This window comes from Mytilus californianus, unplaced genomic scaffold (assembly GCF_021869535.1).
Source record: "Mytilus californianus isolate M0D057914Y unplaced genomic scaffold, xbMytCali1.0.p SCAF_5, whole genome shotgun sequence".
NCBI classification, from domain to species: Eukaryota; Metazoa; Mollusca; class Bivalvia; order Mytilida; family Mytilidae; genus Mytilus; species Mytilus californianus.
Window position 1 is genome coordinate 93,834,116 of NW_026262701.1, and position 72,089 is coordinate 93,906,204.

Sequence of the window (72,089 nt, forward strand, 5' to 3'; positions counted from 1 at the left end):
ATTCCTAGGCAATGCTTCACAGCTTTATTACATGATAAACATTCAACTTCACAACTTTATTATATCTATTCATATTCACAACTTTATTATATTTATACATAATCACAACTTTATTATATTTATTCATAATCACAACTTTATTATATACAGTTAACTTCACAACTTAACTCTATACATTCAACTTCACAAATTAAGTATAAACATTCAGATTCACATCTTTATTATATACATTCAGCGTGACAACTTTGATTAAACAATTCACTTCCCAACTTCATAAACATTCAGATTCACAACTTTATCATATTCGCTCAACTTCACAACTTTGATTAAACAATTCACTTCCCAACTTCATAAACATTCAGATTCACAACTTTATCATATTCGCTCAACTTCACAACTTTATCATATAGATTCAGATTAACAACTTTCTTATATACATTCAGATTGAATTTCAACTTTATTATATACATTCAGCTTGAATTTCACAACTTTATTATATACATTCAGATTGAATTTCACAACTTATTATATACATTCAGATTGAATTTCAACTTTATTATATACATTAAAATTGAATTTCACAACTTATTATATACATTCAAATTGAATTTCACGACTTTCTTATAAACATTCAGATTGAATTTCAACTTTATAATATACATACAGATTGAATTTCACAACTTATTATATACATTCAGATTGAATTTCACAACTTTCTTATATACATTCAGATTGAATTTCAACTTTCTTATATTCATTCAGATTGAATTTCACAACTTATTATATACATTCAGATTGAATTTTACAACTTTATTATATACATTCAGATTGAATTTCACAACTTGTTATATACATTCAGATTCAAAACTTTCTTATATACATTCAGATTGAATTTCACAACTTTATTATATACGTTCAGATTGAATTTCATAAATTTCACAACTTTATTATATACATTCAGATTCAAAACTTTCTTATATACATTCAGATTGAATTTTACAACTTTATTATAAACATTCAAATTCACAACGATGTGTTTCACACTAAAATACATTGCCTAGAAACATTTTTTTTACGACGCAGCATGGTTTCTCTAAGTTTTCAAATATTTTAAACACCTTTACGACAGACGTTCTTCTTCGGATAATCTAGGGTCAAAGTTAGTTTGTCTATACATTTTGGGCTAAAATTTCAGAGAAAGTGTATATCTCATGATTTGCCATTTTAATACTTTTTTAGTTGTATTAGAATGCGTTTTTTAGGCCTTTCCATTCCTGGAAACAAACATTTTGATAAAGGGCAGAAATAAGCTTAAGTCCACTAAGATTGATTGATTGATTGTTGTTAGCTTCTCGTCCATTGAAAAATATTTCATGTAGTCCACTTAGACAGTTCCACCTAATTCTAATACTCCTTCGTAGTTTGACCGATTATCATTGACAGAATAAAATAAAATCAGCATTGACTTTTTAAATCCTGAAAGTTCAGCTTCAGATTTCTTTATTTTTTTTTGCTTTATTTTTTGGTTGTTGATTTTAGTTAAACTTATTTAACCAAGTCAAAATACTGCTGTAAATTTTCTTTTAAATTGCTAAAGTTACGACTGAGTGTCGATGTGATGTTAAAGTCGAAAACAACTTACAACAATTCTAAGTTTATTTTGTATTCTAAAAGGCAAAGTTTCAAGATTTAGAAAAGTCACTTTTGAGATTAAGAACTTTTTTGAAACGCTCTAAATTTTGACCGTAATGACGTAAAATTGAAAATGGAAATGGGGAATGTGTCAAAGAGACAACAACCCGACCAAAGAGCAGAAAACAGCCGAAGGCCACCAATGGGTCTTCAACACAGCGAGAAAATCCCGCACCCGGTGGCGGGCTTCAGCTGGCCCCTAAATTAAAATGTGTACTAGTTCAATGAAAATGGACGTCACACAAAACTCCAAAACATATAAATGAACTAAAATTAAAAATCATACAAGACTAACAAAGGCTAGAGGCTCCTGAATTGGGACAAGCTCAAAAATGCGGCGGAGTTAAACATGTTTTGTGAAATCTCAACCCTCCCCTATACCTCTAGCCAATGTAGAATGAACAAACACACAGCAATACGCACAGTAAAACACAGTTTAAAAGAAGTCCGAGTCCGATGTCAGAATAGGTAACAAAAGAAACTAAGCAAAATGACAATGATACATAAATTAACAAAGGACTACTAGCAGTTACTGACATGCCAGCGAGTATGTCTTCATCATATGAAAATCAAGCACAATCCCTCCAGTTAGGGGTTTGGTATCATACCATCATAAAATATATAAGAAGAACATAACCCGTATCGTATTTATTTAAAAAAAAATTATTATTCTTCATTTCTGTTAACAAATGTTACCTATAAGATATATATAGATTATAATTTACAATTTCCCGGATGTGTAATATTGTCCTTGCGTACTTTGCTACTTTCATATCGTCCTATATAATGAACCAATTTTCATATTGTGTAAGTATTTATATATAACTCTTTAGTTTGAATATATTTTTTAAATCACAGAGAGCAAGAGTATTACCGATGTTATGAATTGCATTTCTCTTATCGATATCAACTGATTTTGTCATATTTATTGTTTTCAAACTGTGGAAGTAGTGCTTAACAATTTAATTCTGCCACTTATCTATACTATTCTCTGAAGCATGATAGTTTAATAAAATAGTTGAAGTTTGACCAGTACATTAAAACAATATCTATTATTTAAGATTAAAGAAGTCATTTGAAAGCAGAAAGAGGAATATGGTTTTAGAATATCTTTTAATTGAAAAAAATAGTTATTCCACGTTTATCAACAAACATTTTGTCAAATAATATGTGAGTTTGTTTATAATTTATTAGCAGTGTCATAGGTGCTATGGCTCTAAAGGCAAGCGCCACATTGATACGAAACTTAACATGCACTTGTCTCTGAATTGTTTAACCTATAAAATAGAAAAAAAAACCCAAAGCATATGGGATATCCATCCATGACACAAAATCAGTACGTGCACAGCAAAAAACACACAAAAGCAAAGGCACAGTGCTTTTATTGCTGTTCTTCGTCTCAAAACCACAGGGAGGCCTTTATCATCATGTTATATAACATAAAAGGGTATATAGGTAAACAAAGATTCAGAAACACGTGCCTGTGTGAATACATTGAAAATATTGCGTTTACATACGGTACAAATGAATGCCGATGATAGATATTGGGATACTGTTTTTAGTAATGGTGCTCCATGAGCTAAATTTGCTTTCAGTTTTCTAATCTCGAGGTAAAACCTGCAAATTTCTAAATATACAGCCACCTGCAGTCGGAATTGTGACGTCTCTGCACGTTAAAGAACCATTAGGAGGCGCATTTAGGGGGACCCTTATGGAGCTACATATATGATTTATAGATTTTTTACAAGTCCCACACCTAAAGTTGCCTTGTTATTGGGCCCTCTTTTAAAAAACCCTGGATCAGCCTCTGCCCTTGCAACAACTTTTGGGGGGTCCGTAAATGGCCGGTTAAAAGGCAAAATTTATGCCCCTTTCTTACCCTCATTTGCCTTGATAGCAGTTCATTTTTTATTAGTTCGAGATTGCTTTCAGGTCTGACGTTCATTTTAAGACTTGCTGGGACCGAAGTCTGACGTTAGAGAAATCTTGAACTAACTTTGCAGAAATGTCTTGTCATATTTGTTAATTTCAATTGAAGTTTTAAGCAAACAACCAAACATTCATTTACTAACGTGATATTCACGTTATGTCATGCAAAGTTATGCTCTTTTTCAGATTTACAGTTCAAAATTCAAGATTTATTGATACTGCCAAGAAACATGAATGTTTTACAAGAGATCAACGTGTAATACATATACAATAAAAACAATTAAAAACAAGTTAAAAGCATCAATTGTTTATAAATGGCAATGATAACGGAGAGTAATATTTACTGCGGACCGTGCGAATCTCAACATTCCACAACCGTAGCACAGCTTTGGTGCCCAAATTGTGATGAAGGTTTGTGCTCAAAATGCATGGAGTATCATAAGGTTTCAAAATCTTCCCGTATGCACAAAACTATAACAATAGAAAATTTTAAGACCCTTCCAGATTTTGTCCGCAACATAGACCATGTGTGTTCGAGTCATGACAATGCCCTTGACCTTTATTGCAGTGTCCATGAACAAGTCTGTTGTATGGATTGCGTAAGCGTTGATCATTCCGAATGCCGAGGTATAACGTCACTGACCAAAGTAGTTCAGGGGGTGAAAGAATCAGCATTTTACCACACCGTTATGAAAAATATCGAAGATCTCACAGAGTTTGCCACTAAACTACAAACTAATCGTAGAGAAAATGTAGCCATGCTGCAACAGGAAAAAGACTTGCTCATCGGAGTAGTAAAATCCAAACGTACAGAAATTACATCTCACTTAGATAAATTAGAAAAACATCTCTTACAAGAGCTAGACTCGACTATAAATTTAGAATCTCAACAAATTGATCAAGCGGTTTCTCATCTGCAGAGGAAAATATGCACTCTGAAAGAATATAAGAACCAAATTTATGCAATCACTGATAATGCTACAGATATTCAAGCGTTTTTAGCTCTAAAAGAAATAGACAGGAATGTTGTTCATGAAGAAGAAACAATGTTATGTGTAACGGAAGCGCCTGGTATGAAGGAGACCAGTGTAAGAGTAGAGTTTGCAAATGAGGTTGTAGGATTCGTACAAGTAAAACTGATGGGAAATATAGAACTTACAAAGATATCAACAAACATGCATTTTCCCGGAACGAAATCTCAGCTTGTAAAAACCTTATCAGATATTCAACCAGGAATAGAAAATATCAAACTAACTTTAGTAACTAAATTTCAGCTTCCCTTTGATATGGATATCAATATTTGTTGTTGTGTAATATTGCCAGACGAACGAGTTGTCATGGCAAACAACTCAAACGAAGAAAAAGGAGGAATGCATATTTTCTATAAAAGTGGGGAGTACCAGAAACATGTTGTATGTACATCGAATCCTTTCGGACTTGCGGTCATCAATAAGTCCGATATTGCTGTATCGTTTTATAAAGAAAAATCAATTAAAGTATATGATTCAGACAATTTTAATGTTAAGTTCGTGTTGTTAGATGGGCACTGCGTCTTCGGAGTATCCGTGGATTCAGATTGTTTGGCTACTGCTGTTCGAAATAAAGGTATTTATTTCATTAACTGTAGTTCTGGAACGATTTTGAAAATTCTCCCTAGTGACATTAATTTGCTAACCTATGTGCATATGATAGGAGAAAACAAACTTATTACTGATTATGAAAAGGACGTTCTTTATTGTCGAAATAGGGATGGAGAGACAATATGGAAATATTCGTCCCATGCCATGAAAGGACCTCGAAACATATGCACAGATACTGTTGGAAACATATTCGTTGCCGCCTTTGTTTCAGATAGCCTAATAGCCATCTCTCCTGATGGGAAAGATAACAAAAAATTACTAGGAGTCGATGACGGCCTGAAAAATCCAAAAGCTGTATGCTTTAGTGCAATGACGTCTACTTTAATAGTCGTTTCTCAAACGGGATCTGTATTGAAATATAATCTATCATATTCTTAAAATATAATTATCATAGACCTGGTTTAGAAAAATGATTAATTTGAATGCGCCTTTTCTGTTGGAAAGTGATAATACCGTTCGATTCTTAGCATCACTGAAGAGACGTTAATTGTCGAAATCCGGATATGGTGTACTAATTTTTTCACCTTTTGTTTGCGGTATACCATCTTTTCCGAAAGTTTATTGTTTTCTGTTTGGTATTAAATAAATAGTTAAGATCCATTTTGTTACATCTGGTGATCCGTTTATTTGGCAATCACCAATGGCAGTCAGCAGGGTTTAAGAACATCCGTTGTTCGACCTGCCAGTCAAATGCGTTTTGTTTAAATATACTTTTTCACTTTGTTGGTCTTTTGGAAAATGTTGTTTGTGCTGTATTTAGATCCCTCTACCAAGAAATTTGTTTTGCATGCACACGTACAAAAATTGCGGTTTTTATCCAACGCAATCATAGGTTTGAACGTTGTCTTCAATTTAGACTTGTTTATATAATTTTTCGTTTGGGCTTGTATTATATTTGCGAAATCCGGATATGATGTACTAATTTTTGTACCTTTTGTTTGCGGTATACCATCTTTTCTGCAAGTTTATTGTTTTCTGTTTGGTATTAAGTTAATAGCTAAGATCCATTTTGTTACATCTTTCGATCCGTATATTTGGCAATCGCCAATGGCAGTCAGCAGGGTTTAAGAACATCCGTTGTTCGACCTGCTAGTCAAATGTGTTCTATTTAAATATACTTTTTCCACTTTTTTGGGCTTTTGGAAAATGTTGTTTGAGCTGTATTTAGACCCCTCTACCAAGAAATATGTTTTGCATGCACACGTATAAAAAATTGCGGTTTTTATCCAACGCAATCATAGGTTTGAACATTGTTTTCAATTTCAACATCGTTTGTTTTGCTTGAATTTAGAAATTGAATTAAGTGCCTGCTAAACTTCAAAGTTCGTTATTTTTTGCTTTCCACTTTTAGACCCCCCCCTCCCCAACACACATACACAAACACATTATCAGTCTAATCCATATAATGAAGCATATATATATATATATAAATGTTTATTATCCTCCTTTAGAAGAGTATGAATATACATGAACATAGACATGATAGATACAAAATATAATACAAAGCTAAAATGTTACTAATGAGAATATTAAAATGAATTAATAAAGAATTGAATAAATTGAATGAATAAATAAATAAATAAATAAATGAATAGTTAACTTAATAAATAATTAAATAGAAGATTAAAGAAGTAGAATAAATAAATGAATGTTCAGAGAATAACTGTCAAATTAACTGTCATATTCCTTACATAATCTATTGATAAACTTTACACATGAGTACGTGAAACTGTCTGCATCTGTTTTTCAAGAGGGAAAAAATTGTCACTGTTACATGATAGCAGAGTTAGTGTCAATTATGTGTCTTCCATATCATGGAGCGTTGCGCTAAACTCAATGTGTCTGATATTAATTAGATCTATCCAAAATAAGTCTCTTGTTGACGACACACTACAGCATTGTATTAAAATTTGTACAATTGCATTGTCACAGAAAAAACCCACACTTATGGCATAACAGTAATTCTGCATCAGGTTCGTTTGGTATAACTAGAGCACACAGAGATGGCTGGCTGGGTAAAAAAAAAGACTTGAAAATACGTCTTTGCTGCTTCTCCGCTAGGCACGCGGCATTTAGGAGTAAGAGCATAGACTGATCAACTCGGAGTCAGAATAATTTGTCCGCGTAGGCTGACGTGTCTACCTGTGGGCTGTTTCCTTGTGAAAAAACACGTTAAGAATCAAGCTTAGTATGTCGGTTTAGTTTACAACAGGGTTTATACTCTGATCATATAATATCATTATATTGCCCGAAAAGTTTAAACTATCATATCAAGGTATAAGTGTAAATATATAATACACATTCATCATTGCTAATCCATTTTCAGTAGAGCCAGGCGGAATACAACGACACGGTTTCGTCAATTGGATGTTAGAATGATGCATCATGGCGGGAAATATTTTTATTGTCACGAATTTACTGAAAATTATTTTTCATTTCATATGAAACGCAAATTTCGAAAAATTTAGCATATATAATTCAAACGTTATTGATTGACATCGTAAATCAACTGTTAACTAACAATCAGATCGATATATTCCTATTCTATAGAACATGCACATGCGCAGTTATTCAGCCCTGTTCAGCGCTGATAGTTGGTCACGTGGATTGTATTATGCCTGGCCCTATCGACGAATTAGATTGGGTCAGGATGCCAGGCTATTTAAACGCTCATATTCGGAAATGGTTACTATCATGCAGACAATTTAAGAATGATAACGATGCATTTGGATTGTCAAACAAGATAAATTTCTTCATGCTTTCGGTTGCTGACCTTGGGCAATATTTCTTTTGTATTTTGCCTTAGTGTCGTATTTTCCCCCCTAACTTTGAATGTAAATCAATATTTTTATTTCCTCTTTTTTTTTGAAACAAAGTATTTTTTCTCCTTTCCAATTTTTTTTTAGAATCAATTCATTTTTTTTAAATGGCCCAACTTACACACACACAATAATTGACGGCAGTTTATAATCAACTTCGTCCTTTTTATGATCGCAATGAAAATGTGCAAATAATATATATATCATGCAGGTGTGTAAATAATATATGTATCATGCAGGAAATTAATTTTTAAAATGTGGTCAAAATTTGATCGAAGCGGAAAAAAGCAACAGCTTAATATGGATTTGGAGTTTAGTGTGACGTCCATTTTCACTGAACTAGTACACAATTTTATTTAGGGGCCAGCTGAGGACCACCTCCGGGTGCGAGATTTTTTATCGCTGCGTTGATGACCCATTGGTGGCCTTCGGCTGATGTCTGCTCTTTGGTCGGGTTGTTGTCTCTTTGACATATTCCCCATTTCCATTCTCAATTTTATTGAAATTGAAATAACTGTTATAATTTACACAACGTTACTGTTTCTAATATAAACATTCAAAAATTGTTATTATATATTTTTTTTTAAATTTATTTCCAACATTTTTTTCAAAGACCACATTGTGACTTCGAGAATGAGTACAACCATGAAAGCGCTTTTCCTTTTCTTTCTTCTGCAGTTATTTTATGTCATAAATTGGTATTGATGTCATCTTGTATGTATTTAAATATGGAGAAAAGGGGATCCGGTTGTATGTCAATGAGACACAAACAACGACAAATTAAAAAACGGACAACATTCATTCTTCAACAATAGTATACGTTACAAAAAAATAAGTTTTGTAAGTAAAAGACCCAAATTCGTGAAATACAAGAATGATATATCGACGAGTACTACAATTAAGTTTATTACTAACTGTATTTGGTCAAAGATACAAAAAGGATCACACACACGCGTAACAGTTTCCCCTTTACATAAAAGCATTATACAAACAGAAAAGTCTTTTAATTAATTAGATATACATATAGATATATATATAGATATAGTCAGTTTGGTTGTGTAGAACTGGAATATCCAAGGCAAACTAATCATATGAGTTTTCTGCATGCCTGAATGATTCAAACGATGATCCATATGAAAAATATCCAGTTAAAAAAATGATTTTTTTTTCATCGCCCGGAACTCTTTTCACAAACAAATCCTATGCATTGAATAAATGGTAGGTTACTCTTAAATGATCACAACGTGGGAGTATTGTTTCTCTTAAGATATTTTGAGAATTAACCCCATCGACTTCAAGTTTTTACAATGAAAATCTAAATGTGTAAATGTATTTTTCGATTATTTAATGATATTAGCTCTGAACATTTATTATTCTCTAAAATAAAACTGTTGTGTGTGCTGATATAAAGAATATTTCAAACAAATTCCTTTAAAGTTTTGTGACAAGAGTTTCATTTTATGTATCGAAATGTGTAACAAGTGTTTGTTTAAATCCCCACTGGAGGGCATCTGACAGACTGAGTGAGCGTAAAATCATTTGTTATCGATAGCCGATGACAAACAAGTTAAAGGTAAAAGAGGGGCAAAAGATACCAAAGGGACATTCAAACTCATAAGTCGAAAATAAACTGACAACACTATGGCTAAACAAGAAAAGACAAAGAGACAAACAATAGTTCACAAAACACAACATAGAAAACTGAAGACTGAGCAACACGAACCCCACCAAACACTGGGGGTGATCTCAGGTGCTTCGGAAGGGTAAGCAGATCCTGCTCCACATGTGACATCCGTCGTGTTACTCGTGTTAGTACAAACCCGGTAATGAGTCTAATTCGGAAGGTCACTTCGGGAAAAGCGGACGGGTTTGTAGTTACGACATTAGGAACATATCCGCTATCATCTGTGAAACGGATATTCCGTAACGGTCAAGCAACTCGTGATGGCGTCCGTAAAATTTACGAAGGGATGATTTCAACTTCACCACTTTAAACTCTTGGTTAAAAATACCTGATAGACCTTGTGGTTGTTATAGGAACATCAATCAATCAGTGAGTGAATCGTTTACATAAAATAAGATATGATGACCAAATATACGTCTGATGATTGTAAATTATGTTTAAGTAGAATTATTTTACTTTTGTGTAGAGGGTTTATAGATAGATTTGTAGAAAAGACGAAATCGTTGATGTCCCCTCTTTCAAAATCTATTGAATCAAACATAAAATCATTATCAACATTCTGATAATTTCAACGCCTAATTTTTCTTTATTGTTTTAGATGCAAAATTCCTAAATATGTTTATTTATCGTTTGGTCGTAAAAATTTCATTTGACTGAATTATGGATAACATATTAAGCAACTGATCCTTATAAAAAGAAACTGACCTCTACAAAAAGCCTTTTGATTAAGGGTAATTGGATACATGTAAAAGATAGCCCTGTTATTGAAAGAAAGTGTATTTTGGAAGTTCATGTTAGCTGTGCGGAGTGGAAAATGTCATTTTTCAATGACTTGTTTTGATTTTTTTATGTTGTCTTGGATGGATTCTCTTCCGTTTCCTGTGAAATGTATTACAATTGTTTTTATCTATTCTGTATTTCTATGCATTATGTGTGACCTAATTTCTAAGTTGTTGGTGTTTTTGATTTCCCCTTTCACTTTGTTGATTTTTGGTATTGTGTTGTCTGTTTATGAATGTGTATAGAGATTTTGTCGAAATCTATTACGTCCATAAACCTCTGCCGTTGATAAATGCAAAGTCAAAAAGGATTTAAAAAGTTATGTCTGCACACTAAATTTTGAAATGTTGGAGACATAGCGCCAAGTATAGATTTATTGTTTTTGCGGTGGGGGTTTATAAACATTCTTATTTTGGGTGCTGTTTACATCTAGCAAGAGAGACTTGCCCCTAAGAAACTTTGATAGTTTTCCCAATTATTTTGCTCTGTTGTCGTTTTTTTTATTTTTTGTTGTTTTCTGTTATATTGTGTGTTTTCTCTTTTGATTTCGGTGTGTTTGTATTCTAATTCTATTCTTATATTTCCGTCATTTCATACATTGTGTGTCACTGCTTTCTTGACATAGTTGTTATGGATTTTTGCTTTCACTTTGTTGCCCATAATTATACTTTATTTAAAAGCGCTTCACGCCCATATGGGCCAATGGCTTACAAACATACATACATAGCAAACAATGAAAATAAACAATACATGCATATGCATCTTACAATTACCATGGTTTTTTTTATGTCTCTCTATATATAATAACGCTGATTGAAATATTTCAAGGACTTCCTGTCCTCTTTCTTAGTAATTTTTTTAAAAAGGGGCATAATTTGTTGGTACTCTGTTTTGTTTCAGGATTAAGAATTTGTTTTAATTTATCCATATGGTTTAAGTTTATATTAGATTTATTTTCAATAAAAAAATCTTTTCTTAATTTATAGTTCATTAATTTCATCTTAAAAAAAGAAATGGAATCAGTCATCTAATACACCACACGGTGTACATAGTCTAAAATCTCTAGGAATTTTCCTGTAACTTACTATTATTAACAAACTGTTGTCACTTATTCGAACTTTACAAATTAATTGTCTTTGTTCAAAGTTTTGGGAAAGTAGGTATGTTTCAAAGCTTTAACTTTTTTTTAAATTTTTTTTTAAAATTTGGAGTTTATTTTTTTCTTGTAAATTTGATATTTTATTATTATATAAATTTCATAAGAGTTTTGTATATTAGCCTTTTATTTTGTTTTTTATTATTATCCGTTTTTTGATTATCGATTGCTAAATCATTTTGATTTCTTACAAGATTAACATAAGAATACCATGAATAAAAGAGACGCGAAAGATACCAAAGTGACATTCCAACTCTTTAAGTCAAAAATAAACTGACTACGCCATGGCTAAAAAATAAAAAGGCAAACAGACAAACAACAGTACACAAAACACAAAACACAAAACACAACATAGAAAACTAAATGCATAAATTATGTAAAGTTTGGCTAAATCAAGTGTTTGTTTTAGTAGGGGGCTAGTTTCTTCCCTTAAAAGTCTATTATGAAAAAGAGGAGTTTGTCTTTTTATAAAGTAATTATTTGGATATCTGTTGAAATCTGATCGAACAGCTATATTATAAGAGCATTTTAGTACTTTATCAGGAGGACTTTTGTCAATGAAATTAAGAGCGTTCACTTTTTTGTTGTTTTTATCTTTTCTAATTGAAGCTTTATAAAAGGATAAGTATATATAGATTTTTTGGCTATTTCTTGTGCACAATGAATAAAATTCCCATTCTAACTAAGATATTTCCAAGAAATTTTAACTTTTTCATTTGCTCTAATTTCTCACCATTATAATCAAAAGAATGGTTAAAATGTTTCCTATTATTACTTGTACCTAAACTCATGATAAAATTAAACGCGATGGAACATGCCTAATAGTCACAATGCCATCACTGGTTTGGAAGAGAGGTCTAGCTTAATGAACAGGTTGGGAACAGTATCTACACGAGTATGCATAATTTAGCATGATAATGTGTCCTCCTATATAATTGTTTGTTACATAATACTCATTTGTTTTACCTGGGTCATTGACCAGTCCTTTTAATGAGTTGCAATGCATAATGGACTGTTGTGTGTTTACAATTTGCCGATAACACTTGTGTTTTAACGATATACAGCACAATTTTTCCCAGATCGCAGGAAAAGATTTCATCTATTTTTTTAACTTTTCACATGCTTACATTTACAGGCCATGATATAAAGTATTAGTTATATGCTCAGAATAACAAATAATTGTGTCTGTCCTATAAAAAGAGTGTTTACAATATTTTAACCATAGCTACTAAATACAAAAAAAAAATAGTCATTCGTTCACAAGACAGCAATCAACAACACATAAAACCCAAAAGATGAGTAGTTGTTTCGAAAACGGGAGGTTCCTGGACTTTTCATGTATCTCGTAAAATAGGGAAATCGATTGTCAAATATCCATTAAAATAGGATGCAATCATTTATCTTTTCTTTTGGCACAGAATAGATTTTGTGGGATTTAACCTACTTCTGTCATTGCAATTCTAAATATTAGTCAATGAAAGGGTCAGTTTTTGCAAAAAACTAACGCCAAATGCTCAACGTCTCAGGAGATTATGGCAAAATGTTTTCTAATGTACCACATGTACTTTTATTGATCTATTGTATCTGCATATAATTGAGTACATTTGTTTAAGAGAATATAACTTCATTCATCTGTTGTTATGCTACTGGATTCACAAAATGTCGGTTTACAAAGGCCTAATTTGGTGATGAATAACAACAACACAAACGCAGGTTCTTTTCCTTTCTTTTTTTTTCTTGTGCGCGTAGTGATTTTATGTCGTGCACTAAAACACCATATTTATATTCCTTTACGTATACGTATATTTGATGTCATAATCTAGGAATTAAAGGAAATATTGCTTATAAGCCAACGAAACAGCAACCAAACGACAAAAATACACTAAAAGACAACTAGAAGGCAGTATAAAGTCTTCAACAATAAATGTACTCCAGTCTATTTATTCAACACATTATTGAAAATACTGAATTAGACTAATTCTGATGTAATTTCTTTAATAGCAGGTCAAGCCAAAAATTCAACGCAACCAATGGAGATAAATTTTGTGTTTGTCTTTAAATCCATGTTGCTTTGAAGTATGTAATGGTTAATATATAGGATTTCTGTGCCGTATTGTCTATGGTTTAAAGAGTATCGTTTTTTTGAAAGAGTAATAATATTTGAAACGAAAATTCCTACACCATACAAATCACGTTAACCATCCATTAAAAATATTTTAACTAGTATTTAAGAGATCATATGAGTTTTACTGGACAAGTCACATTGGACACTTCGTTATTAATTCCACTTGAAATGAAGGTACAGGTATAGTGCATAACAATAAACAAAACCATATCTCTAATACTTTGACAAGACGAAAAAAAAGTTGAATGCTGAAGCCGACCGGGGAACATTTATGACATTAGAAGAACACAATTTAAATATTAGATTCCGAGATACAAGTTTTATTTACAATAAATAAGTGATTGACAATACAGGGGCGTGGACATATTCGAGTACACTTTTTAATCCAATTCCACGTGTTATAAGTGATAGTAAACTCGTATTTGCCCACACTACATTGGAAGACATTTTGTCGATTGTTGAGTTTCTCAAAGATAAGAAACATTTTGCATTTAGGAAATTACAATTTTTACTCATTTTAAATATTTGGACGTCTTTCAGAAATTTGTTAGGTTGGGAAAATGTATTTTTTTTAGAATGCTTACAAAATGGAAGCAACACAACATAAACTATAATATATCTTCAGTCTGAGCCGAGCGTTTCCTGTTAATACAAGTGATCAGACCTCGGAAATGGGGGTCGACTTTTTTGTGGTAGAGACGAGCAGCTGAGTGATTTATTACCGCACCCTTTTCATATATTTTGAATGACACAATACATAACGTATTATATTTTTTTTTTACAAAAATCTACCTATAGCTATCCTGCTAAAGGTATTCCATGGAGAGATAAACAGATTTGACACATATCTGAGGCATAGAAAAAAATCTGATTAGTTTCAGATAATTATGGTTCAATCAGCAGTCGTGTCATCTTAATTTCTCGACCGACCCTATCATATATACTATCACTGTTGAAAAAAGTTACCATTTCCATCGGCTCATCACTACCACTCATTACCAGTAAGTGCCCCCTACCCGAGATTTAAAGTACAGTATCAATCAATCGTATTCACTTTTTAAGTAAAATGAGATAATGAATTTGTTCAGTTTGTATTTCAGTAAGATGTACGTAAATTAACTCGTGGTGCAAGATTTATAAGAGTGATAATAAAACTGAAAAAGAGAACAAAAATACAGAAAAGAGATAAAGAAAAACTTCGTACAGAACCTTTGAAATTTTTCATTAAAATTAATAAGCTTTAAAAGATAGTATTACGTGTTGTTTACTTTATTTTTCTATATGATATATAATGTTTTTAAGAGAACAAACCGAACCTTACAATTTCTGCTTTCTTATAGTTCTAATTGTATATAACAAAGTTCGACACCGTGAATGCGTCACATTAGTGTCTTCTACGAATTTCAGATGCCAAAAGAAGGAATTGAATCAGAGTTAATAAATTCGCACAAAACCAGGTAAAACTCATCAAAGATACTCGGGCTAATAATTTGGTACACAGGATGCGCTTCGTCAACATAACTTGAGACTCACCAGTGGCGGGAAAAAGGCCAAATCAAATACGAGGTTGAGTATTACAAACAAAAAATCCGAAACGTTGTGCCAAATAGGGGACGGCGACTTCAACTTAGTTGTTGTTAAAACTCGTCAAAGATACCATTTTTCAATTTGGTACGCCAGACGCGTTACGTCTACATTGAACAAAGCATAATAGTGTTAATAAATTATATAAGGTAAATACTATGTTAACACAAAGATCACGTGACAATCACACATAAACAGAGTTAATTGTGGATTAGGATCGCCGGCTGAGTAAACGTAAGTCAGGAATGAATGTATTACCACATATATTTCATATGTGTGTGGTTTTTTTTTGTGACAATAGGCAAATTATTCAGAACCAGAACCTATAATATCTATAGATATTTATTATTTGTTCCCTTTTAAGTCGCAAAAAAAGTATTTTCTAGGCAAAATTCAGATTCGTCATAACAAATAGGGAATAAAATTACTGAACTTACACTGTTACAACGCGAAAATTATTCGAAGTACAGACAACCTGTGAAGTTGGATAGGTTTGAAGGCCTAGCTAACACTAGATGTTCAAAAGTTGAATGACTGCATTTATTTAGTGTGACTGCAGGGATTGATTGCCCCTGAATGCAATGGGCCATGTTGTTGCTGCCGACCGGAGAATACCAAAGTGACCATATTTACCTATATTCCATAGATAAAGATATGTGACGGAAATAATTGTTTGACGAACGGTTAATATGAAAGCAATATACTAATAAAGTCCGGATAAACGGACCCCCGTTTTTATTTATCGAGACATGTACTCATTCTTTTTCATTCTCGATTTTTTTTGCTTTCAATAATTTTTACGACTTTTCAACCCTTCATCCTAATCCCCTTAAATTTCTTCCAAAAATCCATAAAGACAGACTTTACTTTGACAAAATCAAACTTTCTCTCAATTGCCTGTGTCAGTCGAAATTTCTGCCTTTATACTAGTCCACGCACCCTTCCCTTTTCACGAATGTGACCTACCGAATTAGACTATTTACCGGATTTGTAATAACATAAGCAACACGACGGGTGCCAAATGTGGAGCAGGATCTGCTTACCCTTCCGGAGCACCTGATATCACCCCCAGTTTTGGTGGGGTTCGTGTTGCTTAGTCTTTAGTTTTCTAATTTGTGTCATCTGTACTAGTATTTGTCTGTTTGTCTTTTTATGTTTGGTCATGGCGTTGTCAGTTTGTTTTCGATCTATGAGTTTGACTGTCCCTCTGTTATCTGCCTTCCCCCTTTGCAGACACTTCTTATCAGATTTATTATGACTCGCTTAGACGAAGAAAGACATTCTGTTTTAGTAAAGTTTTGTCTTTTTTTGGTTCTGGTTCTCCTTTTTGTTTTTGTCTCGCCAGCTTAAAAAGTCACAGAATACAATCTGGCGGCGGCGTAAACTATTTGTATGAAACTATATTTTTTAGAGAATAGATGACCTGAATGCCAACATACCTTGTATACAAATGTTACAAGTGTCCGTCTGTCATATGTCCACTGTCCTTGATCTCATTATTTATGGTTCACGACTGCTTAAGAACTGTAAACGGTTGTTTTTTGTCATTTGAATTTTTTACTACTTATAAGTAATTGAATAACTACATTTAGTAAATAGGTTCCTTGCAAAGTCTGCATGTCTGTCAGGCAGGGTTCACCTGCCCTCGACCTCATTTCATAGATCAGTGATGAAGGTAAAAGTTACGTGATTAGGTCCGTATCTCAGAAAATGTATGCAGTTAGTCAACTAAATGTTTTGTATGGAATAATGGTAAGGTGTACATGCCAGTCTGACATGTTTTATTTGACCTTGACTTCATCTATTTATCATGGTTCATTGGTCGATATTATTGTTTTGTGTTTTTATAAAAATAAGGAGATGTGGTATGATTGCCAATGAGACAACTATCCACCAAAGTTAAAATGGAGTGGATGTAAGCAATTATTTGCAACCATACGGCCTTCAACAGTGTGAAAAACCTATACCGTATAGTCGGCTATAAAAGGCTCTGACATGAAAAATATAAAGAAAAATATGAAAACAACACATTAAATGATTTCATGCGTCCGAAGCGCTTTTTTTATTTACCTTCATCAGGAACGCCCACAATTCAATTGAGAAAAATAACGGCCTCAATTTAGGACAAAACAATTTACGAAAAACAAATATGACAGACACGAACCAACGACAACCACCGAACTACAGGCTCCTGACTTGGGACAGGCACATTGTCTGTTTTTCAAATACTATAAGCAATTATAGATCAATTATATTTGGTGTATTAAATGATTGTAAGATGTACATGTCTGTATTTTTCATGGTATATTGGTAAATGGTAAGTTTCGGTAGTTTTGGTCCTGTTCTCAGATAGCATAAGCAATATGACAACTATCTGTGGTGTATGGAATGATTGTAGGGTGCACATGTCCGTTTAGCAGGGTTTATCTGACCTTGACATTATTTATAAATGAACTGCCTCGATGGTCTCGTAGTAGCGTGTTCGCCTCGAGTGCGTGAGTTCGTTGGTTCGCTTCCTGATAGAGTCAAACAACCGACTTGAAATATTTGCCATTAGATTTAAGCAAAAACTGATAACCAATCAATCGTTTTTTTTTCTGATTTTATATTCGCGTTATGTATTATTTTTCAAATAAACAGTTAAAAATAAGTGAAGAGCAGTTTTTGTAAATGGCCAACTTGCTAACGAAGGGTGATATTAACTGCGGACCATGCGAATCTCAACATTTAACAAATATAGCAGAGCTTTGGTGTCCAAATTATAATGAAGGTTTATGCTCAAAATGTATGGAGTATCACAAGGTTTCAAAATCTTCCCGTATGCACAAAACTATAACAATAGAAAATTTTATGGCTCTTCCAGAGTTTGTTCGCAACATAGATCATGTCTGCACGATTCACGGTAGTGTCCTTGAACTGTATTTAAGTGTCCATGAGAAGGTTTGCTGTATAGATTGCGTAAGTACTGAGCTTTCCAAATGTCCCCGTATCACGTTATTGGCTAAAGTAGTTCAAGGTGTACAGGAATCGGAATTTTACCATAGCGTTGTTAAACATATCGAAGATATTACAGAGTTTGTCACAAAACTTCAAAACAATCGTTATGGAAATTTGGCCAGGCTACAACAAGAGAAAGACCTACTGTTTGAAAAAGTTAAATTCAAACGTACGGAACTAACATCTCACTTTGATAGATTAGAAGAACATCTCATACAGCAGATAGACTCAACCAATGCTCAACAATCAGAACAAATAAATGAAGTTGTTTCTCGTTTGCAGAAAAAAAGTAAGTGCACTGAAGGGATATGAAAGCCAAATTTGAACTATCAAAGAAAATGCCACTGATATTCAAGTGTTTTGGGACTGAAGAAGATGGAAAATAATGTCGCCAATGAGGAAAAAACTTATGTATAACAGAAGAATCCCAAATCGCAAATAACTATTAGATATTCAAACAGGAATAGAAAGTATCAAACTAACTTTTGTAAATAAATTTCAACTTCAGTTTGATATGAAGATCAATATTTGTTGTTGTGCAATACTGCCAGACGAACGAGTTGTCATGGCAAACAACTACTCAAACGATGACGTAGGAGGTATGCATATTTTCAGTGAAAATGGAGAGTATCAGTTCCGGGTTGTATGTTCGTCTACTCCATTTGGGCTTGCAGTCATAAATAAGTCCGATATTGCTGTATCGTTTTATAAGGAAAGATTGATTAAAATATACGATTTGGAAAATTTCAATGTAAAGCACGTGCTGTTAGAAGGACCCTACTTCTTTGGATTATCAGTCGAATCAGATTGTTTGGTTTCTGCAGTAAGAGATGTAGGTATTTACTTCATTAGATGTAGTTCTGGAAAGATTTTGAAAACTATCCCATGCGATATAAAAAATTTAACCTATGTGCATTTAATGGGAGAAAATACATTTGTTTCCGATTATGAAAAGGACACTCTTTATTGTCGAAATAGGGATGGAGAAACAGTATGGAAATATTCGTCCAATGCCATGAAAGGACCGAGAAGCATATGCACAGATACTGTTGGAAACATATTCGTTGCTGCCTTCGATTCGCAAAGCATAATTGCCATCTCTCCTGATGGAAGGGCTTACAAAAAACTACTGAGATTAAAAGACGGCTTGAAAAATCCAAAAGCTGTATACTTTAATGCAATGACATCTTCATTAGTAGTTGTTTCATAATAGGGATCTGCATTTAAATATCATCTTTTCTATGTTTAGAATGTATATTGGATTTTGACCTGCTTTTAGAAAATAATGGTTGTTTCGTGTGCGCCTCTCCGGTGTTGGATAGTGACGAATGAACCAAATAAGTCTCATAATGAATACTGTTCTTAAAATTGTACTAAAAATACTAGTAGATGAAAGAGGAGTGTTTATTTGCTTAGTTTATAACTCCAATACGTTTGTCGATTGTAACTTGATGACCAGTTTTATTTCAAATATGATAATATTTTATGTTATTTTTTTTATCATTTAAACAAATGGTCACTTCATTTTGGGTAATGTTTGTGTAACATAAGAATAATAAAAAGTGGTATGATTGCCAATGAGTCAACTTTCCAGCAAAGTTAATAATGTAGTGGATGAAAGCTATTATGCAACCGTACGGCCCTCAACAATTAGAAAAGCCCATACCTTATAAAGGGCCCCGACATGAAACTTATAAAGGGCCCCGACATGAAAAATGTGAAACAAACGAAAGACTAACGGCTTTATTAATAACGAAACAATTTATCAACACAAACATGCCGGTCATGAACCAACGTCACCCACTGAACTACATGCTCCTGACTTGGGACAGACACATGAAGAATATATGTGGCGAGGTTAAACATGTCTGTGAGCGCTCAAACATAGTCTATCTTTATTTAAATCAAATTCGTGTCAACCAAACAATACCACAACCAAAAGGGTGGGTCTAACTGACACTCCCTTGGGTGGTAATTTATTGCTTTCGAGCCTCGGGTAAATATTCCAAACTTGCGTATCCAAGATATGCTCGGATAAATGAACATTCTATTGTGTCAATATTAATTCCGGCCATAAGGGGAACTGTCTTTAAATTTGTATTCTGTTGATGACACAAAAGTACATGTTTTCGCAGTGCAGACTAGTATACTGTTTGATTATAGATGGTCTTAAAATCATTAGTAATACTAATACTAAAATCTGCATCTGTAAGATCTATAGCTGTTAGATAATTATCCCTTTGGGTAACTTTTAAAGCAGATTATAAATGTTCCTGCTAAAAATCTTTATAAGCCACAAAATGGTCCGTTAGTTTGAAATTAAGAACATGTCCTGAAGATCCACCTTTTTTATGGTCTAAGAAAACGTTGGAAATGAATTGATCATCTTTTAATTCAACTTCTTTAATAGCTAGCTTCCTAAGCAAGCAGTTTTTCAATTTCTGCTGAAATTATTTCACCATTAAGTAAAGAAAAATGGATTTCATTCATAAAAGATGAACGCTGAGGCACAAGATTAGATTTTAATTATAACCATTATTAACTGTATCCAATATCCATAGATAATTAATATTTTTCCAATTCAGGAAAATGTATTCTAACCTTAACTACTGTCTTCTGTAACGATATTGACTATTTTTAGGAGAACCCTCTCTGGGTGATATGACCTCTGTAAAGTACATTTGTTCACAGACCTTTCCCTCTGCCATTCAAACGGGGAAAATGACGTCCGTCCTGTCGGTTGACAGGGTCCCCGGAGTTTAAAGACTTATATTGAATTCTCTTCGAAAGGTTGCTGGAAAAACTGCTAATGGACATAGAGCCTCTTCACATGAATCTAGAAATACTGATGGAATCTCGTTATAATCGCCAAGCTCATTCACACAATCTGAACCAAAAAGTGACGAATCAATAGCACATCAGCATTGCATATTGGTTTGTATTTATCTTTGAAGTACTGTCCTAGAGCCGAACTTATTATTTGTGTCAGAGCCAGAAAAACCTTGGTCTGATAGACAAATGCAATCTAATTAAAATTGAGTTCTCTTGATTTCGTTATACTCATACTTATATGTGCGAGCACGCGAGTTAATTTAGGTCAGAATTTTAATCAGATTGTACAAAAAGAGTCCGACAATAACAACCTTGTAGTGTCAAGATCTAATGGCTCATTCTTACAACAACTACATGATTTTCATAGTATTTGTATACCTCAAAATTATAGATCGTGCAAATAGGTTTCATTTAATTCATACGCCAATCTTCAGATTAGAAGTACACAATGCATGTAAAGTTACAATCTAATTAAAATATAGTTCTCTGATTTCATACTCTTATGAAATACGTCTCCGTTTTAAATAGGAAAATAAATAACTTACCGAAAAATCAACTTTCGTTTTACAAATGTAAACACTCGTCTGAAAGTTTCCCACAAAACATCTCGTTTACAAAAGAAAATATCGCAACTCCACATACGAAACGGTTTTCTCGATTCGCACTTTCATTAGGGGACGACCATTTGATATTCTGGGGGGGGGGGGGGGGGGCAGGAGGATTTTGAAAATAAATAACTCAGCCTTGATAATCACAAAAATAAATGGTTTGTTCTGTGGTAGTTTGAAAATAAATTACCTGACTTGCAATGTATTGAAAATAAATAACTCAGCAGGTCTAATCGAAAGTATGAGATGGCACCAGATTCTTCATAAATTCATCTTTTTTCCAAAAACAAAATCGAGAAACACTTCCCATATCTTTTAATAATAAAAGTATAAATATTATTTAAATATACTTGAAATGTCAGAAAATTGGTTTCATTTAACTTGAGGTTAATTGTCTCAGGAACACTTACCTCACTTTTATTAAATCAGGGCCGTAACTACATTGAGACAAATGCCTCATGTAGGAAATTTCAAAACCAAACGCTTGTCTCCATATCAAATTGTGTTCACCGTGAGTGCCTTGCAAGAAGCAAGTTCTGTTCTCCCTCAGACGTAGCCCCTGATTTTTCAGGATCAATGTTTCTTATTTATTTGTCTTTTGTTCATTGATTGCCCTTCTGTATTCTGTTAGTGTTGCATTCATTTTGTAATTTAGTAATTTTATTATTAACTTGATCATGAGTTTAAAAAAACACAGCAGCCACAGACTTAACTATGTGAATTACATTTTTGCTTAATCATGCATATTTGTCTTTTGATGTTGTTCCTAGAAACTTAAGTCTTACACTGAATCTATAACGTGATTTTGCTTTGAGACCAAAATATTGTCATAAAATTATTAAAACAGAACTTGCATTTTCAGTTTAAGAAAGGGTCTGGGGAACACCCAGAAGGCATGATTTTGCATCATTTGTTCTATAGCTTCTTGGGCCTTCAGCGGTTCAAAAACCCTTCAAAAAAAATTTTGCATCGCTCCGCTCGGCGAAACATGTTTGCCAATACTTTTAAAAGAGCCTTAGTTACAACCTAACTTTAATACTGTGCATGTATGCAATACATGTACATTGTATATGCATTGGGGAATATAGAAGATTTATTTCTGCAGAGGTTAATAATTAATTCTGATTAAATGGTATATAATGACTTGACTATACATGAATTATTTATAATAAACAAATAATTTAAAAATTGTATGTTTTCGAATATTATAAATATAGTTGTGAAAATAAATAATCAGTCCCTTGCTTTAATGAAAATGAAAAATCTTGCTTCAATAGTGCAGAAAATAGATAATCTGTCCTCTTAGTTTACAAAAATAAATAACCGATACAAAACAAATCCTCCTGGCCCCCCCAGAATATCAAATGGTCGTCCCCTTAGACCGAGTTTCCGTTCAACACAAAGTTGTTTTGTTTTGTTTCATTTTTATGCAAAAATGCTGTGGCGATAAAAGGTTTCTCAGAACTTCAAGGTTTTTTTTTATTTCAAGAACCTATCGGTAAAATTTATTCAATTCCTTGATTTAAGGAAGAAAACAACATTTCAGAAATTTGGAACTTATCTCTTTCTTATGCCTTTTATCTTAGCCTCTCTACGTTTTGTTGTATTTACATATATATTTTAAAGTGGTTTTTTTTGTCTCTTAAATCCTTATGTTTCATTAAGGAAGTATTACATTGTAAGAGATATTTTTTCTAAATTTTTATATCTGATTATCTTTCCCTTATACAGTTGCCCTTGATCTTTAGATCTTTCGTTTGGAGTAGTGTTTAATTGACCATGATACTATTTATGGCAAGCAATTGATTTTGAAATAGGGATTGGTCGGATGTAGAATAATAACTTAATTCATGGGAATATGAGGAAGTGATAGCGAATTTCTTAAACTTATTGAAAAAATAAAAGTATATTTGACATTTATTTTGCAATTTATAACAATTTTTAATTATTATAAAGTTCACTTCAAAAAGCGGACGAAACAAAGTTGAAGTTATAAGTAGTAGTTTTTGGGTGTTTAACGCCCTACACATCGACTTAAAGTTGTCTCAATTCTCCACGGTAAGTAGATTTCTATTTAACTAAAACACAACTAATACCGTGTATACATGAAAATTTATAGTTAATTATACATCGCTGTATAATTTGAAAGTTTCATTTCTAAAAATGTGTAACGTTTATGCAAATATCAGAATTTGCGATCACAACCGCAACAAAATCAGAACAATTATTATTTATGTTTATCAAATTACTTGCACAGTTGATCGGTCTTTGAGTCGACTATCTCAACTAGTCTTTCATATTTTAGCTTTCTTATGGGGGAGCCCTTTCTAACTGATTTTACAAGTTGTGTTGTGCTGTTACACCACTGTATGGCAAGACGTTTTACTATTTATTCTAACTTCACGATATCTTATATAATATATAAGATAGCTTATACAATCTAGTGTTTAAGACTTTATAAGATATCATATACTTTATAAAGATATCTTATATAAGATATCTTCTAAAGTTGATACGATATCTTCTAAAGTTGATAAGATATCTTATAAAGTATATAAGATATCTTAGAAAGTTTATAAGATATCTTATAAAGAAATTTATCTTACCTCCTGTAGATTTCTGGGATATGATTGGCTAAAGGACTACACGTGGTGACGACATATATTTGATATAGGGTGTCCTAAAAAATATGGGGTTAGTTACCATCTGGGGTAATAGTAAGGATCTGGGGATATGATTGGTTAAAGGACTACACGTGGTGACTACATATATTTGATATAGGTTGTCCTAAAAATATGGGGTTAGTTACCATTTGGGGTAAGTAAGGAGTTATTCCCCTTTCAAAACAAAAAAGAAATCTGAAAGGTTTCAACAGACGAAGAAATTGATAATGAACGATTGAAATAAATTCATAAAACAAATTTAAAGCTAACAAGTTGTTATTGTTGGCATTTGTTTTTTGTATAGACAAATGGAAGTAGGTTCTTAATACTAACTTATTGAAGACTTAATCACTTTGATAGGCCGCTAGTCTAAATACCACATGTGAAGATAGTCGGTACATGTAAGATAAATTCGCTCTCATCCCATATGGAGCTTACTGACCCCATATATATCGTATTAGGTCACTAACACACCATGTAACAAATAGTCTCTGGTTACGGATAGGCTTGAATTTGATATTATAGTAGATTAAGAAAAACTTTAAACGGCAGCAAAAACAAAATTTGCACGACAAGATCTACAAAAGGTCAAGATAGCCGAAATTGTCAGTTGACTCCTGATATGAGTTATTGCTCTTCAGTGACGATTTTGCCTTTTTTTTACGGTTTGATCGAAACCTACAGAAGATACATGGAAACTGTTCACAGGAAAAAAAGATAAACAAAGAAGAGCTTTTACAAATTCCAATGAAACTTTAAAACACCATTAAGATTGACGGAGTTCCCTTTCGATTTTGGAAATTTCGCACATTAACTCAAGTTTGTTTGATCAATTTGCTAAAACTTGATGCTGTTATTGGGATTGATAGAAGAAAGATCCATTTTTTTTCATTTGTCGTTACAGGGTTGCTGTAACGGGACTTCAATTTGTTTTGTTTTTTTCACAAATAGTTCACATATATAGTAAGCTTAGATTAATTACTCAAAACTTTACGCTGTCTTTTGGATTGATTAAAGGATTTAGAAGATTTTTCTTTTTGTCATTCAGTAGTACCGAACTTATATTGTCAGATTGAAGTAAATAGTTCACATATTGTACACTTACTTGAGTATGTATCGATAGACATACTTAAAACTTTACACAAATGTCTAAATTAGTGAAAGTAAGGTACCTTTCGATTTTAAAAATTTTCGGGAACACTCTTCTGATTTAAACCCTTCTAAATATTCCATGTTTATTCTTGCAACAATTTCTTGTTGCTAAATAAGGGCGGATAATTATTCTTATTTAGTAATAACCTTATTACCTGTTACCCCGACTCACTACGGGAAGATAGAAGCTAGATTTTGGGATCAACTGGAGTATACGAAAAACATAGTTCCCAGTAACACAGTTTTAATGAGTAAATCGGAAATTATAAAAATTATAAATTAAAAAAGTTTTACCTATAAATAATCATTTACGACTATTATTTTGTTAAATCAAATTGACAGATTGTCACGTAGACATATTGACAAATCGACACATAGACAATCACGTAAATCTTTTATTATAACATCGGCACATCGACACCTCGACAATCCCGTAAATCTTTTATTATAACATCGACACATAGACATATCGACAATCACGTAAAAATTTTATTATAGCCGACATATAGACATATCGACACACTGACATATCGACACATTGACATATCGACACATAGAAATATCGACGAATTGACACATCGACACCTCGACACTCCCGTAAATCTTTTATTATAACATCGACACATTGACACATCTACAATCACATAAATCTTTTATTATAACATCGACACATAGACATATCGACACATTGACACATCGACAATCACATAAATATTTTATTATTATATCGCCACATATACATATCGCACATTGACACATCGACAATCACGTAAATCTTTTATTATAACATCGACACATAGACATCTCGACACATTGACCAATGGACATTCACTAAAATCTATTGTCATAATCTCGATACTGTTTATTATGATCAAGATTATGCAGTAATGCCGTGTCGTCTAGCGCCATAAGATGTGTCAATGTGCAGTCTAGCGCCGTAGGCTGTATCTTTGGTTAGATTATATGGTAATTATTATCGATATGATTTCTTATTTGCATAAACATTTAAACTTGTATCCTGTGCCAATGTGCCGTATGCTGTGCTAGTGTGCCGTCTAGCACCATAGGCTGTGACAATGTGCCGTCTAGCGCCCTAGGCTATGTCAGTGCGTCATTGTGTCGATGTTTCTATGTGTCTTTGAGTAGGCTGTCAATGTGCCGTATAGCTCCCTAGTCTGTGTCAATGTGTTTTATTTCACATCCACTTTAGGAGTGGGGACTATATTGCATTAAACTTTTGTCCTTCCACCCGTCCGTTAGTCGAACAAATACTTACATCGCACTTTTTGCAGATATTACTCAACAAAATGACTTAATATTTGGCCAGCAGCTTGACAGTGATAGGTTATAATGTTTGAGCACTTTTCGTATCTTTCTGACATCTGCCTCATGTTTGTAGCTACTTTCATTTTTATTCAATAATATGTTGATGACCTTAACATTTTTTCGTCACACTTTTTTCATGTACTATAATTAACGTGATTTTCTAAAATCAAGTTTTCTTTTATGTAATTTGAAGTCCTTTTAAATATGTTTTTCTAAAATCAAATTTTCTTTTATGTAATTTGAAGTCCTTTTATATTAGATTTTACATCTTTCATCTTAGATCTGTAAATAAAGTACTTTGTCAGTAAAATAACTTAATTTTTGATAAAATTCAATTTATAATTTTCATACAGGCCAAAAATGACAATATGCGAATTTATTGGAATATCGACATGTACTAAATAAAATAATTCAAGAATTCAGATTGTGCCAGATGTCGGCTACAATATGACAACCCCAAAGTAAATGTTCTATCGATTCTCAGGGCTTTTCCTTTCAAAATGCACATAAATTACAGTTGTATATTTTAAAGAGTAGAGTGTTTGTACCTAGAATAAAATGAATAATTCTATATTGAAACAAAATTAGCTTAGTGTTTTTTGAAACCTTGGTAACAAAAAAGTGTATTTTTTGCAATTTTGTACAACCTTATTTAGAATACCTTCCCATTTCATTCTGCTGCAAAATTTTATTCTGTTACAAAATCTATAGGTATAGTATCTTGGTTTAAAATAGTATACATGTCCTTTGAACCCTTTTCTGACTTCAAGAAAATATCAATATAAAAGGCGTAATAGCTAGATTGTTGTTTTTTTTTTCTCTATTTCAGTGTTGATTCCAATGGCTTGCAACCACTTTTTTAGTGCAAGTATAAGCCATAAAACTGTAAGAACGTGGATTTGAAATTATGCATTTTTTCAAAAATTTTCAATGTTCATCTAACAGGTCATTTACAGTACATACATACCCCATGGTGTCCCGAAGGCAACTCTGTAAAATGTATATCTTGTGTAGTGGTTAACAATTGTATCCATTTTTATTATGACTTAAATAATTTTCTAGTCCTAGTAAGTTTTAACATTGACTTGTATAAAAATTCTGAAATTAACCATTTTTAGGTCCCCTCTGTAGTATTCTTGACATAGAAGATCCCACTTTATCTTGTCAGGTTTATCATCCTAAATGAATGAATAAATTTGACTATTAAGTTGACGTATAATATTATCATCTAGACTTGAGATGGACAGGAACAGATGATTAAATTTTGATATAATTAGAGACTTTAGAATGACAGGAACAGATGATTAAATTTTGATATAATTAGAGACTTTATAATTGTTATTTTACCAAATGGGGTAAGTGACTGTTTTTTTACCATTTTTGTAATATATTTTCTATTTCTTGTAATCGAGGAGCATAATTTAGGTTTTACATTCTTTTTAAATCTTCATTAAAAGATTGAAATTTGCTACATGTATTATTCTCATGTATAAACGTCACGCGGCTTTATGTCTCATTACAGTGTGGATTAACGTTAAAGTTTTTATTGAAACCCTACGAGAAATTATTACGTTTTGCTTTTCTTTTAACATGTTTGAAGAACAAAAAATCGAAATGAAACAAACCATTCAGAAAAGTTTCTCAGAAGGTGCAGATCAATTGTTATGACTGTGTCTGTGATGAAATGACTCACGGTATTTCTAATATGGAATAACGAAATTAAGATTATTAAGGTCTTTCCTTTCACCATAAGGAAAGACCTTACTGTATTTTTTTTTTATTACTAATTTTTTTATTATTAATATTCTTTCCGCCAAACTTTAACGACATTTCCCAAAAAAAGTACGCGACATGTTGAAATGATATTAGGTATCAAGTATCGGTTGATCAAAAGCTATCATGTGATAAGGGCACCACGCCGTAACATTTCCTTTATAGCGGTTATCTCCCCTAACACCGAAAACCTTGTTATCATTCAAACACCGTAACCGTAATAGGTAGAAAAAATCCGAAGGATGGAATTTGTTCAGGACCAGACCGTGGTTCTTCTTTACATTTGGATCGAAAAGATTGGAAGACTCATTGGTAAGGTTATGCCCCTTTGAAAATTAACCGATGTCGGTTGGCCACTTAAACTCAAAAACCGTAAGTCGTAGCCACCTAGGATCTTCACCAATGATTATCAATTTATGTGACCTTGAAAATGTTTCAAGGTCAAATTTTTACGTTGACATTGACCTTTGACCTAACACCTTTGTAATGGGATGATCTCAGAAACCATTATACTTATAGAAGTGTTGAATAGTGCAAAATGTTTGGGTCATTAAGGCGCATTTGACCGAAAGGATTTGATCTTTCTGTAAGGGGCATAACTCCCGTTAACGGTTTCTGAAAAGACGAAATTAGCTTTTTCTATTAAACCAAAGGTCCTACCCCATGGGTCTTTTGCAATGACATCGATGACCTATGACCTAGACAAAGGTCACAAGGCCAAAGGTCAAAGTCATGTCCCAAATAGCGAATTATGTGTTTTTGACCTTATTTAAAGGACTTTAAGTGTGTTTTAAAGCTTTTTAATGTTGAAGTTGACCTTTGACCTTACAAATTTTTATGTAATATCCCAAAAACCATTATACTTACAAAAATTGTGAATAGAGAAAAATGTTTGGGTCATTAAGGCGCAACTTTTTTACATTTTGACCGAAGAGATTTGACCTATTCGTAAGGGGCATAACCCCCGTTAACGATTTCTGAAAAGGCAAAATTAGCTTTTATTAACACTTGAACCAAAGTACCTAGACCCATGGGGTCTTTTGTAATGACATTTTGGACCAATGACCCTGACAAAGGTCATAAGGTGAAGAGTCTAGGTCATGTCCCAAATTGCGAATTATGTGTTTTTGACCATTATTTAAATGTTTTATGTGTGTTTAAGACATGTATTTTACATTACGGAAAGGAAAGACCTCTCTATTGTTCACGAACAACTGACATTTTAATTATTATTATTATTACAAGGCATTTTTAAAGCACTTCATATGACAATAAAATTACTCTAAGCAATTTCCATGTTAAACAATATACACAAATTCGTACATACAAGAAACATACACGAAACTGCAAAGTAAAAAATAAGTTTAAAAGCATATTATATCAAATCAAATATAAAAATTTAAGACACTAAAAACTTCATATATGTAATATGAACACAGATCAGTGTTGTTTCAGTTGAATGGCCGGTGCAATATGTTGACTGCATATCGCTGTGTAAAGAGTTCAACATGATGTGAGATCCAAATCTCGTGTCGACAACTCTCGCGACAACTTTGGATACAAATGGCAAGTTTGACACCGGGCGGTAATTTTTTATAACTTCCTTGTCTAGGTTTGCTTTCTTTAATGATGGCCGCACAACTGCCTCTTTGAATGTCGAAGGTACTATCGATTCAGCGTACGACATCTTCACAATGTTCGTAATAACATGCGCTAAAGTATCTAGGAACTGTTTGAGAAGGTGTGTCGGCAAGGGATTCACAAGATTTAGATGGCGCTTTCAGAATAATTGTCCTGACTTCGTCGAGTGTTGCAGGAGGTAGATCATGTAAATGCACGCCCTTGAATTTCTGATCAGCTGATAGATAATTACGAATTCCCGACATTTCGTCGATCAATGTACATAAGCCATTACAAACAAATTGTGTTCATTTTGCCAAGAAAAAAATCACAAAACTTATTTGCTAAATCCTTTTCATCGTGATACGATGGTAGGAACACTTCACGCTTGTTTCCCATCTCCAGTTATTTTATGTAACTGTTTCTGATTGCTACTAATCTCAGCAATTTTATTCGAAAAGTAGTCCCTCTTTTATTTGAGAAGCTGTTTATTAGTATGGAGACATTTTTCGTTGTACAAATATTGATGAATAGTCAGTTTGATCTTTCGCATTTTTCGCTCCGCCCTCCGACGTTCCCCTTTAGAATTTCGTAGCTCGTCGGTATACCAGTCAGTTTTAGGTCGAATTGTTATTGTCTTTGATTGAACTGGAGCATGTTTGTCGCTCACTGATTTAAGTTGAGAATTGTAGCTTTCGACGAATCGTTCAACAGACTCTTGGTTGGTTTCAGGATTTGAGATGTTTCGTAAGTCATCCGTTAAATCAGACATTTCGATGTCACGGTACTTGCGGTATGTAATTGTTTTTCGCTGTTTCGGGGGTTTTGAAACATTAAGTTTGATCAGAAGCGCAAAGTGGTCGGCCGATGGGTTTCTCTTATTATCACATAGATTTGGATCTTGCACTAGCGGTGTTTCAAACAAAATCGGACTATCCTCTCTAGTAATAACCACATCAAGAATATGCCCACAAAAATGTGTCGCACTTCGAATGTGCTGTACAAGTTTATGTTCCATCAATGTTTCGAGAAGTGTTCTTGCATCAGAGTTACTCGGATTGTCCAGAAAGAAGTTCAGATCGCCTCTTATAACAATATCATCGTTACTGACAATAATTTGATGTAGAAATTCCGACCATTCCGCAAAAAAGGTTGAAGTTTAAATATTGTTAGTCTTGGACGTTGGTGAACGGTAAATGACGTAGAGTTGAAAACGGTGATTTCGAACACTTACGTCACATTGGATAAGTTCGAAGGTAGTTATTAATCTATTAACTTTCACAAGTTTCACATTCAAAGCAGTGTTATAAATGACGACAACTCCACCTCCTTTGTTACCAGATCTTGGAATTTGGAAGATGTTATACCCGTCAGGAGTCAATTCTGACATAACACTTTTATCAACTGTAGTGTCCATCCAGGTTTCAGTGAGAGCAAGAATTTTAACATTGTTGGAGAGAATAAAGTCGTAGATAGAGATAGCTTTATTCTTAACCAATCGAGGGTTTAATTAAACAAGCGACACATTGTTTCCTTGATTTTTCATCGAGGCAGTCGATAGCATTGATAAGTTGGAGAGAGTAGACTTTATGTTTTCTTTTTTGTATCTAATCGAGGTCTAATGATAGGAAAAATACAAGTTTCCTCTGTATTATTCGATAATGTGAAATCAACTAGATTGAATGTATTTTCACAGAAGTCATGTTGTTGCTTAATTTTTTTTGGACACTAACAACTGTTCGAATCGGGCGTAAAACTTTTTTGATTTATGCAGGCTCCTTTGATTATCTGGTTTTGATTTTCTGTAGTTTTAACCGGATTTTCAATGGAAAATATCGGTTACTAAATTGGTGATGTAAGGCGAGCGGGCAAGCGGACGGCTGCCAAACAGTGTCGGTGCAATAACTTGAAAGTTCTTTGACGAAATATTTTTAAATTTAAATATGTTTAATATGTTTATTCCCGTGACAAAATGAAGTTCGATTTTCACGAGTTTAGCTTATATCGTTGTTGAGTTGTAGACCTTTGAGTAGCGAAAAATGATACTTACAGCGTTGTCCGTGCAATAACTTGAAAACGCTTTGACTATAGCTTTTCAAATTTAAATATGTTGTTTCCAGTGACTAAATAAAGGTAAGTTCGATTTCACGATTTTAGCTTTTATCGTTGTTTAATTGTAGACCTTTAAGTAGCGAAAAGCGATACTTAGAGCATTGTCCGTGCAATAACTTGAAAACGCTTTGACGAAATCTTTTCAAAGTTAAATATGCTGTTTCCTGTGACTAAATGCAAGTCAAGTTCGATTTTACGATTTTAGCCTTTGTCGTTGCTGAGTTGTAGACCTTAAGTAGCGTAAAGTGATACTATTATTAATTTTGGCCTTTCCATTTCTGAACCCTACACAAATACATTATTTTTACTGGATTCTGTGTGGGGATCCAGATTTACAAATATCATTTTCATGCAGGAAAATCCGGTTTGCTGTCAATCTGACAGCCTCTTGTTTGTATATTATTTCATATAAAAATTAAAAGATGTGGTATTATTGCCAATGAGACAACTCCCCACCAGACACCAAATGATATAGAAGTTATCAAACTATAGGTCACCAAACGTCCTTCAACAATGAGCAAACTATACAAGGCCTAGAAATGAAAACAGTTCAACTTGTGACGAGATTTCGATTATTTTCCAATAAATTTGTGTAGTTAGCATTCAACAAAAGATTTTTTGTCTATAAAACACTAAAAGTTAATACAAAGTAGTTTTTGTTTTGTATTCATCAGTTAAACATTTAAAAAATTACTTTTCTATCCCTGATAAATTAAATAAATAATTTATTTTTCTATTTATTCTTTCAGAGTTGAATAGATATTACGAGTGTCTCAGGAAAATGATTTACCAGGACAGCTTTGTATATGCCACCGTTAGTACTCTCCAGACAACAAACACAACTACTGAACAAAATTCCACTGCCAATGTTAATGTAGAACTGGATAAAGTTTTCATGAAGTCTACAGATTCTATTCTTAAAATAGCCGAGTTGGTAAGATGTGCTTGCGAGGAATTGTTTGAGTGTATCCATTACGGAGTAAGGCATCAATCAGTTAGGCATCTATCAGTTATAGGCATCAAATAAAATGAATTTGTTTATTTTGAATTTCTTGAAAAATATCTACATGTAGTTTTAGGAGGGAAATGAAATATATTACCACTTTTTTTCTATTGAAAATAATTAGAAAATACATTGATTTTTTAAAGAAAAAAGTGTCATCCTCTTTTTTTTAAATTTATAAAATAATGTTTTATTAAAGTTCGAAACAAATGTTTGTTCCTAAACACCCCATCTCTACACATGCACTATGCCCATGGTTGTTCTTAACAAGACTTTTGTAATATTAAGTTAACCAGTTGCAGACACTTGCAATTCCTATGGTCCATCTGAATCTCATTCACCCTTGTGCTTTTACAAAATGTACCTATATATATATATATATATATATATCTAAAACAGAATTTCATATTAAAGTAAAATCTTTAATAATGATATAATGTGTTTTATTTTTCCAATATTCATATCAAAAAGAGAATAATTGTCAGAATTAGATAGTAGGAACTAGTATTATATAAATATTTTACACTTTTCTGCAATTTTACTTTTGAAGAGGGGTGAATTCGTCTACAGTTGCTTAGTATAAATGACTGCATACTGCATACTGCATTTTACAAAAATGCTATGCCGAAAATCAAAAGCCTTTTGCACATTACTTTTTGTGATATAAATATTCCATATTGAACTCTTATGTATGGTTTCAGACGTTCTCCGCAAGGATTCTGTCAAATTTAAGTTCACGAACTTCTTCTTCTCTGGATCTTTACACCCTTTATAGGGTAACCATAAAGGGTGTAAAGACTAACATCGATCGTTCTGCATGGTAGTGATAGTGAAACATATTTATTTTTATTCTAGAGCCTTACATGTCATTCTATTAACAAGATACTACATAAGGATTTAGCAAAACCACAACTCATAATCTATGAATCTTTCTGGATACATATTTTATCAAAATTTCATACCGTAAGCTTTCATTCTCATTTAGTTTGTCGCTTCATCGACGTCAAGCAATCATAAATCAATCAGTCAATCATTTAGTTTGATTTCTAGAAACGCTTTGAATATATGTTTCAGATCCTGAGTTTGCTTGTATTCCTTTGTATTATTTCCAATCCATGGCACAGCTACGTCGGAGGAGGATGGGTACAATTCAACAGTATGTCCTGTATGATTACTGTTCTAATCTTATGGATCTTACTGTTGTTCCGTATCATTTATAAACTGCCAGGATTTTGGATGTTATATGTAAGTGTAGACATATAGAGTTTGTGTTTATTATAGTTTTTTTTCATTTTTGTATGAAAATAGAAATAATGAGATGTGATGTTCTTGCTAACAAGACTGTCGCCAACAATGATCTTCGAGAAAGAAACATTAAAGGGCCATCGTGCAATCTCCAATGATAAATACAATTCTGATTATGATGATGAAGATAATGATGATGACCCAACCGGGTACCTCCCGCTCTCGAGCACACTTCCACGAGACCACTGAGGTGGTCACTAAAAGTCTGAATGGTATGACAAGTCAAAATAATAATCCGTTATTATTTTTTTTTTGCTTTCTAATAATTTCAATTATTTTCGCGTTTTTTTTTAATATATTAACATAGATATACTAGAAATAACTTTCTATATAATATATCAGTGACCGCTTTGGATAGTTAAATTGGGATTATTATTAAAAAGCAAATACAAGTTATTTCTAGTATATCTATGTACATATGATACAGAAATACAGTCAACAATAATTGAAATTTTGGAATTTGGAAATACCAGAACGTAATTGTGAATGTTAACATAAATAAAAGAGGACACTGCCGAAATATACTGATACAAAGAACAACACTGCGTTACTGATTACCGACTTGCGTTGAGATGCAGTAAATGAAGAGGAATATGAAATACCAACGTAACGAATTCACTGAAACGTTGAATATATCTAAAATTTCTAAAACTGTCCACAAGATCAATACAACACTAGAATCATATTAACATCTGTAATCTATTTTTAATTCCGCAGGGACTACTAGACTCGAGCTACAATGTCTATAAATCACTAAAAGTTAATTTAAAGTAAACATTTCAAAAATTACTTTTCTATCCCTGATAAACTACTAGACTCGAGCTACAATGTATCACACATTAAACCAGCCAAATAAAAAAATAGAAACAATAAAGTGTGTAAATACTAATGGCCAACTGGGTATAATTACATTACATGTATGTTTCATTATAATACGTTCTTTTGATTGGCTAACAGCAATCTCGCATCATTCTGAAATTAACCTTCATTTCAAAATGAAATGATGACACGAGCTTCCACAATAAAGTGCACAGGTAAAAAAAAAGAAAAACTTGATAGATTCGTGTTTTCAAGATCCTAGCAAAAAAATGTAATTATAAGTATTGAATGCTTCTTTTAGTAATTTTATATGGTTGTAAAAGCGTTGACCGTGCGCACATTTTTAGAATGAAGCGCTTTCGCGCTTCATACAAAATGTACTTCGGTCAACGCTTTTACACCCCAATAAATTTACAAAAAAGAAGCATTCAATTCTTAAATGAATAGAAGGAGAAGCGGCAAAACTTCTTTGAGATAGAAACCAAACATCGCAAAAGAGTTGATCGATGGTGTCATTACATTTTGTACATTCGTTTGATTGTCAATAATGTTTTGTCTTGCACAATTATTAAATTAAAACTTTGAAAGATCAGCTATCTTGTTCTGCTGGTATAACATGCTAGCCCATATATAGTTTTAAACAAGAAAATAGATTGAGAGTAATGATAAATGACAAAAATTATCAGCAGGACAAAATCTACAAATTATTCAAGTGGTCGAAATGGTCAGTCATCTCATTATATATATATATGTGGCAATGCCCTTAACAGACGAATTTTTACCCATTTTTTTCTCGGACTAACATTATTTTTTTCTCTCTCAGAATTTGTACGTGTCTCCCTTTTCCAATCACTAAAGTATAGTCCCTCAATCTAAGTTTAGTGATATTACGTCTATTTTCAGATATATTTGAAATAAAATATTTTTCTATTTTATCGTTTTCTTTCAGTGTTTAATATTATTGTCTATTTTCTCGAATTTCTGTTTATGTAATTTTCAAAGTTATTAAGAAATTTTACTTTCATTTTATTTGTTTATTGTTTTTACTTTGTTCTTCTATATGAATTAAGTCTACATGATGTTCCGTTGCAACGTTTTTACATATGTAAACCATATGCAACATGCATCCTGATGATAAAAGATTTTTTTTGTTGTTTGAATGCCTCATACAATAGAGGATTCATTCAATTATTTAAAAATCTAGTGAAATATTATACACTAGACTTCATTTTCAATTCTAAACTTTTAAGATATGTAAATAACAAAAATAATTATCAGCAGGACAAGATCTACACATGGCCGAACTCATCTGTTGGGGCTGCTTTGGATTTATTGGCATCGAAGGATGAAAGTTACACAAAGTGTTGCTTTCTTTGCTGGAAACTATTTGGATTTTCTCATTGCAGTGTTTCAGTTTTATGCAAAAAAAAGCCGGATGAGCGATATAGGCTCCTTGGGGCCTCTGGACTTTTAAAAATTTGGTGATTTTTTTTTGCGGTGACTCTTGAATTGTTTTGCAAAATATGTAAGATAACAGCTAGAATTTTTGTTTCTTTGCTCAGAAATTTGTGACGGGGTGAAAATCTAGGAAATTTCTATGATTTTCTTAATTTCAAATCCTGGTACACTATGCCGTATATCTAGTGCTCTATTTAACTTCGTTTCTGGTCTGCGCCATACAAGCTGGCAAATATACAGATAATGGTGGATTAGTAGCGTCAACAGTAAGTCCATTTACTTTAAACATATTTATATTTTGTTTAAAAAAATCATGTACATGGCATTTACATATAAACGCAGTAATATATAAATACAAAGTTCACACGTATGTATAATTTCTTGCATTACAGGGAATTTTTTGGTAACGCCTCATACTGTTTTTACGAAAAACGTTTTAGTTAAGGCTATGCAGCCAACTTTTCTGTTACTTTCCCTCGGATACACATCTTCTGAAATCATCTGACACATCCAAACATATCACGTTCTTTTGATCTACATTGAAATAAAGGACACATATTGTAACTTCAACGATAAACTACCTGAAATAGACTGTGATTGATGTAGCTTTTCCCAGTTACATATTTTAAAAGACATTATTAGTTTGAGGAAAGTTTTACTTTTCCTATACATAAATAAAAGGAGGAAGACACGCATGTTAATGAGACAGAAACCATACAACAACAAAAAGCCAAACTTTCATCAATTAAGATTGCATCGAACAATCTTATACTCTATACAATAGACAGACTGAGTATCTATATACAACATGTCAAACTCTATACAATAGACAGGCTGAGTATCTAAATACAATATGTCAAACTCTATACAATAGACAGGCTGAGTATCTATATACATTATGTCAAACTCTATACAATAGACAGACTGAGTATCTATATACAATATGTCAAACTCTATACAATAGACAGACTGAGAATCTATATACAATATGTCAAACTCTATACAATAGACAGACTGAGTATCTATACACAATATGTCAAACTCTATACAATAGACAGACTGAGTATCTATATACAATATGTCAAACTCTATACAATAGACAGACTGAGTATCTATATACAATATGTCAAACTCTATACAATAGACAGGCTGAGTATCTATACACAATATATCAAACTCTATACAATAGACAGGCTGAGTATCTATACACAATATGTCAAACTCTATACAATAGACAGGCTGAGTATCTATACACAATATATCAAACTCTATACAATAGACAGGCTGATTATATATATACAATATGTCAAACTCTATACAATAGACAGGCTGAGTATCTATATACAATATGTCAAACTCTATACAATAGACAGACTGAGTATCTATATACAATATGTCACACAATATGTCAAACTCTATACAATAGACAGGCTGAGTATCTATATACAATATGTCAAACTCTATACAATAGACAGGCTGATTATATATATACAATATGTCAAACTCTATACAATAGACAGGCTGAGTATCTATATACAATATGTCAAACTCAATACAATAGACAGACTGAGTATCTATACACAATAGGTCAAACTCTATACAATAGACAGACTGAGTATCTATATACAATTTGTCAAACTCTTTACAATAGACAGGCTGAGTATCTATATACAATATGTCAAACTCAATACAATAGACAGACTGAGTATCTATACACAATATGTCAAACTCTATACAATACACATACTAAGTATCTATACACAATATGTCAAACTCTATACAATAGACAGGCTGAGTATCTATATACAATATATCAAACTCTATACAATAGACAGACTGAGTATCTATATACAATATGTCAAACTTTAAATCGTACCGAAAAATGTTGTAAATTGAGCAGAAACAAACAAGTCCAAATTCTCCAAATATTACTTAAAGCAATAATCATTGTTTCCATGATTCCTGACAAGTTTGTGCCAGGGTTTAACTAGATTTTGACTCGCCTCGACGAAATAGCGGAAGCGAGACATGGGTGTGCTGTTTCCGACGGCTTCAACAGTTTACTGAAGTTTGTGATGAGGTCAGTTTTAGGGGAATCCATATGGTAGTTATTGTGGAGTTGTATTAGCATTAGAACGTGCTATTCCCATAGAGATTATATTACCCTGTTCCCTCAGTTATGGTTCAGTAACTTTGAAACTTTTGCATTCTTTTTGTTTAAGTTTGTGATTAGACTACGATTTTAAGGAGAATCACTTTTAATATTCAATGATATTTGGTTACTGGTATGCAGTTTTAAAATCATTAGCATCTTTTATTATCCTTCGGGAATTATTTGGCCAAGCGCTTTCATGGTCTATGAATTTGTATAGTATACGTTAAAGTATTGCTCTTTTAATTTCAATATTTGCATTTAACTATTAAAATTACGTACAGGCGAGATATATTTGTACCAACAGTTTATTTATATCTCAATCCTTTCCCTCTTAATCCCCATATCAAGGTTAAATGATGTGATTTTTGGACCTCCAGACGATATGTGTGAATGTAGGGTAGAACTGATGAGATTTGAGACTAATAGATCGGTCGAACTACATGTAGTTGAGGACAGTTTTTGTACACTCTGTCGGTTTAATATCATATACAGACCAAGCTTCAAAGGAGAATCATTCTTATGTATACGATAAATACACAGATAAAGATAATTTACTGCAAAATGTATCTAAAACAAATACATATTAGTTGGCTTTATGTTGTTTTATTTGTTTTGTTTTAGGTTTTTTGCTTTATTATATTAACTGTTCTGGCTGTCGATACATTCTTCCAATTCCGTAGATGGCAGGAAAGTGGAGCTAAAATTACTGTGAGAACTACGACTACAACAACAGAAACAACACATGAGACAGAAGCCGTGTTCTTTTAGACTAAACAATTATATAATATTCGTGAATCTTTTTTCTGTAAAAAGTAGTTTCACCTTGTTATGTGACCTTATTGGTATTAAATTTTGTAGTCAGTTTTATACGTTTATACTTCATTTTGGCAGTAGCTATTTTGCCGGTACCGGCAAAATAGAACATAATATGCTATTTTGCCGGCTATAGAAAAGCGGAAGCCAATTTTGCCAGTAAAATACGATTTTGTTTACAGATATGCAATTCAAAGAACTGAATTTTATTTCAAAAGCAAATTTAATTTAAAACATTGTTGATTTTGTTAGATAGTATATATTTTTTTTATCAAATTTATATGCTATGAGATTTTTAATCTGAGGTTCTATTTCTATGCATACATGAAGCATAAGACTGTGACTGATTTTAGAACTAAACTACATGTTTTGATATGGTTTCATTGCTACAAATGGATGCTCGATATTTTTATTTTTATTTCTTTTTTACAAATTCATATTTTCACTTTGATTATAATAAATGTTTTTAAACGATTATATGTATCTCAAATATTGTAACTGTTATCTTATTTAACTATATGAGTAATAATTTGATTCTTTTGTGGTGTCAATGCACATTTTCGTAGTACTTTTTGAAAGTAAATATCAAAATCCACTCTTAATATAGAATCGGCAAAATAACAAATTTACTATATTGCTGACGCCGGCAAAAAAGCCATTGCTATTTTGCCGGCTTTGCTTAAGATATTTTAATCAGAGCCGGCAAAATATCATATTTTCTATTTTGCCGGTGCCGGCAAAATAGCCACTGCCTAACTTTTTCTATACAAGTCACAGAAAAGGATAGTGCATGATTATCTAAAATGAAAATGAACAACATCCTAGTACATGTATGTATAATGTCTTGCAATTGCAAACATGTTGTATTTATATATATTTATATATTATGTATACTTTAAGCAAAAATATGGTTTAGTTTTAGACAAAAAATGTAAACATTTTACAATTTGATATTGGTTGATGTATTTTATGATTTGAATTTAGTTTTTAAATGGGTTTTCCCTTTTTATTTTGGACAGGTTAGTTTGTTCATTGAATCATCTATCATGATATGGACTTAGGCCTTGCTGTTTTTATTTCGCCTGTAAGGAATGTGTTGATCTGATGAATCAAGCCTTTTTAAACTGATTTTTATAGTTTTTCTTTTAAATTGATTGTTGTCTCGCCTTGACGGAGTCAAAAAGCGAGACATAGGTATGCTGTTTCCGGCGTCGGCGGCGTCAACAATGTATTAGTTTGTGATTAGGTCTAGTTTATGGTGAACCACTAGTGGTAGGTCAGTTATATTTGGTATGCAGTTGTATCAGCATTGGCATATCTCATTTCCATGGAGACTATTTGGCTCTGCCCCTCTGTCATGGTCTATTGACTTTGAAACTTTTGTTTAGTTTACATGTATTAGTTTGTGATTAGGTCAGTTTATGAGGAACCACTAGTGGTAGGTCAATGATATTTTGTATGCATTTGTATAAGCATTGGTATATATCATTTTCATGCCGATTATTTGGCTCCGCCCCCTCAGTCATGGTCTATTGACTTTGAAACTTTTGCTAAGTTTACATGTATTAGTTTGTGATTAGCTCAGTTCAAGGGGGAACCATTAGTGGTAGGCCAATGTTAATTGGTATGCAGTTATATATGCATTAGCACATCTCATTTCCATGGAGATTATTTGACCCAGTCCCCTCAGTCATGGTCTATTAACTTTGAAACTTTTGCTTAGTTTACATGTATTAGTTTGTGATTAGATCAGTTTAAGATGAAGCGCTAATGTTAAGTCAGTGATATTTGGTATGCAAATTTATTTGCATTTTTTGCAAGACTCGTTTCCATGAAGATTATATACCACCCCCTCATCATGGTTAATTGACTTTGAACATTTTACGTAGTTTACAAGTTAATGTTTGTGTTTAAAGGGAACGACTTATGATAAGTCAATGGTACCGTATTTGGTATGCAGATGTATTAGCATTGGCACAACTCATTTCCATGGAGATTGTTTAGCCATGTACCTTCAGTCATGGTCTATTGACTTTGAATATTTGCATAACTTATATGTTAAAGTATTGCTATTTTGATTTCAACATTTGCATTATCAAAATGACAAAAAGGCGAGACATATCTCTGTGTAAACAGTTTATCATAGCTTGTTCTTGTATTGTGTTGTTCACCACTGTCCAACAATAGGGGAGTGTTGGGCACCCAAACACCATGTTTAACCATCCCTCAACATTCTGTACGTACCTATCCCAAGTCAGGAACCTGTAATTCAATAGATGTTGTTTGTTGCTTTATATGATATTTGATTTTTTGCACATTAATCAGGCGTTAGTTTTCTTGTTTGAATTGTTTTACATTTGTCATGTCAGGGCATTTGAAAGCTTGCTATGCTGTAAGGGTTTTGCTCATTGTTTAAGGATGTACAGCAACAGTAAATTACATTTTACTTCTATGTCATTTGTTCTCTGGTGGAAAGTTGACTCATTTATAGCTATATTTTATATGTCCAAAGTTATAACTCCAACTTATTTTTTCTATGGTTATTTTAAACTTTTTTTTATAATATTCAACAAGAAAGGTACAAGTGAGATCACTTACAAAGCAATTTTGGACATCTACTATATTCCAAAGGGGCATCATTCCTGTCAAAATAGTTAATCAGCACTGATTTTCTTAATTCATCTAAGAATTACCAGAGACATATGTAAATGTCTTTGGAATTACTGATATAAATCTTTGAAGAAATCTTACAGGAAAAGTAGGCTTGACTAACGAACGTTTCATGTCAAAAACATATAACGCTGACAACTTCGAATCCTGTTCTATAAAAGTACAAAATATAATAAATGTGAGCATTTGTGCCATCCTTAACAAACAACAAGAGTGCAAACGCTGAAATGTCTCGCCTGCTTTACTGACTGAAAGCTGAAATGTTATTATGCTGAAAGTCTTAAATATAAAGGTTCAACTAAAAGCATCACAGAAACTCAGGTCACATGAATGCTGTCAGACAGACATATACACCTTACAATTTTTTTTATACACAAAATATATTTGACCTATTGCTATGATAATTGAAAAACAGACCAAAACAAAACAAGAGTTCACACTCTGAAATGTCTTGCCTGCTTTACTGACCATTGATATTTTGTTGAAAGTCTTAAAGATAATGCCTTGCCTGCTTTACTGACCATTGATATTTTGTTGAAAGTCTTAAAGATAAAGGTTTTACTAAAAGCATTACAGATTCTTAACATTTTTAAAAACTTATGACAATGAGGTCAAGGTCAGATAAATTGTGTCAGACATATACACCTTACAATTTATTATACATCAAAAAAAGTTGACTTATTGTGTATGCTAATTGAAAAACAGACCAAAACACAAAAACCTATCGTTGACCAATGAACCATGGAAATGAGGTCAAGGTCAGATTATACCTACCAGACAGAAATGTGCATTTTACAATTATTCCATACAATACACCAAATATAGCTGACCTTTTGCTATTTGTATTTGAAAAACAGACCAAAACACAAAAACTTAACATTGACCATTGAACCATAAAAATGAGGTCAAGGTCAGATGATACCTTCCAAACAGACATGTACATCTTACAATCATTCCATACACCAAATATAGTTGACATATTGCTTATAGTACTTGAAAAACAAACAAAAACACAATTATTAACATTGACCAAATGAACCATTAAAATGAGGTCAAGGTCAGATGATACCTCCAAGACAGACTTGTACACCTTACAATCATTCCATACACCAAATTTAGTTGACCTTTTGCTTATAGTACTTGAAAAAGACCAAAACACAAAAACTTAATATTGACCAATGAACCATGAAACTGAGGTCAAGGTCGGATGAAAATACCATACTGACATGTACCCATTACAATCATTCCATCAACCAAATATAGTTGACTTACTGCTTAAAGTATTTTAGAAACGGACCTTATCATGTATCTTTAACCTTGATCACTGATCCATGAAATGAGGTCGAGATCAGGTGAACTCTGTCTGACGGACATGTAGACATTGCAAGGAACCTATATACCAAATATAGTTATCCTATTACCCATAATAAGTGAAAAATTCATATGACAAGAAAACTCAATTTTTTTTCAAGCAGTCACTGAACCATGAAAATGAGGTCAAGGTCAATGGACATATGATTGACGGAAACTTCATAACATAAGGTATCTGCATACAAGATATGAAGCATCCAGGTCTTCTACCTTCTGAAATATAAAGTTTTATACAAATAGTTTACGCCTCCGCCGCCACTGGATATTAATACCTAGTTTACGCCTCCGCCGCCACTGGATAGTAATACCTATGTCTCGTATACTGCGACTTTCATTGCAGGGCGAGACAAAAATAAACAACAAACAAAAAGAATATCTATTTGTAGATATAGACTGCATTGATATAACCAACTTTTCTTTTATTTGTAATACACAATAATCCAGTACAAGGAAATTGCAAAAGTTATGTATCAAACAATATTTTATAACATTTGTATTTGCAGAAATAGATAACAAAAAGAATTCTCAAAACACTATAGAAAAAAAAACTAAATCTAAGCATGCTATTTTCAAATCTCGGTCAGCTTAACAAACCTTTTTTTTAAAATTCTCCTGTCAAGAGACAGAAATGTTTTATTTCTTTTTTCTCTTTGTTTAAAAAAAATTTAAAAAAAGAGATAACTTTCCATATTTTGCCAGTAATGAAATTAATTAAAATTTGAGATTTTTGTTTAAAATTTGGGGGACAAAAAAAAAATTATAAATGGTTCTCATCTCCTTCTTTTCTATCTATGATACTCTGAAAAAGACTATTAATCTCCTTATACAATGTGAAAGGTCTTTATATAGCCAGTTATTGATCTGTTGAAGATTTAATGGACTTTTTTCATCTTTTTTTCTGAATACTATTAGATATCTACATGTATATCTTTAAGTAAATAACATCAGCATTAAATTTATATAACATCCAATAATTCTATAAAACTACTTCTAGTCTACAAAAAATTGCACTTGTAATGAAAGACATTCTACAAATCAAAAGCCAAAAAAATAATAACAATAATAATGCAGCATAAGCATAATATAAGAAAAAACATTGTAAATCTACAATAGTTTATGGAATTGTATGAATTCAAGATTACAAATATGTAAAGTACAACTGTATATGTTTCTGAACTTGTGTAGGTAAAATGCTACAAAAGTAAATACTTATTCATAAAAGCTTCAGTCGCCATGCTTTTAAAATTTTCTATACCAAAAAAATACAAACTGAAAATGATGTCGAGATGAAATTTGTCTCAAGTTTATTTCATTCGTCATCCTAAGAAAAGTTTGTGATGTCTTGTAGTAAATCCTTGGAAAACTTACACAATGTTTTAATGATGGCAATTTACACAGTTAAGATAAAAGAATCATTACCATATAAATACTATCTTCTTGTTACAGAATGAGAAAAATTGTGGTCATTATGCTCATGAAACTTTTTCATCAATTTCCATATTGAGTGTTCATAAATAAAATATAAGCAGACATTTTGTGCTTTTCTGAATTTTGATTAAATGTTTTAGGTTGCTATGAAACTTGAACTGAAAAAATAAACAGATACTTTGTTATTTGGCTTTAGATTATTTTAGCTTAACTTATCTTGAAAAAAATATAGGAATGTTATATGTTGGAATGAAATCATCTTTGAAGTAAAAAAAAAAGGTAAATATATATACATCATTATCTATAGAGAGGGCCTATTGCCCAATCCAATTCAATTTATTTGAATAAAAAAAACTAGTGTTTAAACTAAAACATTGTATATGGATTATCTTATAATATTCTTAATCTATACAGTTTTTATTATTGTAGTAATTAATTATTTTTTAAGTTCCTTTATCATCCTTCTTAACAACATGGTAGACATTTCACATTCACAATCATTAAGACGTTATACATTTAGATTCTTGGAAAGTGAAATGTCTACCATGTGGTTAGGGATAATTAAGAAATTAAAGAAGACCAATGGCTGAAACGTTTAATTACTACAGTAATGTTATATGTGTTCCCTATTGGAATTTTAAATAATAATTAGTTTTAGCCAAAATATTGTTTTTACCAGACGACAGGACAAGAACCAATAACAAACAACATTTAGGTATAGAAGTTTTATGTAAGGGAGCTACCATTTGATTTTTATGGGGGTGGGGGGTAGGATGAAAAATTGTGTCCTGCACTTTTTTAGTTGTAATCTCGGTCCTGGCTTTTTATTTTTCACTTTATTCGGTCCTGCCTTTTTTTTATTAATTTATCCTGACTTTTTATACATAATTTGTCATCCTGTCATTTTTTTTTGCCAAGTTGCTCATCCTGCCTTTTTTTTACTCAAAACTTCTGTCCTGCCTTTTTTTTAAATTTCATCCTAGCCCTCCAACCCCACCCACCCACCATAAAAATCAAATGGTAGCTCTCTAACACACACTAACAAGAGGCTGTCAGAGTGACAGCAAACCGGATTTTCCTGCAAAGGTCGAACCCTGAACAGTTGAGCAAGTATGGACACAACACTAAAGCTTAAAACAGCTCTGAATTTGGATTGTGATTGAAAATCTCTAAATACATGGTTAGATTCAGCATTTCAAAGAACCCCATAAATTCAATTTTTGTTGAAATCAAACAAAGTTTAATTTAGGACCCTGATTTGGACCAACTTGAAAATATGGCCGCAAAATCCAAAATTTAAATACAGGTTTAGATTCAGCATTTTAAGAACCCTAGTATATATATTCAATTTATGTTGAATTCAAACACACTGTCAGTTTAATTTTGGACCCCAATTTGGACTTTCTTGAAAACTGGGCCCAAAATTAAAAATAAATCTGTCAATCCAATTATAATTTTGTTAGTTAATAATCACCACATGTTTGTTATCTTGATAAAAAAGGTCGAAATTATTGCATGAATAAATTAAAAGTAAATACATTGTCCTATTCCAAATACATGTACAAATGTATATAGATATAAGAAGATGTGGAATGAGTGCCAATGAGACAACTCTCCATCCAAGTCAAAATTATAGTTAACTGTAACAATCTTTTATACAAATTGTGTTTAGTTGTTAAAGGAAGAATAAAAATAGATTACTATCTAATGAAAATGATATTTGCAAATCTGGATCAAGTAAAAATTAAACATTAACATCAACAACAAAAAGAAAATTCCACATAACAACTGTGACATCTACCTTCAAAACACACAACTTTTAAAAAAATAGTTATATAGAAATTTTTTGACAACTCCTGGCTAAAATTAATTGAACAGAGACTATCACTGATGGTAGACTATCAATCCATATACTTATTAATAACACCATTTTCTGTTTAAAGGGAAATAACTCAAAATAAAAACAAGAGACCAAATGACATAGAAATTAACAACTAGGTTAAGGTATATATGTTATTTTATTATTTCTCAGATAATAATTCTTCCTTTCAGTTCATTAGCTGTTAACAAATGTTACCTATAAAGATATATATAGATTATAATTTACAATTTCCCGGATGTGTAATATTGTCCTTGCGTACTTTGCTACTTTTATATCGTCCTATATAATGAACCAATTTTCTATAATGAACCAATTTTCATATTTTGTGAGTATTTATATATATACATTTTTTTAACTCTTTAGTTTGAATATATTTTTTAAATCACAGAGACCAAGATTATTACCGATCTAATATGAATTGCATTTCTCTTATCGGTATCAACTGATTTTGTCATATATCTAATGTTTTCAAGCTCAACAATTTCGGCCACTTTTAATTTTATCTATAATATTAACCAGTTAAACGTGTCTCTGAAAATAGTTAAAATAGTTAAAGTTTGGCCAGTATATTGAATCAATATCTATTATTTGAGATTATAGAAGTGATTTGAAAGCAGTAAGAGGAATATGGTTTTAAAACATCTGACATTTTCATTTGAAAAAAATAAATTATTCCACGTTATCAAGCATTTTGTCAAATAATATGTGACTTGTGAGCTTGTAAATTATTATAAATATTGTTAGTGATAGTGAATATATACGGGCACTTGTCTCTGATTTTTTTTTACCTATATACATGTAATAGAAAAAACAACGGATATGGGGTATCCATCCATGACACAAAATCAGTACATGTACATGCACAGCACAAAACACACAAAAAAAGCAAAGGAACAGCGCTTTTATTGCTGTTCTTCATCTCAAAGTCACAGGGAGGCCTTAAACACGGAGCCCCCCCCCTCCCAAAAAAAAAGAAACCCCTTAAAACAACCTACCATATCAGATCATCTCACTGCAAGTTTAAGACTGCTACCTTTATTATCATGTAATATAACATATAAGGGTATATAGGTAAAAAAAAGATTCAGAAACACGTAACCGTGTGAAAACATGGAAAATGTTGCGTTTACATACGGTACAATTGAATGCCGATCATGATAGATATTGGGATACTATTTTTAGTAATGGTGCTACATGGGCTAAATTGGCTTTCAGTTTTCTCATCTGGAGGTGAAATCTGCGGATTTCTAAATACGCAACCATTTGCGGTCGGAATTGGGACGTCTCTGCACGTTAAAGAACCATAAGGAGGCGAATTTAGGGGTCCCTTATGGAGCTACATAAATGATTTATAGACTTTTTACAAGTTCCACTCCTAAATTTGCCTTGTTGTTGGGCCCTCTTTTTCAAAACCCAGGATCCTCCTCTGCCCCTGTAACAACTTTTGAGGGGTCCGTAAATGGCCTGTTGCAAGGCAAAATTGTTGCCCCTTCCTTACCCTCATTTGCCAAAAGCAGTCCATGTTTGATTAGTTCGAGATTGCTCTGATGTCTGATGTTCTTTTTAGGACTTGCTGGGACCGAACTAACTTTGCATTTACAAAAACTTTGTCATATTTTTTAATTTCACTTGACGTTAAGCAAACAACCAAACAATCATTTCCTAACGTTATATTCGCGTAATGTCATGCAAAGTTATGCTCTTTTTCAGATCTACAGTTCAAAATTCAAGATTTATTGATAACGCTCAGAAACATGAATGTATTACAAGAGGTCATATAATACAATAAACACAATTAATAACAAGTTAAGAGCATCAATTGTTTATAAATGGCAATGATAACGGAGACTAATATCTACTGCGGACCATGCGAATCTCGACATTCCACAAAAGTAGCAGAGCTATGGTGCCCAAATTGTGATGAAGGTCTGTGCTCAAAATGTATGGAGTATCATAAGGTTTCAAAATCTTCCCGTATGCACAAAACAATAACAATAGAAAATTTTACGACCCTTCCAGAATTTGTCCGCAACATAGACCATGTGTGTTCGAGTCATGACAATGCCCTTGACCTTTATTGCAGTGTCCATGAAAAAGTCTGTTGTATGGATTGCGTAAGCGTTGAGCATTCAGAATGCCCAGGTATAACGTCACTTACCAAAGTAGTTCAGGGGGTGAAGGATTCAGCATTTTACCATAGCGTTGTGAAAAATATCGAAGATCTCACAGAGTTTGCCGCAAAACTTCAAACTAATCGTAGAGAAAATGAAGCCAAGCTGCAACAGGAAAAAGACTTACTCATCAGAGTAGTAAAATCCAAACGTACAGAAATTACATCTCACTTAGATAAATTAGAAAAACATCTGCTACAAGAGTTAGACTCGGCCATAAATCTTGAATCTCAACAAATTGATAAAGCGGTTTCGCATCTGCAGAAAAAAATATGCACTCTGAAAGAATATAAGAACCAAATTTCTGCAATCACTAATATTGCTACAGATATTCAAGCGTTTTTAGCCCTAAAAGAAATAGACGGGAATGTTATTCATGAAGAAGAAACAATGTTATGTGTAACGGAAGCGCCTGGTATGAAGGAGACCAGTGTAAGAGTAGAGTTTGCGAATGAGATTGTAGGATTCGTACAAGAAGGTAAACTGATGGGAAATATAGAACTTACAAAGATATCAACAAACATGCATTTTCCCGGAACGAAATCTCAGCTTGTAAAAACCTTATCAGATATTCAGCCAGGAATAGAAAATATCAAACTAACTTTTGTAAATAAATTTCAGCTTCCGTTTGATATGGATATCAATATTTGTTGTTGTGTAATATTGCCAGACGAACGAGTTGTCATGGCAAACAACTCAAACGAAGAAAAAGGAGGAATGCATATTTTCTATAAAGGTGGGGAGTACCAGAAACATGTTGTATGTACATCGAGTCCTTTTGGAATTGCGGTCATCAATAAGTCCGATATTGCTGTATCGTTTTATACAGAAAAATCAATTAAAGTATATGATTCAGACAATTTTAATGTTAAGTTCGTGTTGTTAGATGGTCACTACGTCTTCGGATTATCCGTTGATTCAGATTGTTTGGTTTCTGTTGTTCGAAATATAGGAATTCATTTCATAAACTGTAGTTCTGGAAAGACTTTGAAAATTCTCCCAAGTGACATTGAATTGCTAACCTATGTGCATATGACAGGAGAAAACACACTTATTACTGATTATGAAAAGGACGTTCTTTATTGTCGAAATAGGGATGGAGACACAGAATGGAAATTTTCGTCTCATGCCATGAAAGGACCGAGAAACATATGCACAGATACTGTTGGAAACATATTCGTTGCCGCCTTCGTTTCAGATAGCATAATTGCCATCTCTCCTGATGGGAAGGAAAGCAAAAAAGTACTAGGAGTCGAAGACGGCCTGAAAAATCCCAAAGCTGTATGCTTTAGTCCTATGACTTCTACTTTAGTAGTTGTTTCTCAAACGGGATCTGCATTGAAATATAATCTATCATATTCTTAAAATATATTGAGTATATACCTGGTTTTAGAAAAAAATATTAATTTGAATGCGCCTTTTTTGTTGGAAAGTGATAATATATTACTAGAATGTTACACGCGCAAGCGCGGTATGAATGACGTTTAAAAAGTGCGAATGTTATACTTTATTTTTTCTTTACTTATCTTTAAATTATTTATCAGTTTTTTTAAAATAGAATGAATAAAATGACCAGCGTTAGTGCTTATAAAAAGAAATTTGATAGTTTGGTCTATACATTAACAGATGTGAGTATGCGTCAATAAGGCAGTAACCAAACAATAAAGAAAATTTAAGTAAGCGTTTTTTAACTTGTTCAAACTATATTTCAAATTGCATGCAGTTTTAGTGCTGCTTGTGCTTATAGTCTCTCATGAAATAAAACCTCTCAAGAAATGATGGTTGTGACAGCTCTTTCTTCTTAAAAATTGGAATGTACGCCTTGGAATACCAGATAGTCCTAGTGGCTGTTATTAGAACATCAATCAATCGTTAACGTATAGATATATCATATCTTTTGGATAGTTTCTCGGTGTATCTTAAATTATACCATAGTTTTTGTTGAAACCACCAGGCCATAAGTTCACGAGACGAAAGATTCTTGTGGAATTAATGGCTTCAGAATTACAAATTGATATTTAGAAATAAAAAAAAAAAACATTTCAAACATTTTGATAAAATAAAGAAAATACTAACCCTTTGCAGTTCAACTTTTTTAATCTAGGATTTCAGACGTCTTATTAAATTTCAGAAATCAGAAGTCTCTTGCGTCTACGAAATTCATGCTTACTCCTTTATCTCTATTGTAGCGTTACAGTCCTACAGTTAGGGGATAAGGGATTTAGGCTTATGCATGTTATGTCTGTTCCTGCGTCGTACAGCATATCCAGAACCTCCAATTCCTTCAACATTTTTCGTCTGTAACGTTATCCTACCCCAATGTAAATGTGCATCCATTGCTGTCGAAGAATCTTGTCTAACTGACATTCCCGCTGTTTCAGCAGCCCGTGCTTTTTTAGGCAGGGTTTTATGTTTGAGGCCTGAAAAGGGTAAATGTTAACTGATTCAAAATTATTTTAAAAGTAAACAAACAAACAAAAAATATGCTAGCAATATGAAATTTTAAACAGTGAAATTTGCGATAGGTTAAAACAGATATTTTTCGGTGTATTGTTTATTGTACCATTTTTTGTTGTTGAAACCACTCGGCAACCTCACTCGACTTCGTAACGTGAAGTTATTACAACACAAGCTAACGTTTGAATTGTTTTACATTTGTCATTTCGGGGCCTTTAATAGCTGACTATGCGGTATGGGCTTTGCTCATTGTTGAAGGCCGTACGGTGACCTATAGTTGTTAATTTCGGTGTCATTTGGTTTCTTTTGGAGAGTTGTCTCATTGGCATTCATACCACATCTTCTTATTTTTATGGTGTCTTCCCGATTGTCCCACTTTTTGAAATTACAGGTAAAAATGTAATGAAATTTTGTGGGACAATCGGGAAGATGTTTGTGGGACAATTGGGAAGTTTAAATGTGGGACAATTGGGAATTGTTTTGATAGTGATTAAATTGTTTTTAAAGTGTGTAGCAGGTAATTACAAGTTATTATGCAACTCATAAAATTTGAAATAAACAATGAGAAAAGATGGTATTTACATATTTTATTTTGTTTTGCGATATTTTGTTTAACTACTGTCCAAATAAAGAACAATTATATAACAAAATAGATATATTTTAACTTAACAAAATATTAAATAGACTCTTTTAATATAAATTGTAAATTGAACATATAGTACATAATTGAAAAATTTAAAAGTATCAAGGATAAAATTAAATTAAATTAAAAGATGTGTTTAAGAGAAATACAAAGAGATAAGAGATAAGAATAATTTTACATGTAACAGAGTTTCAGGGATTTGTTCTAAAATTGACAGGTTTTAAGCTGATATTAGATATATTCATAAAACAAAGAAATGAAACATATTCTATATAATAAGTCTGATCATAAAATTGTTCAAGTAAGCATTCAATTCAAGCAAAAAAATGGGGAAAGTTTTATTTGAATAAATTGACCCCAGCCAGGTCCAACCAATGAACAGAAATTTGGAATTTGTTGCTTCTCCTCAAAGGACGCTACATTTTGGACTAAGAGGAAAGACTGGTCAGTCCTTACTCAGAATAATTTGTCTGTATGGTGACACATGTGTCTTCCTGCGGACTGTTATCTTGTGAACTAGCAAGTTAAAATTCCGGCTTGATGGCTGTGTCGGTCTAGTTCTTTTCAAAGAAGGTTTCATATTCATCTAACACCAACATGTTCTCGTCCTGCTTAAAGCATTTAACTTGCCACTGGACGTTTTTAAAACAGTGCATGTGTTCAGAGGACACTGATGACATTTTTGGTCCACATCTATCTCTTTTCCCTAAGTGAGAATATAGGTTGAGACCTTGCAATCTATTTTATTACATATAAAAATTGCTTATGTAATATGGATATTGTAAATGTTTTTTTTTTAAATCAGTCGCTAGACCTTTCAGTCTTTAACTTCAACTTTAAAATAAAAAAAAAATTGATATTTGATTTATAAATTAACCTAACATAATAGATATCGTTTATTACATATATGTTATATTGCTTTATCAAAAGTGCATTTTAACTGATGATTTATTTAACAATTCATAGTTACATTCATAAAGTTGATATCAACTACGAGTTTGCTCATGTATTAATTAATTAATTTTAATTTGATATTGCAAAACAAACAACAATAACATTGTTTATTCAAGAACATTAAAAATATAAAAATAATGTGGGACAATCAGAACTTTTCATGTGGGACAATCAGAACTCTAAAATTTTAAAAAGTGGGACAATCGGGAATAAACCATTTTTATATGGTATAATTAACGAAACACCGCAAAATTATCCAAAAAGTATGAATTATCAACTTTTCTTCTGGCGTTTTTTTTACTTTTAAGTAAATAATTTTATTTTTGTGTAGAGGGTTTTATTGAAAGGCGAAATCGTTTATGTCCCCTTTTCAAAATCTATTGAATCAAACATAGAATCATTATAAACCATCTGATAATTTCAACGCCTGATTTTTATTATTGTTTTGGATGCAAAATTCAAAAATATGTTTATTTATTGTTTGGTCATAAAAAGAAAATTTTATTTGACTGAATTATGGATAACAATATGAAGCAACTAATCCTTATAAAAGGAAACTGACCTCTATAAAAAGCATTTTGGTTGAGGGTAATTGGCTTTTTATAGAGGTCAGTTTCCTGTAGATCGATTTACAAAAAGATACATGTAAAAGATAGCTCTATTATTGAAAGAAAGAGGAATATATCTTTTTGTAAATCGATCTAGTTTTAAATGTGACTGAACAAAGGGAGATAAACTACTAGTAAATACATTTGAATCGTAAAAAAGGGGCGGATTTGTTAATTGCCAGTATTTATTAATTGCACTGAATACAAAAGGACCAAGGTGGTTGAATACTTAAAGATTACACAACAGTCATTCTCAATTTATTACATCTTTGCAGGATCTAAGAACCTGGTAGAAATATTTGTGACGTCAACTTCTAGAATTTTCTAAGTGTGGGAGAATTTAATTTTCAGAAGTGCATACAAAATATATCCATTTTTAAATAAGCGCAAAAACAGTTTGCACATGTAGTTAGAGTTTATATTGATATTTGCATGTGGTTGTTATAGGATAGTATATGCTTACCCTTCCAGAGCCGTTGATGGCACTCTCGTGTATTTTGGAAGTTCATGTTAGCTGTGCGGAGTGGAAAATGTAATTTTTCAATGGCTTGTTTTGATTCTTTAATGTTGTCTTGGATGGATTCTCTTCCGTTTCCTGTGAAATGTATTACAATTGTTTTTATCTATTCTGTGTTTCTATGCATTATGTGTGAGCTAATTTCTATGCATTATGTGTGAGCTAATATCTAAGTTCTTGATGTTTTTGATTTCTAAGCATTATGTGTGAGTTAATTTTTAAGTTGTTGATGTTTTTGATTTCTATGCATTATGTGTGATCTAATTTCTAAGTTGTTGATGTTTTTGATTTCTAAGCATTATGTGTGAGCTAATTTCTAAGTTGTTGATGTTTTTGATTTCTATGCATTATGTGTGAGCTAATTTCTAAGTTGTTGATGTTTTTGATTTCTATGCATTATGTGTGAGCTAATTTCTAAGCATTATGTGTGAGCTAATTTCTAAGCATTATGTATGAGCTAATTTCTAAGCATTATGTGTGAGCTAATTTCTATGCATTATGTGTGAGCTAATTTCTAAGTTGTTGATGTTTTTGATTTCTAAGCATTATGTGTGAGCTAATTTCTAAGTTGTTGATGATTTTGATTTCTTAGCATTATGTGTGAGCTAATTTCTAAGTTGTTGATGTTTTTGATTTCTATGCATTATGTGTGAGCTAATTTCTAAGTTGTTGATGTTTTTGATTTCTATGCATTATGTTTTAGCTAAGTTCTAAGCATTATGTGTGAGCTAATTTCTAAGCATTATGTGTGAGCTAATTTCTAAGCATTATGTGTGAGCTAATTTCTATGCATTATGTGTGAGCTAATTTCTAAGTTGTTGGTGTTTTTGATTTCCCCTTTCACTTTGTTGATTTTTTGTATTGTGTTGTCTGTTTTAGAATGTGTATAGAGATTTTGTCGAAATCTAATAAAACTGCAGGAAATATGACGTCCATAAACTCTGCCTTTGATAAATGCAAAGTCAAAAAGGATTTAAAAAATTATTCTTTTTTCTACATTGACTAGAGGTATAGGGGAGGATTGAAATCTCACAAAACTTGTTTAATCCCGCCGCATTTTTGCGCCTGTCCCAAGTCAGGAGCATCTGGCCTTTGTTAACTTAGTCTTGTATGTTTTGTAATTTTAGTTCATTTATATGTTTTGGAGTTTAGTGTGACGTCCATTTTCACTGAACTAGCACACTATCTTATTTAGGGGCCAGCTGAGGACCACCTCCGGGTGCGGGATTTTCTCGCTGCATTGAAGACCCATTGGTGGCCTTCGGCTGTTGTCTGCTCTTTGGTCGGGTTGTTGTCTCTTTGACATATTCCCCATTTCCATTCTCAATTTTATGTCTGCACACTAAATTTGGAAATGTTGGAGACATAGCGCCAAGTATAGATTTATTGTTTTTGCGGTGGGGGTAAATAAACATTCTTTTTTTGTTTACATCTAGCAAGAGATACTTGCCCCTTAAGAAACTGATAGTTTTCCCATTTATTATGCTCTGTTGTCGTTTTTTTTGTTGTTTTGTGTTATATTGTGTGTTTTCTCTTTTGATTTCTGTGTGTTTGTATTTTAATTCTTAAATTTCCGTCATTTCATACATTGTGTGTCTACTTTCTTGAAATACTTATGGATTTTTGCTTTCACTTTGTTGCCCAAAATTATACTTTATTTAAAAGCGCTTCACGCCCATATGGGCCAATGGCTTACAAACATACATACATAGCAAACAATGAAAATAAACAATACATGTAAATACATCTTACAATTACCATGGGGTTTTTTTCTGTCTCTCTCTATATACAATTACACAGATTGAAATATTTCAAGGACTTCCTGTCCTCATTTTTTGTGAATTTTTTAAAAAGGTGCATAATTTGTTGGTACCCTGTTTTGTTTCAGGATTAAGAATTTGTTTTAATTTATCCATATGATTTAAGTTAATATTAGATTATTTTCAATAAAATATTCTTTTCTTAATAGTTCATTAATTTAACATTCAAAAAAGAAATGGAATTCGTCATCTAATACATCACAATGTGTACATAGTCTTAAACTTCTAGAAATTTTCCTGTATATAACAGTTTCTATTAACAAACTTTGGTCACTTATTCGAACTTTCCAAATTAATTGTCTTCGTTCAAAGTTTTGGGAAAGTAGGTATGTTTCAAAGCTATAACTTTTAAAAAAAAAAATTTAAAGTTGGAGTTTACTTTTTTCTTGTATAATTATTTGATATTTTATTTTTATATTAATTTGCATAAGAGTTTTGTATATTAGCCTATTATTTTGCTTTTTATTATTATCCAAATTTTGATTATCGAATTTGGTAAATCATTTTGGTTTCTTACATGATTACCATAAGAAAACCATGAATAACAGAGACGCGAACGATACCAAAAGGGACATTCGAACTCACAAGTCAAAATTAAACTGACAACGGCATGGCTAAAAAAGAAAACGACCAACAGACAAACAACAGTACACAAAACACAACATAGAAAACTAAATGCCTAAATCATGTAAAGTTTTGGCTAAATCAAGTGTTTCTTTTAGAAGGGGGTTAGTTTCTTCCCTTAAAAGTCTATCATGAAAAAGAAGAGTTTGTCTTTTTATAAAGCAATTAATAGGATAGCTGCCCAATTCTGATCGAACAGCTATATTACAAGAGCATTTTTTACTCGTAAAATTAGCTTATTAAACTTATTTAGTACTTTATCGGGAGGACTTTTGTCAATGAAATTAAGAGCATCCACTTTTTTTTGTTGTTTTATCTCCTCTAATCGAATCTTTATAAAAGGATGAGTATGTATTCATATACCATATTCCACTGTTTTAAAGTAAATATTGGTCTGACTAGTGAGTTGAATAAATGGTTTGACAAAGTCACAGGTGTTTGATAAATTGAATAACAATATGTTTTTATAGAATACATATTAACTTTCATAGATTTTTTGGCTAATTCTTGTGCAGAATGAATAAAATTCCCATTCTAACTAAAATATTTCCAGGAAATTTAAACTTTTTCATTTGCTCTCATTTCTCACCATTATAATCAAAAGAATGGTAAAAATGTTTCCTATTATTACTTGTACCTAAAATCATGATAAAATTAAACGCGATGGAACATGCCTAATAGTCACAATGCCATCACTGGTGTGGAAGAGAGGTCTAGCTTAATGAACAGGTTGGGTACAGTACCTATACGAGTATGCATAAGTTAGCATGATAAATGTTCCCTTCTATATAAGTGTTTGTTACATAGTACTCATTTCATTTTACCTGGGTCATTGACCAGTTCTTTTGTGTGAGTTGCAATGCATAATGGACTGCTGTGTGTTTACAATTTGCCGAAAACACGTGTGTTTTAACGATATACAGCACAATTTTTCCCAGATTGCAGGAAAAGATATTTTTTGACTTTTCACGTGCTTACATTTACAATCCATGATATAAAGTATTAGTTATATGCTCAGAATAACGAATAATTGTGTCTGTCCTATGAAGAGAGTGTTTACAATAATTTAACCATAGCTACTAAATACAAAAAAAAAAAAATAGGCATTCGTTAACAAGACAGCAATCAAACAACACAAAAAACCCAAAAGATGAGTAGTTGTTTCGAAAACGGGAGGCTCCTGGACTTTTCAGGTATCTCGTGAAATAGGGAAATCGATTGTAAAATATCCGTTGAAATAGGATGCAGAGGCGGATTTAGGGGGGAGGGGGCCCGGGCCCCCCCTTTTGTGGGAAAAATTTGGTTGATTATATAGGGAATCATTGAAGCATGACTGGAGCGGGCCCCCTCTTAGGCAGTCAGTGGGCCCCCACTTGTGAAAATTTCTGGATCCGCCACTGGGATGCAATCACTCATCTGTTCTTTTAGCACTGAATAGATTTTGTGGGATTTAACCTACTTCTGTTATTGCAATTCTATATAATAGTCTATGAAAGGGTCATTTTTGCAAAAAAAAAAACTAAAGCCCTAAGAGATTATGGCAAGATGTTTTCTAATGTACCATTGTAAAAACTTATTGTCTCTGCTTATAATTGTGTACATTTGTTTAGGAGAATATAATTTCATTCATCCTCAATTTTTGTTATTCTAGTGGATTCACAAAATGCCGATTTACAAAGCCCTAATTTTGAGATGAATAACAACAACAAAGCCGCAGGTTCTTTTCCTTTTTTTTCCTGTGTGCGTAGTGATTTTGTGTCATACACTAAAACACCATATTTATGTAGGAATTAAAGGAAATATTGCAAACAAGCCAACGAGCCAGCAACCAAACGACAAAAAAACACTAAAAGACAACTAGAAGGCAGTATAAAGTCTTCAACAATAGATTTGATTCAGTCTAATTGTACAACAAATTATTGAAAATGCTGAATTAGACTAATCTTAATGTAATTTCTTCAATCGCAGGTCAAGCCAAAAAGTCAACGCAACCAATGCAGATAAATTTTGTGTTTGTCTTTAAACACATGGTGCTTTGCAGCATGTAATGGTTAATATATAGATTTCTGTGTCGTATTCTCTATGCTTAAAGAGCATTGTTTTGGAAAGAGTAATAATACTTGATACGAAAATTCCAAGACCATACAAATCATGTTACCCATTCCTTAAAATAATGTTTTAACTAGTATTTAAGAGCTCATATGAGTTTTACTGGACAAGTCACATTGGACACTTCATTATTAATTCCACATGACCTTTTTGTGGTAGAGACGAGCAACTGAGTCATTTAGTACCCCACCCTTTTCATATATTTTGAATAACACAATACATACCCTACTTTTTTACAAAAATCTACCTAAAAGCTTTGCTAACGGTAATTTATGGAGAGATGAATAGATTTGACAAATATCTGAGACATAGAAAAAAATCTACATAGTTTCAGATAATTATGGTTCAATCAGCAGTCGTGTCATCTTAATTTCTCGACCCTATCATATATATCATGAATCTTGAAAAAGTTACAATTTCTATCGACTCATCCCTTCCATTCGTTACATAGTAAGTGCCCCCTCCCGCCAATCAAAGTTCAGTAACAAACAATCCCATTTACTTTTAAAGGGGTCAAACTCATGTTCACCGATATGACTCAAATTCTCATCATTGATTTTTAACACACTAAAACGAATATCCAAATTCTAAAAAGTCTAAAATAAACAATTTACGATGCATGGACTCGATAATAAATTTTGACTAAGAAACTGGCATTTGGTTAAATTCAATGATAGGAATTCATTTCTGTATAAATCATACGGTAAAAAATCGCCATAAGTAGTTTTTATCCTAAAACTTGCATATGAAGTCTCAAAATCTGCAACACGGAAAACTTGGGAGAGGTGTTTGAGAAAACGGAGCACTAGAAACGTCTGCTTCTACTTGCTGGAAATATGTTACGGCTCGGTTCTTTCCGTGCAATACATAATTTGGTGCTAACAATTCTCAAAAAAGAAATTTTGATACTTTTACTTACCTTGATTGCTTTTTCTCCGCTTCAAAACCGCCACCCCGTGTCAAACATAGCCTACACCCCGCATGTGGCGTTCTACACGGTGAAACTGGCTTCTAAAAGCGAATTATTATTTCACTATTTCATTTTCATTAATGATTGAACAAAACAAAATCATATTCTAATTTTTCTAATATCTCGTAGCCAATGGCCCTTTAACAAAAATGGAATATTGAATTTGTTCATTTTATATTCCAGTAAGCTGTACGTAAAAAAACTCATGGTGCAAAATTTATGAGTGATAATAAAACTGAAACAGAGAACAAAAAAAACCCAGAAAAGCTACGTACAGAACCATTGAAATTTTTCATTGAAAAACCATATTGCTTTGTTAGATAGTATTACGTTTTGTTTACTTTTGTTCTATATAATATATAATGTTTTAAGAGTACAAACTGAAAACCAACAATTTCTTCTTTCTAATAGTTCTAATTGTTTATAATAAAATTTGACACTGTGAATGCGTCAAATTAGTGTCGTCTACGAAATCAGATGCCAAAAGAAGGATTGAGAAACTCGCACAAAACCAGGTAAAAACTTATCAAAGATACGCGGGCTAATGATTTGGTACGCAGGACGCATTTCGTCCATATAAGACCATCAGTGGCGCCAAGAAGGCCGAATATCAAATACGAGGTTGAGCATTAAAAAACAAACAAAATCCGAAAATTTGTGCCAAACGTGACATCTCATCCATACGCAAGTAAACAATCGAATTTTTAATTATGTTTCAATGCTGTTAAATAGCAGTTGTGCCTTAATCTTTTAATAAAATTTATCTGCCCAGACTAATTTTCCTAGGAATTCATGTCCAGGCCATTACTATTCTTAGGTAAATACGTCAATGTCCATTATTTTTAAAGGAAATTCTGTAATGAAAGAAATAATTTACATGTAACAATGGAATTCTTAATTGTTACATGTTTTTAAATTGTTTAACAGTTGTGCATTAATATTTCACTATTTTATCAAAATATGGGTGTTTTTTTGATAATTAAACGGACTTTTTTTCCTAGGAAAATTAATATCACAGACTTTTATGATGTACATAATCACAATGTTCCTTTCTCGATTTTAATATTGGTCAATTAAAATAATGTCTTAAGAAATAAAATTTCAAAGGGACTTTTTTCATACAAAAAATGAGAATACGGATATATAAAAGTTTTCCTAGGAAAATAAGTGCCAGACATATTTTACTAGCTATGGACTTATTTTCCTAGGAAAATTTATCCAGGGACTTAATTTCCAAGTAAAATTATGGTCACGGACTTGATTACCTAGGAAAAGAGTCTGGCGGACAAATTTTACTACCGGACCGAATTTACTGTTACATTACGTCTACATTAAAAAAGCATAATAGTGTTAAAAAATTATATAAGGTAAATACTATGTTTACACAACGATCACGTGACAATCATACAAAGATAAAGTTAATTGTGGATTAGGATCGCCGGCTGAGTAAATGTAAGTCAGGAATGAGTATATTATCACAGATATTTCATATGTTGTTTTTTGTTGTTGGTAAAGATAGGCAAATTATTCAGAACATATATATATATATATATATATATATATTTATATGGTATTTGTTCCTTTTTAAATCTCAATAAAGTATTTTTCTAGGCAAAATTCAGATTTAAGGTTCGTCATAACAAATAGGCAAAAATGGCTGTGCTTACAACGCGAAAATTACTCGGAGTACAGGCAACCTGTGTTACTGTAGTTGGATATGTTTCAAGACCTAGCATCAACTAGATGTTTAAAAGTTGAATAACTGCATTAAGGGTGACTGCAGGGATGGATTGCTCCCTGGGAAACAAAGGGACCATGATGGATAGAGGCAGAACTTTTGCATTGCAACGGGCCACGTTGTTGCAAGGGTTCTTTAGCGTTCAAATAGCATGGGATTTTCTCTTTACGAGGCGTTGGATTTAACGTCCCCATCCTTACCACATGTGACTGCGTATTCTTCTTCTTCTTCTTTTTCTTCTTCTTCTTCTTCTTCTTCTTCTTCTTCCAAATACTGCCCACATTCAACATGATGAATATTCTGGCAAGTATTGATAAATCCCACACAACCAAAACTTGAGCAAGGGATTTACTGCCGATCGGAGAATACCAAGGTGTCATATTTACCTAACCGTTGTGATATATGTCGTCTGAGAAACTTTTATCACTGATCAATAATTGTCTAACATCCTCTGATAGGGGAAAACCAATTGACAACAGAAAACTTAAAATTGAAATGTTGAAAGATTGGGAAAAAATCTCAATAATCACTCAGAAGGGAAACTGCACATATGTTACTTTTAAATCCAATTTGGTTGCGAAAAATATCTTGATATTGTTAAAAAATTTAAAGAAAGACAGAGTCTAACAAGATTTTTGAATATCTGCTCACCATTTACTTATAGAGAGAGGTTAGATATTATAATACTCCACCACACAATAGAGTATGTCAAAGATGTTGTAGTAATGAGGTCGAAGATGAAACACATTTTCTTTTTAACTGTGATAGTCTATCTGACCAACGAAAAGATATGATAACAATGATAAATAATTACTGTAAGAATTTTAATAATCTAGGCTCTTCCAAAAATAAACTGATATGATTAATGAATAATGAAGATGAGAAATTGTTTTCAGAATTGTGCATATTCATTATGAAAAGTTATGATGGGATTAATCTCCCTCTTCTTCTTATCATTTGAACTTAATTATTTCCCCTTAGTGAGTTCTAGAGCACCGTCCCTTGATGACTCTTGCACAGTAGCAATGTCAACCCCTTGCTGCTGTGCATTAGTCATGAGGAGAACCACTATTGGGGAAATCTCATATTATCTGTAGCTGGTTCTGAATTACCTCTCCTTGATGACCTCTGCATTGTGGTGATGTAAAGTTCCTCACTGCTGTGCACTGGTCATGCGGAGAACTACTACAAAATGAGAAACTATATTTCTAGTTATATTATTCCCTGTTAATAAATTTTATATCTATTTTTTTTTGTATATATATATATATATTGAAAATGCTGAATTAGACTAATTTTGTACACAATTATAAGCAGAGACAATAAGTTTTTGTCTCGCCTTGACGGAGTCAAAAAGCGAGACATAGGTATGCTGTTTCCGGCGTCGGCGGCGTCAACAATGTATTAGTTTGTGATTAGGTCTAGTTCATGGTGAACCACTAGTGGTAGGTCAATGATATTTGGTATGCAGTTGTATTAGCATTGGTGCATCTCATTACCATGGAGATTATTTGGACCCGCCCCCTCAGTCAAGGTCTATTGACTTTGAAACTTTGCTAAGTTTACATGTATTAGTTTGTGATTAGGTCAGTTTATGGGGAATCACTAGTGGTAGGTCAATGATATTTGGTATGCAGTTGTATAAGCATTGGCATATCTCATTTCCATGGAGATTATTTGGCCCCGCCCCCTCATTCATGGTCTATTGACTTTGAAACTTTTGCTTAGTTTTCATGTATTAGTTTGTGATTAGGTCAGTTTAAGGGGAACCGTTAGTGGTAAGTCAATGATATTTGGTATGCAGTTGTATAAGCATTGGCATATCTTTTTTTTCCATGGAGAATATTTGGTCCCGCCCCCGCAGTCATGGTCTATTGACTTTGAAACTTTTGCTTAGTTTACATGTATTAGTTTGTGATTAGATCAGTTTAAGATGAACCGCTAATGTTAAGTCAATGATATTTGGTATGCAAATTTATTGGCATTTGCAAGTCTCGTTTCCGTGGAGATTATATAGCCCCATCCCCTCATCAATGTTCATTGACTTTGAAACTTTTACATAGTTTACAAGTCAATGTTTGTGTTTAGGTTTGTTGAAAGGGAACGACTTATGATAAGTCTATGGTATTTGGTATGCAGTTGTATTAGCATTGGCATATCTCATTTCCATGGAGATTGTTTTGCCGTGTACCTTCAGTCATGGTTCATTGACTTTAAATATTTGCATAACTTACATGTTAAAGTATTGCTATTTTAATTTCAACATTTGCATTATCAAAAGTACAAAAAGGCGAGACATATCTCTGTGTTAACAGTTTATTACAGGTTCTTTTCCTTTCTTTTTTGTCTGTGTGCGTAGTGATTTTGTGTCATACACTAAAACAATATATCCATGTTCCTATACGTATACGAGTATATGAGTCATAAACTAGGAATCAAAGGAAATATTGCATATAAGCCAGAAAATAATTCAGCTGATATGTAATATTCCATCTTCATGCCTTATATATCATGTACTGTGTTACGACGCTAAATAAAAACTGACGAGGAAAGGTAACACCCGGCCACTGAAAGCTTGATTTTTATCGAGCCTAGGTGGTCGAGTGGTCTAGCGCGTCGGACATAGTGCAAGACGATTTGGTGCCACGATATCTCATAAGCATGATTTCGAATCCCGGCCAGGGAAGAACAAGAACAAAAAAAAAGAACAATACAAAAAACAAAAAATTTACAGATCTAACATTGTTGGGCTGTTATTCAGACGAATTATATATATATATATACGTCTGAATCAGTGACAACTCTACGACAGATTTTATCCATCGGATCACCAGTGATGGTGATACAAGGCTGAAAACACATTCTGTATATATATTTCGTGACGAAAAAAACAATCTTTAGACGGACCATAGTCACCATTTAGTTTAGACGGACGGTTAAGGTGGAAGCAATATGCCAATATACCCCCCCCCCCCCGGCCACCCCCACTCCCCAACTCTAGGCATGCCTATGTTTGACCGACATTCAAGCAAGCAAACTTTTAGCTTTAAAATTTACATGTCTACGTCAGTGATTGCACAGTTCTGCTTGGCTTCACTTTGAAACTGTATTTGGTTAAGATGAAATTGTATAATAGAGACAATTTTCTCTTAAATTAAGTTAAGTAATTATTGTACACATGCCCAGTTAATTCACTCGGGTTTACAATTCCTCGAACAGAGTATATATCCCCCCCCCCCCCCGAATAATCTTTTTCGTAGTTTTAATTTACCTAGCAGGAGAAAGTTAACACTTTGTCTGAATTTTCAATGAAGTTTCAAGTTATTGCCTCTCGTCATATCTTCTTTGGAAAGTTCTCCGACGTCAGGATAGTTTAGAAGGCGTTTCGCAAAACTTTTACTTTTTGTTAAATCTGGTTAATTACTAGGCATAGTTTGAGTAACTTTTTGTTGAATCTGGTGAATTACTAGGCATAGTTTGAGTAACTTTTTGTTGAATCTGGTGAATTACTAGGCATAGTTTGAGTAACTTTTTGTTGAATCTGGTGAATTACTAGGCATAGTTTGAGTAACTTTTTGTTGAATCTGGTAAATTACTAGGCATAGTTTGAGTAACTTTTTGTTAAATCTGGTGAATTACTAGGCATAGTTTGAGTAACTTTTTGTTGAATCTGGTGAATTACTAGGCATAGTTTGAGTAACTTTTTGTTAAATCTGGTGAATTACTAGGCATAGTTTGAGTAACTTTTTGTTGAATCTGGTGAATTACTAGGCATAGTTTGAGTAACTTTTTGTTGAATCTGGTGAATTACTAGGCATAATTTGAGTAACTTTTTGTTGAATCTGGTGAATTACTAGGCATAGTTTGAGTAACTTTTTGTTGAATCTGGTGAATTACTAGGCATAGTTTGAGTAACTTTTTGTTGAATCTGGTGAATTACTAGGCATAGTTTGAGTTTCTTTAGGATTAATGACAGGGCATTCTGACTCCATACTGAGAGAGAAAAGGATCAGCTATTGCTTCTGATACATATTTTTGGTCGATTGTCTTCTCCGAAAAAAAAATCATTTTTTTTTACACCATTATATGTTTAACTGACAATAAAATACAGAAAAGTCCGGATAAATGGACCCCCGTTTTTATTTATCGATACATGTACTCATTCTTTCTCATTCTCGATTTTTTTATTTCAATATTTTTTGCGGCTTTTCAACTTTTCATCCTAATCCCCTTAAATTTCTTCAAAGAACCCTTAAAGACAGACTTTACTTTGACAAAAGGTCTCCTCATATCCAACTTTCTCTCAATTGCCTGGGTCAGTCGAAATTTCCGCCTTTATACTAGTCCACGCATTTGCAGACACTTCTTATCAGATTTATTATGACCCCCCTTAGACGAAGAGAGACATTATGTTTTAGTAGAGTTTCGTCTTCTTTTGGTTCTGGTTCTCCTTCTTGTTTATGTCTCGCCAGCTTAAAAAGTCACAGAATACAATCTGGCGGCGGCGTTAACTATTTGTATGAAACTATATATTTTAGAGAATAGATCGATGACCTGAATGCCAACATACCTTGTATACAAATGTTACAAGTGTCCGTCTGTCATATGTCCACTGTCCTTGGCCTCATTATTTATGGTTCACGACTGCTTAAAACCGTATAGTTTTTTTTTGTTATTTGAATTTCTTAATTGAATAACTATATTTGGTAAATAGGTTCCTCGCAAGGTCTGCATGTCTGTCAGGCAGGGTCCACGTGACCTCGACCTCATTTCATAGATAAATGATGAATGTAAAAGTTACGTGATTAGGTCCGTATCTTAGAAAATGTAAACAGTTAGTCAACTAAATGTTTTGTATGGAATGATGGTAAGGTTTACATGCCAGTCTGACAGGTTTCAATTGACCTTGACTTTATTTATTTATCATAGTTCATTGGTCAATATTATTGTTTTGTGTTTTTATGAAAAGTAAGGAGATGTGGTATGATTGCCAATGAGACAACTATCCACCAAAGTTCAAATGAAGTGGATGTCAGTAATTATAGGAAACCGTACGGCCTTCATCAATGAGAAAACCCATACCGTATAGACGGCTATAAAAAGGCCCCGACATGAAAAATATGAAAAAAATGAAAACAACACGTTTAATATTTTCATGCGTCCGAAGCGCTTTTCTGGATCTACCTGCTCACAATTCAATTAAGAAAACTAACGGCCTAATTTTATAACAAAACAATTTACGAAGAACAACTATGACAGACGTGAACCAACAACAACCACTGAACTACATGCTCCTGACTTGGGACAGGCACATTGTCTGTTTTTCAAATACTATAAGCAATTATAGGGTAACTATATTTGGTGTATTAAATGATAGTAAGGTGTACATAGATATAAGAAGATGTGGTATGAGTGCCAATGAGACAACTCTCCATCCAGTCAAAATTTATAAAAGTAAACCATTATAGGTCATAGTACGGTCTTCAATACGAAGCCTTGGCTCACACTGAACAGCAATCTATAAAGGGCCCCAAAAATTACTAGTGTAAAACCATTCAAACGGGAAAACCAACGGTGTAATCTATATAAAAAACGAGAAACGAGAAACACTTATGAACCACATCAACAAACGACAACTAATGAACATCAGATTCCTGACTTAGGACAGGTGCAAACAATTGCAGCGGGTTTAAACGTTTTAATGGTACCAAACCTTCACCCTTATCTGAAACAATAGTGTAACATCACAACATAGAAAGACACACTATAAAATATCAATTGAAATGGCTTAACTCAATCAAGATGTCTGTATTTTTCATGGTATATTGGTAAATGGTTAGTTTCGGTAGTTTTTGTCCTGTTCTCAGATAGCATAAGTAATATATGTGGTGTATGGAATGGTTGTAGGGTGTACATGTCTTTTTGGCAGGGTTTATCTGACCTTGGCATCATTTTTATAGTGAACCGCCTTGGTGGTCTCGTGGTAGCGTGTTCGCCTCGAGTGCGTGATGTCGTTGGTTCGGTACCTGACAAAGTCAAACCAACGACTTGAAAATTGGTATTTGCTGCTTCTCTGCTAAGCACACGGTATTAAGGGGTAAGAGCAAAGACTGGTTGGCTCGGAATCAGAATAATGTGTCCGGGAAGGGTGACATGTCTTTCTGCGGACTGTTACCTTTTGAACTAGCACGTTAAGACATCCGTCTCATCCTGTCGTTCTAGTACAAAGCAGGGTCTATATTCATATCATATTGTCATGTTCTCGTCCTGAATATGCATTTAATTTGCTCCTGAACGTTAAACAGCCATCCGTACATCCATTCATCATTTTCGTGGTTCATTGGCCGAAGTTAAGTTTTCATCGTTTATTCTATTTCTTCGATACTTCATGTATCATCTGACCTTAACCTCATTTCATGGTTCATTTGTCAAAATTAAGTTTTCCTGGTTAAGTATGTTTATTAGTTTCTAATACTATAAGCACTAGGTCAACTATATCAGGTTCACGGAATGATTGTAAGGTGTACATGACTGTCTGTCAGGGTTTATCTGACCTCGACCTCATTATCATGGATCATTGATAATGTTAAATTAATGTGATACTTGTAATAAAACCTTTATTTAAAAGACTTTTAACATAAAAAAATCAATCATGGTCAATGAAGCAGGCGAGACATTTCAGTGTGTGCATTTTAACCATATATATTCTTTTTTGCCAAGGCAATAAATTTTAAATGCAACTAAGGGTCATACCCAGCCCCTCATATGATAAATTAAGTATCTTAAAATGGGTTCAGATCCCCACTCCTAAACCATATATAATTTTAATTGCCTTGATAAGGCCTTTGTAGTTTAACACATTATTTGCCTTTTGTGGACATTTCATGCTCCTGCATATCATTAGTTGTTGAATAACATGAAAACTGTTCATACCCCACACCTTTTCACAGAATAATCTTTACTTATAAACCATATATGTTTTCAATCGTCGTAACAAGTCCTTTCAGTATAATATTTAGTTTTTCACTGAGGGTCATGCCCTTCTCCTTATATCATTTCTCGTTATTAATAAATATTTATAACATTTCGGAAACCTACTCCTTAACGATATATATTATATGAGGGTCTGGCTGGGGGTCCTTAGTTTTGGTATTATCTGAAAAAAAAGCTTATTCTGTAATTTTTTATGAAAATGATTTTACTATTAAATCTTTCTGTAATTAGATGATTTCTTCTTCTTTACATCGTCCATTTCTGTGATCAGTATCGTATTATCTAATTCTTTTATTTTTCACAGTTATTCTTTATACTTTTGGCCATTCTTATCTCTTCTGTAAACCCCATCCAGGCTTTCATATATATCATATACTTCCATGACAACACATTTTAAGTACAGTAATGATTTAGTCTGCGGTGGGGGTTGAGGGACGTCATGCCCAAACCTCTCATTTCAGAAATTGTTAAATATATTGAAAACAGTTAAGATTCCCATCCATTAACCATATATATTCTTATTTGCCATGACAATACATTTTCAGAAATATAATGTGTTTGTTGGACCAATAGATCTGAATTTTAATCAGGTTCGACCTTTTCTTTACTCGAATGACTTCTAAAAATCAAAGAGAGACATTCATTTTAGTCCACATAAACAGTTCTACCTAGTTGTGTTTTCGTCCTGGTATGCATGACATATTTGCCATTAGATTTAAGCAATATCTGATAATCAATTAATCGGGTTTGTTTTCCTGATTTTGTATTCGCGTTATGTATTATTTTTCAGATAAACAGTGAAAAATAAGTGAAGAGCAGTTTTTGTAAATGGCCAACTTGCTAACAAAGGGTGATATTTACTGCGGACCATGCGAATCTCAGCATTTAACAAACGTAGCAGAGCTTTGGTGTCCAAATTGTAATGAAGGCTTATGCTCAAAATGTTTGGAGTATCACAAGGTTTCAAAATCTTCCCGTATGCACAAAACTATAACAATAGAAAATTATACGGCTCTTCCAGAATTTGTTCGCAACATAGATCATGTCTGTACGATTCACGACAGTGTCCTTGAACTATATTGCAGTGTCCACGAGAAGGTCTGTTGTATAGATTGCGTAAGTACTGAGCATTCCGAATGTCCCGGTATCACGTCATTGGTTAAAGTAGTTCAAGGGGTACAGGAATCGGAATTTTACCATAGCGTTGTTAAACATATCGAAGAGATTACAGAGTTTGGCACTAAACTTCAAAACAATCGTTATGAAAATTTAGCCAGGCTACAACAAGAGAAAGACCTACTGTTTGAAAAAGTCAAATTCAAACGTTCAGAACTAACATCTCTGTTTGATAGATTAGAAGAACATCTCCTACAGCAGATAGACTCAACCATAGCTCAACAATCTGAACAAATAAATGAAGTTGTTTCTCGTTTGCAGAAAAAAAGAAGTGCACTGAAGGAATATGAAAGCCAAATTTCAACTATCAAAGAAAATGCCACTGATATTCAAGTGTTTTGGGGACTGAAGAAGATAGAAAATAATGTCGCCAATGAGGAAAAAAACTTGTTATGTATAACGGAAGAATCTGTTATGAAGGAGACCAGTGTTAAAATGAAGTTTACTAATAAATTCGAACGACTTATAAAAGATATGAAACGGATGGGAAATATAGAACTTAACAGGACATATACAGACATGCATTTTTCCAGAACGAAATCCCAAATCGCAAAAAAACTATTAGATATTCAAACAGGAATAGAAAATATCAAACTAACTTTTGTAAATAAATTTCAACTTCCGTTTGATGTGCACGTGGATATCAATATTTGTTGTTGTGCAATACTGCCAGACGAACGAGTTGTCATGGCAAACAACAACTCAAGCGATGACGTAGGAGGTATGCATATTTTCAGTGAAAATGGAGAGTATCAGTTCCGGGTTGTATGTTCGTCTACTCCATTTGGTCTTGCAGTCATAAACAAGTCCGATATTGCTGTATCGTTTTATAAGGAAAGATCGATTAAAATATACGATTTGGAAAATTTCAATGTAAAGCACGTGCTGTTAGAAGGACCCTACTTCTTTGGATTATCAGTCGAATCAGATTGTTTGGTTTCTGCAGTAAGAGATGTAGGTATTTACTTCATTAGATGTAGTTCTGGAAAGATTTTGAAAACTATCCCATGCGATATAAAAAATTTAACCTATGTGCATTTATTGGGAGAAAACACGTTTGTTTCCGATTATACAAAGGACATTCTTTATTGTGGAAATAGGGATGGAGAAACAGTATGGAAATATTCGTCCCATGCCATGAAAGGACCGAGAAGCATATGTACAGATACTGTTGGAAACATATTCGTTGCCGCCTTCGATTCGCAAAGCATAATTGCCATCTCCCCTGATGGAAAAGATTTCAAAAAAGTACTGGGATTCGAAGACGGCCTGAAAAATCCAAAAGCTGTATACTTTAGTGCGATGACATCTTCATTAGTAGTTGTTTCACAATGGGGTTCTGCATTTAAATATCATCTTTCCTATTTTTAGAATATATATAAGATTTTGAACTGCTATTAGAAAATAATGGTTATTTTGTGTGCGCCTCACCAGTGTTGGATAGTGACGAATGGGCCAAAGAAATCTCATAATGAATACTGTTCATTAAAATAGTACTAAAAACAGTTGAAAGTATATAACTCCAAAACATTTTGCAATTGAACGTTGATGACCTGTTTTGTTTCAAATATGATAATATTTTTTTTATCATTTAAACAAATAGTCACTTCATTTTGGACGACTTTTGTGTAAGCTTCCTATAACACAACAGTGTTATTATCAATACCAGCTTTTTTTTTAAATTCAATATGCCGAAAGCAAAGAAAAAAAAAACATTATCAAACAAATGATAAAGTGTAAGAAAGATCAATCGAACACTCGTGTCATCTTTATCCCTCTGAAAACACACGTTATAAACGGGCGCAGGACGTTTGTGCTTTTTTACCTGTAAAACGAAAGGACATTTGCGTTCCAAGCACTATGGACATTAGCGCTTTAAACTTTGATACACCTGATCAAAATTGACCATCGCC

The 72,089-nt window shown here is 32.8% G+C and overlaps 1 protein-coding gene across 2 annotated transcripts; it reads left to right on the plus strand.

The window, feature by feature from the left end:
- The first annotated feature begins 3,813 nt into the window (after positions 1–3,813).
- LOC127700231 (uncharacterized) lies at positions 3,814–51,008 on the plus strand. 2 transcript variants are annotated; one of them, XM_052203654.1, is made up of 2 exons: positions 3,814–4,733; positions 50,024–51,008. In XM_052203654.1, the coding sequence occupies exons 1-2, from the start codon at positions 3,936–3,938 to the stop codon at positions 50,930–50,932; spliced, it is 1,707 nt and encodes a 568-aa protein (XP_052059614.1). In that variant the 5' UTR covers positions 3,814–3,935; the 3' UTR covers positions 50,933–51,008. The 2 variants fall into 2 exon arrangements, with proteins under 2 accessions (XP_052059614.1, XP_052059615.1); XM_052203655.1 differs by lacking the exon at positions 50,024–51,008 and having other exon boundaries at positions 3,814–6,118.
- Positions 51,009–72,089: the final 21,081 nt, after the last annotated feature.

Coding starts and splice junctions, on each gene's coding strand:
- LOC127700231 (XM_052203654.1), top strand. CDS start 3,936: ATGGCAATGATAACGGAGAGTAATATTTACTGCGGACCGTGCGAATCT. Junction 4,734..50,023: donor GAGTAGAGTTTGCAAATGAG/GTTGTAGGATTC, acceptor TTTGCGAATGAG/ATTGTAGGATTCGTACAAGA.